This window comes from Aulostomus chinensis, chromosome 5, assembly GCF_037954235.1.
Source record: "Aulostomus chinensis isolate RoL2024-O1b breed Wild chromosome 5, RoL_Achi_v1.0, whole genome shotgun sequence".
In the NCBI taxonomy this organism is placed as follows: Eukaryota; Metazoa; Chordata; class Actinopteri; order Syngnathiformes; family Aulostomidae; genus Aulostomus; species Aulostomus chinensis.
In genome coordinates, this window is record NC_141324.1 from 8,994,504 (window position 1) to 9,063,280 (window position 68,777).

Genomic DNA, 68,777 nt, shown 5'->3' on the forward strand with positions numbered 1-68,777 from the left:
TAAAACCTGAAGATAAACTATTACTCTTGGTAAAACCTGAAGATAAACTATTACTCTTGGTAAAACCTGAAGATAAACTATTACTCTTGGTAAAACCTGAAGATAAACTATTACTGGCGGTGGGCGTGAAGCATAGAGGCTAACTGACGCTGGTCCGCTGACGATAAGTTACACGAAGTTTTCTTGCGCGACGTTTAACCTTCACTTACCGCTGTTTGAACGACAGTCACGGTCAGAATGCGTCCAGAAAACGAAGGACGGGGTTCTTTAGGTGGCAAAACGTCTATTTCAGAAATAAAAAACTTCTCAGTGAAATCCTAGAAATTCATGGTGAGGGGTGATTTTCGCCGATGTCTCGTTTCACTATCAGGGGAAGTGAGCGTCGGTTTGTGTAGGCACTTCCGCTAACACCCGTCAAAATAAAACTTATTTTGACGGAAGACCAGCTCTCCCTCTATGACGTATGTGAGTTAATAACTGTTAAAGCTTTAAAACTTTTTTGGTCAGAGTAGATAAAAAATTAATCCAGCTACAGAGACTTTTTTTTAAAAACAATTCACTTTATTTTAATTTCATAAGCTTTGTTTTTTTACAGAGACCTCACAACTCAGGTGAATTTCAGAGTGATTGTTCTTCTCCACTATGTTTCCTATGAGAAGTCACCTATTGCTCAAATATACATTCAGTTCATAAACTAAAATGTAAGTTTTTGTGATAAACAACAATGTAAAAACACAGCTTTTTAAACGTGAGATTTCCCGGGTGGTGTGTTTTCAGAGTGAAGGGGAAGTCGAGCTTGGCTCGGGGGGGAACTGGCAGGAGAACGGGAGGAAATAATCTCGGGCAAACTGGAAGACATCATCTGGTTTCCTCAACAGCAAGAACTGCAGGAAGTCAGACATGAGGGCGCGGATCTCCGGGTGCTGTCTCAGGTATGAGGTGTGGTCTGCCTTCAGCTCCTCCTGTCTCACACACGCACACACACACGTGCAGGCAAGGCACAATGAGAGGCACATGAGCAAAAACAATAATCAGGCGCAGGAAGTTTGAATTGATGAGTCAAATATTATGAACATGACTCGTCACCTTTCTGTCCAGGAACTTTGAGTGCATCTGCATGTCTTCTTCCCAAACCAGAGGAATCCTCTCAAAACCTAAGATGCAAACACATGTATGAAGGCCACAGAAACTCAGTTATACACAGGAGGCTGTGTGTGTGTGTGTGTGTGTGTGTGAGTGTGTGTGTACCTCTCCCTTGCTGCGCTGGTACCTGCAGTAGTCTCATCATGACTGGGGAGCCCACCTGCCCTCTGCTGGCCAGGCGCCTGGTTCAGGAACACAAACAACCCTCTGGTGAATGTCTGGATGTCATCACCACTGCAGGCTGAACAGTCACACAGAGCTCAAGGGATTTGTCCAGCTTACAACTTTCGTCTGTACATTCTTGTACTGATGAATGAATGAAACATTCTGAAACAAGATTAAAAAAAAGTGGAAGTAGAGAAAAAAGACTAACGATAAGAGTTAATTCATCTGATTATTTGACAACTGGGTACCACAGATGTGGTTTATCTAAGGTTTAGAGTCATAATGGGAGTAATAAGCATCAATGGTTGGTTATCAATACATTTCTGACCTTTGTTATTAAATTGTTAAAAGTCAAACTCCAACCAGAGGCTGAGTCTTTCTTTCCTCTCTTCATCCTCCAGGACACTGACAGTTGTCGAGTCGGAGCATCAAGACGCCGCCTTCCTGACTTCTTTATCTTCTGATGCATTTTACTGACCTTTCTTATTCTGTTTCGGCTTATTTTTTTCTTTTTTCCAATTGTTGTCATTGTATTGCAAAAGCTTTTTAATATTCAATTCGAGAACTGTGAGCTCTCAAAGGTGGAAGTCACTTATTTCAGGGGTTAGTGGTTTTTTGTTTTGCTTTGTTTTTTAAGTAAAGTGGAATGTTAATGTTTGATCAAACCATAGAAAGTTTTTAATGATATTAAAACTATTCAGTGTAACTTTGACATATAAACGAGGTTCAAGCCTGTCAAGCAGTTCCACAGTGTGTGACCATTGAGGGACTTCAACCAGAATATTGGGGTGTATCAGCCAAAGCTTTTACTTCAAATGGTCCCACAGGCAGAACCACCAGAATATTCCTGTTTGATACTGCAAGAGAACTGCAACAGAGTACTTCTGAGGGAGAAGGAGCAGGAAAGGTGTTGAGCTTACCCATCAGACAGGAAGTAGCACTCCCAGGTAGCAGGGCCGTCCTCCAGGGAGTGAATTGTCCTCTGCACCCCAAATATCTCCACAGTTTCACCCTCAATCTCCATCTGCTTCACACCCAGCTCCCTCTAACCACAAGTGCACACAAGGTCACTCAGCGTTGGCTCCTTTCTACCACTACAACAAGACCAGGTGAAAGCTGGGGTCTGGCTGGTCGCTGGTCCCACGTGTGGAGCAACTGCTGCACGGATCAGTGTGTGGTTGTGTGTGTAGGGTGTGTTCCTGGACAGCCTGTGGTGGCTCAGTACTATTGGTCTCTGAGGGGATGTGAAGCGGCTCAACACATTACACGGTTCAGAGATGTTTCACTGCAGCTGGAAGAGCAAAACTTGTGGTGTTATAGTCATGATTTTGTGAGCCTTTGTGTAAGCCTGCTGACTCTGAATCCTGTAGGAGGCTGAAAGACAAACACACGGCTAAGGGTTTTACAGGTGTTGGGTCATATCACTACGCCAGTCAGGAAAGTAGTCCTGCGTGATTCTGAATTTACAATGTCTCGTAACTACAGAGAGTTATTTCATAATAAATGCTAGGCACAACTCTAGTTATATTTATACAGGTAAAGACTGACTTTTGAAAGACCACCATTTGTTGTGCTAAGCTAACTAGCAGTCAGCTGGTCTCTGCAGCTCTGGGCCCCCTAATGCAGCCCGGAGGAGAGAGGAGGGCCCGTCTTCCTGTTAGACTGAGGAAAAACTGTCCTGCTCCTTCAACAGAACCTACAAATATTTACTCACAAAGGAGGAGTGGATGATGTGTAATCCCTGGTCAAAGGAGATGAAGGTCATGTGGTCGGTCACCTTCTTCCTCAAGGCAATCAGACGCATCAGCAGCAGGTTGGAGCCCTCAGTGACCAGCCCTCGTAGGGCAGACAGAGGGTAGGACACACTCGCCTTCGTCACCTCCTATCACACACATTCACAAACACACTTACAGTTCATTTCAAAATCTCATCACTGGCATTGATCCCCACGCCACATCCTCAGAGTTACTGTCTCACATCGAAAGATTTGATCTCATTTTTTCAAGCTTTTCTCACCTCTCCAGCAGTGGTGACTTTATCAATCACCATCTGCCCGTCTCGTCGCACCAGGCGACACCTTTTGTCCAAACTGTGGTCCTCCAGCTGGAAAGGGGTCCAAATGTACAAGTAAAAACTGGAGGACGTGGCATGAAAGTAGAGCTCAGAAGAGGAGCACAGTTTGATTATGACCTGCCTTGACATACTCATGGTAGTCCTCCTCCAGAACCTCCAGCCCAGCACTGATGTAGGCTGGACAGAAAGATGTCAGAGGTCAAGAAACAGGACAGCTGGGGGGAGGTGGACGGTGTGTCCGGGCTGCCGGCCCTCACCTGTCACTGTGGTTCCACAGGGCGAGTGGTCTATGGCTCCCTGGCTCCGTGCGTGCAGCAGGATGCAGGGCTGCTGGGCTCTGCAGCCGAACTCCACCGTCACACTGAAACTCCCCAGGTGTCGGCCGCCTTCTGACACGGTCACCAGGCAGTCTGGAAACACACACCTGGACAGCTCTGCGGGCTCTGCGGGGAGACACATCGACAAAGCCGCCGACTGACACTTGTAAACACCTGCGCATGTGCCAGGAGCAGGTGCTGCTGCTCTCACAGCGAAAACCCACCAATGCTGGACATGAAGGCGAGAGCTTCGTCCGAGGCTCTCAGCTCCGCAGTCCCCGCCGAGGAAGGACCGGCAGGTGTCTCGTCTCCCGGCGGGTCCTCCATCTCTACCGGCGGCAGAATAGATCAGTCTGCGGGTAACTGAGTTGCTCTGCGGATGAAAAAGTTGAAGTAAAAAACCTTTGTTACAACGAAGTCGCTGTTTTTGGCATTTTAAAGGCAACAAGTCCGTTACCGTTATCGCCTACGCAGGTTCTTCCCGGACACCCTCAGAACAAGCCGAGGTGCCATGGCAACGACGCTGCCGCAGTACCGTAAAGAACCTTGTGTTTGCGCAATCGCACACAAATCCTATAGATTGTTCCACACTTTAATGTGTGTAGGCTTCGTCTAAGATACGGGGGAATGGAGAAGCTCTGAACAAAACACAATGAGTTCATATTTGTTCCAATCTCTTTGCTGTCTGAGATTTTTCATGTCAGCACACGAAAGCGCGAGAGGCAGCGAGTGGTGGTTTGGAAGATTCATATTTTCCTTGTTGCTTCAGATACAACGAAGCCCATGATTCTCAACCCATTCAAGCTAGGACCCCCAACACAGAGGAGCTGGTCTCTTCAAGGCCTCCCACTGTTCCAAGAGGTGCTTGAATCAATCTCTTTATATTTATGTTGCACCTTTCATATGCAAACTCCAGCTCAGTGTTTTTCATTAAACAATGAAAAGATGACATTGAGAAAATGCTTTCAAAGGACATTGAGAAGATGTCCATGTTTGTGACACCAATACCCAACAGAAATTGTCTCATGACACGTCACCAGTGGAGCACATCTGGCACCAGACTCTTTAGATCAGTTCACTAAGAGACCCAACGATCCCCATGGCGATGAGAACTGCCATCAACAGGCAGAACCATCAAGCAGGGCCCTGTGAGGGCGGCCATCTGCCTCCCCCAGCTGCAGGGCGCAAACGCCCTTCAAAAACAGTCCAATTATAATTTTTATATATATACATATATATATATATATATATATATATATATGTGTGTATATATGTGTATGTGTGTGTGTGGGTGTGTGTTATAACAACACAAACCATACTTAAAAAAGCACTTCCATTCTTAGAAACAATAATGGCCTCTTCAATAAATTTACTTCTTTTTTTTTTTTTAATTTCTGGAAATTTCTGACCCCCCGGGAGTCCCCTCCTCCACCCCCTGGTAAAACCTACCTGTCGTACTCATGCATCACCTGCTGGACTGATTTAGTGCTTCTGTTTGTGAACACTTCCATTCCAACCTCTTCTTTAACGCATGAACCCATCAGTCCTCATCAACATCTGACACAATTAACTTTATTAAAACAATATAAAGGCATTGATGCAATGTCATCTTTCAATATAACAGAGTCTTAATACATAAAAAGACAAATTTAAACCAATAAGAGAAGTATTTCCTCAGGCTTTTCCCTGAGGCGACTACACGTAATTTGGGTGTCTTGGTTTGTGGTCCTTTAGCTCCGGTTGTGAGGGGGTGGCAGCACCAGCCGCCTCCTCAGGGTGAACCTGACTTCAGGCATCTGCTTCACTGCACCAGGCTGCCTGGAACCCTCCTTCCGGCTTACATCATCGTTCACGTGGTGCAAGATGGTGGTGACGTCATCACCCCTAAAACAACATTAGTGGAACTGTCAGTGCCAGGTCTATGATCAGACATCATCAGGGTACCGGATGTTGAAGACAAAGTCAGATCACGCTGACGTGACGCACCTCAGACAGCCGTCTCTCAGCTGCTCACACACCGACTGGACAAACCAGCTGCCGTCGATTGTGTGTCGCATGGCTTTATAATCTTCCACAGTGGCAACAGCAACCAGAACATCAGCTTCCTCGGGGATGAAGAATAAACTGGAGTCATCAGCCTGAAGGTCTGGTAATAACGCTCCACGGTGCGTGTGAGCACCCTGGCAGGCCTGGATCAGGAACACTTTGGGCTTATCCACGAGGGGGGAGCAGTCCCTGAAGGCTCTCGTGATTTGTTTGATGGGTAGGGGTTTGAAATCAACCCCGTAGACCAAACCTTTTCCTCCGTGACTCAGAATACAGCAGACGAAGGCATCACCATGATTAGGCGCCACCTGAAGGTCGGCGAATTCACAGCCAAGAAACTCCTGAACGTTGAATTCCTGCAGTTGCGGCAAGTCCCTCAGAGAACTGAAGCACCGCAGGGCCCGTTCCATCTGGTCCTGGGTTTGGTCTTTACACATCAGCACCCTGAACCCCAGCCAGCTGAAGACCTCCGCCAAACTCTCTGCAGGAAAGCAAAAAGAAAGAGATCCAAGCAGAAGCAAACAGGAGAAACCAGGAGTCCGTCTAGTCTGGAACATACCAGCGTCTTTGTGGGTTCCGGCTCTCTCGGTTCCATCCATGAACCTGCTGTTGTTGATGATGAGGCAGAGGCCGGCGGGCTGGCTGCTCACCTCATACCGCTCGTCCTAGGAACAACGACAACAGCAGGATGGGGATCATCGCTGCAGCCGATCACCTTTCAACCTTCCTTTGCTTATCACTGGACGCATTTTACACGTACTTCTACATGGAAAACGTGACGATTTTAAGGAGAGGAAAAATAAATAAATAAATAAATGCATATAAAAGTACTTCTGGTTATGAACAAAACCTTTTCTCTATTTTCACACGTATTTACTCATTTCTACTTCTACTTATTTCTGTATTTACACACTTCTTTATTTATGTGTCTGCATGTATTAAAGCTAAAATGAAGTGAGCGTTCCAAACATCAGTCTGAGCGGGACTGGTTGGCCTGGACGTGTGGGCGCAGCTGCCTGGAGGGGGTCCGTCTGTATTCGGACCACCCGCTTTATTAACATAGGAACACAAAAAAATAAATAAATCTAGAGATGAACGATTAGATTCATGAATTATATGATAATAATATTAATATAATTACATAATAACAGCCTTTCTTTTTTCCAAGATGTATTTGTTCACATATTTAATGATTTATTTCTGTAATTATTTATCTATTAAACATACGCTTAAGTCTTTTGAAGCCCGTAGACGCGGTCCTCTGTCACATCTCACCACACGCCAAGAACGATGCTCGTCATTAGAAAAGTGTCCTTGCAGCCTTTGCTCTTCTTGTTCAACTGTTTATACGGGAAACTGACCAACAGAATTTAACAATCAGGAACAGGTACTCCAATTACCGATGAAAGTGTAAATGTCAGGCTGTATTAAAACTGAACTATTATTCATGATAGCAATGCTCATAAGCATTCATCTTCAATCCAGATGACGTTTGAATTTCGACTTCACTCGGCACACCGGCGAGCACAGCGGTCGCCCTCACGTTTTCCCGGCGAGGGACCCTTGAAGTTCCCCATTGATATTACGCAGGCTTTTACATATTTGAACACACAACATGTCTCAGTGACATTAAATGTATTTTGCAGGTCACATAAGAACTCAGTTTTAATTCACGTGTAATTAAACAGGATTTCTCCTTAGGGACCCTACATATTTAAAGCTTTAGAGCTTCTTTCCCTTACAGGAAGAAAAGCGACTAAAACCCTTGATCACAATATGATTTTGTATGTTTGTTTTTTTTTAAATGTGTTGAGTGACTGTTCTTATTATTCACTTATTGCTGTTTTACGTCTGCCCTGGACTGAAGACACAGTGTGGTCGGACTCACCCTCTTTTGCATCTTAGTCTTTGGTGAAAGATCATCTGAAAAAAAAATCAAAGTGATTATAAATCTAAACCAACATTTCTCTGACTATGTTTTGATGAAGCCACGGATGTCCATGTCAAACAGTCTGTGGTCCGGCGTGTGGAATGCGAAAATTAATGTTACCTCCGCGGTCTGAGCTGCACACCTGGACGGGTGCAGGTAAGAGGAGGGTGTCCTTCAGCTGGAGGGCCTCCAGGTCCGGGTAAGTGGTTCTTATGTCCTCATCCGTGTGCAGGAGACTCAGGAAGGCTTGGCAGGTGTTCTCGCCCTTGTTCATGATCCTATCCACCAGCGCGACCACGTGTCCCTCCACGTCTTCTTTGTTGATGCTCTTCAGGTTGTGGTACTCCCGTGCGGTTATGAGGCTTCGCTCATAGACTTTGTTGAGGATGAGTCTGGGGTCTCCGGACAAGGTCGTGTGAATGGCTGTTTTATGACGTCTTACGGTGTCTTTGGCTGACATGCTGAGTCTGACACACAAGAACACATCGAGTCACGTTTTACTCTGACTGACTCCATAGTCAGGCTCCGCACCCCGGCTTTAGCTCTGCCGAAGCATCGCTTGTATGTTTCCACGATTATTATTGTTATTATTGTTGTTATTATTATTATTATTATTATTAACAACCACCTAACTCAGTAGTACAGGCACACCGCTAATGTCAGATTCTTTTAACATGTGACATTAATTTGGCTGCAAAACCAGTGAGCAAAGATCAATAAGAAATTAGCCAGTGAAAAATCAAGCTAACTTCAGGCTAACTTCAGTCGTTTTACGATAACTTTTGCAATATTTACCTATCAATGTACTTAGAAATTATACCTCTCTGTACATTGAAAGTGAAGAAAACAGGGAAAGGATATAAGGAAGTGAAATAAAACACGAGCCACTCACTTTTAGAGTCGCAGTAGTAGGAGAATTATAGGAAAATGAAAGTTAAACCTGCCGCCGCTCGATGCTCGTCTATTCGTGCTGTTACGGTACGGGTGCTCGGAGCTGCCAAAAATGAGGAAAGGCGGAATTTCAGCTATAATTCATCACAATAATTTAAATGAATAAAATGCCATTGAATTGCACGTTAATAGAAAATTCAGTTGTTTAGACATGTTTTGTCCTCCTCGTATACTAGAGACGGATCAGCAAGTTTTAATCTCATTAAATCCGAATCATTGACCTGGCATAAAAAGCACGTCCTTCATTGTTCATCTTTAATTTTGAAGGGATAGCAGTTGAGGATGACTCTGGCTACTACTGCACCAAATCAATAGTTTTTCATTTATATCCAGAGCTTCTGACACAGTTTACTGAACACATTCATTTAAAAATAATTGATAAATTAATAAAATCCTCAGTTCAAGTCAATAATCCTCTGGTTGTTATCTCCATCATCAGGGAGGCTGGTATGCCTCAGACAAACAGGAAAATATTATTGTTCTTATTGTGTGCTACACGATTCCAAAGCAAGTGCAACAGGTTAAAATGTGTATAAATATGTATAAATACATGCAGAGGAACTTAAAGAGTGTAAAAGCTACATATTGGTAGACTGTACCGCTCTCTCTCACCTTTTCCAAAAGTGATCAGTTTAAGGTGAGAGGCAGGCAGCTGGCAGGGAATCTCCCCCTCCTCAGTCCACCAGTGGAACTCAGTCTGAGCTGCACACTTCCTCTCAAAGACGTTTGTGGGCGTTTGCATTGACGCGTTACTGTCCAAGCATGCATGTGCACGAGATGTGTGAGGGATTCAGGGAAGCAGAGGATGCAGCGTACACAGCGTGAACTAATGATACCACCATCTGCAGCTTTTTTAGTTGTCATGACGATCCAAGATAGTTCTGATCTCGGAGGCCCCTTTTTTCAACCTGACAAGGCTGTGTAACCTTTTCCTCAAATAATTGTGCTCAAATGTGCCAAAAATGGCCATGTAACCAGACATGCTGGCTTTACAAGTTGTGCCGATTATTTCTGGTTCCTGGTAGGGGGGCCCCTGGTCGTCTGGACCGAAGTCCGTAACGGTCATGAGGCACCAGAAGGGCTTTTGGTAGTCCAGGAGGTTCGGGGGAGATTCCGCTGGGTTGCTTCAGAGCCAAGCTGCAGATGGGAAAGCAAAAATCCCCCCTGTTGGCTCCTTCGGATGGACTGGCCAGCAGAGAGAGAGAAAGCGAGGGCGTCGGCCTCTGCTGTGTTTGCGCCCGTGTCAAGAGTGAGTGAGCGTGTGAGCACAAGACAGAGAGGAAATGTGGTTGACAGCAGCCATTTCACCCCAGTGCTCTGTTCTGTTTAGCAGGAAAGCAGGAGTTTCTGTGTCGTTTCTTTCTTTGAAACATCCCCAGAGTGAAGGCCATGCCTGCATTCATGGAGGACTCCGCTGTGCCTCAAACCTTTTGACTAAAAGTACTTTCCCTTTTTGAATCATTCGCTTTCATTGACCAGCAGGCGATCAGACCTGAAAGTGAAAGCGTCGGTGTCAGTGAGGTGTTTTTTTTTGTTTGTTTATGTATTGTTGTTCTTCATTGACCTAAAAACCCTGCAGTAGTAGATTTGAAAATGGCCGCTCTTCATTTAACTGCCGGCTGTGGTTGCACCAGCTGTGTATGAAGACTCGGTCCAAGTTCTGTCTTAGGATGGGTTTTTTGTGCTCCACACATTTAAGGTTGCGTCAGCTTCAGTAGTTTCAACATAGGCTTCAGCTACGGCTCAAATCTCTCACCTGGCTCTCAGTAGGTGTGAATAAAGTGTTTGTCTTGGTGCACAGCTTTGAAAGTGGGAATACGGAGGACCGAGCAGCCATGTTTGATGGTTTAACCTCTTTATTACTGGAGTCATTCTGTTTTAACCTGTCAGTATCACCTGATCAGGATGCTGTGTCCTAGGAACGTACCTTTCGTTGTTTTTTTGGGGTGAGTAGTTTGTGAGTTTGAAACTGTTAGCGTCTTTGCTACTGGGTCACAAAACATTCAGGCAGGAGGCGCATCAAGTTTCTGTGACAATATTTTGGTGAGCTTGGATGATGGGTCAGAGTTATTACGGTAAATTTTGTGTCTCAGTGGTTCAAGCAAGCAAACCAGGTTTAGTGTCAAACAAACTAGTTTCAACAGATGGTTTATTATGGACTTATGAAAATAAGCTAATATGGTTTTGCCAAACTTGACGTGGAGGTTGCTGTGTCTTCTCTGTCCACAAGAGGGCACCCAGACGCAACGAGAGGACGCAGGAGGAGAAAAATTGTCTCAGAAGAAGAGTTTCTTGTCTATTGTGTGTGTGGATACTATATCTTTATATATCTGTCAAGTTATTTTAGGTTTAATATCAGTTCCTGCCAAAACTTGAAAAAAAGGCTTGAGGGGTTTTCTTCTTGGTTTTATTTTGTAAGGATTGTGTTCTCAATGACAGATCAGTTCTCCAGTAGGAGAATAACAGTTGTAGTGTGATGTAGTAGTAGTATTGCAGTACCAGTGTCGCAGGTGGATAACCTTTTAAAGACACAAACACAAAATGAGTTATTGCTCAACATTTCAAATGTAAATTTCAAAGAAAATGAACATAACTTAAAGCCACAACCTTTCTCCTAACAGTATTTTCCTCAAATAATTTTCATTTCTCAAATCGTAATTCTTTTACTTTTATTACTTTTTACTTAAAATTAAAAGCAATGTGTAAAAATAAACAAACTCAAATTAATTATTTAATTTCGGATTTATTTCCCAATAAATGGTTCAAATAATTAACCATATATGTAACTCAAATCGTGCAAATGGTATTAGATACACTACTAAATATACTCCTGATTAAATATTGAACACAGGTTTGCGAACAGTCACACAATTACTCAAAATTAAACAACTAAATATACATATATCGTATAATTACAGAGGTTAATCAGTCAGTGAAGGCATCCTACTGGCTGATAGACTGAGACAGAGGTCCACCAACAGGTGTAGTAGGCCTGATGTTGCAAGAGGACCCTCACACACACACACACACACACACACACACACACACACACACACACACACACACACAATGTGAAAGGCTCCAATATTAGAGGTTAGTCATCTGAAGAACATTAAACTGACCCGGTAAAAACCACAGTCCTTGGCGTAACGTCCTCCTCGCTGCCTCTGACAGCTGTTGGCCTCACGACGGAGCTGTAGAACGTCTCCCAGTCTTTTCTGCAGCACTGCAGCTCCTCCAGTCATCGTCCTCCTCCGGCTCTGGGACGAATGCTGCAGAGAAAACACGCGACACTGATCCATGTGGTACAGCTCATTCCTGGACTTGTTCTTGTTCCTGTTAGCAGGAGGTTCAAGCTCACCTGAGACACCAAGAAGAGTGGGAAGACCTGGATCTCGTCCCTGGGCCCTCTTAGTCAAAAGGTGGCCCATGGACCTCAGGTCACCGAGGCAGCTCACTGTCTCATAGTGCAGTGTCCTCATCAGCTCCATCTTCTCCACGTCCTCTTTGTGTTGATTCAGCAGCTGTGACAAGATGTGGTCAGTGTTAGCATACAAGGAACAAAGGCTTCCATGAAATATCTTCAGGTTCTCTTCGTACCGTGTTACACACGTGTTCTTTGTTGGCTACTTCCTGCCGTAGGGCCTGAGAGTTGTACTGGGCCTTAGCGATCTGATCCTCCAACCTCTGTGGAAACTAAAGTGATGCCCAGATGTTGAGGTGGTGGAACAGGACAGGAACCACACAGGCATTTAAACTGAAGCTATGAACACCTGGAACTGGGAGGCCAGCAGCTCCACCATCCTGTGCTGCGTCTCAATGTGCTACCAAGAATGAGCGGCTGCATGAAAGACACAGATGCTGTTGCCCTGGTTACCAGCGATCCAAAGGTACATGATACAATCATGGATGAAGAAAGCTTCATTTGCTGTCAACCATTAAATATCAGGAAGCCATGCTGGACCAGCTCCTCCCATCCATCCATCTTCTTCAGGGACTCCGTGTGCCTCCTGCGGGTCTCGTTCAGGGCGCTTCTCAGTCGGTGTGTTTGGGCTTTAGCCTCACCCAGTTTACGCCGCGCCTCCATTTTCTCCCTCTGTGATTCCTGTAATGTCAGCATGTGAAACTTGAATATTTAGTCACGTTCTTGAAGGGAAAGCGTTTGTGAGAATGATGCTGGTGCTGTTTGAGGGAGCCACTAACCTGCCGCTGGGGCTCCTCGTCTTTGGGAAGATCTTCCAGCTCGTTTGGCCAAGTATTTATCCTACTAAGACCAAGTATGGCCGCTTGGGCCGTGGGCTGTTTAATATAGTATTTTGTGTACAAAGTATTTTAGATCTATTGCTCGGGTTAAATTAAGAAATTAAACAAATTAACCTGAAAAATTCCCTCCCAGGCCAAAATGTTATGCTGTGTGTGTTCACACAGCCTGATGGTTATAACTAATCAATGACAGTTCCAAATTGTGTTTCTACTTGTTGTTCTCTTGTATAACTAGTTCAGCTGTATTTCAGTTAGAATCTTTCCTCCTCTCCATCTTCTAGACGTATCCAAGTCCAGGTATGAGAGGCCAGCACAGCCTAAGCCAGAAAGTTGCCCTAAGACCTTCCAGGGAGGAGCCAGGAGAAGCTTCCTCAGCGACTGGTACAAATCTAGTCCATGGTTGGAGGAGTCGCAGTCAAAAGATGCCGCTTCCTGTTTCGCCTGCAGGCATTTTCCCCTCCCTGATGCTCCAAGGACTGTTTTCACCTCATTCGAGGGCGACTGTAACTGGAAAAAGGCCACAATGAAAGAAAGTGGTTTCTCTTCTCATGCCAGATCTGAAAGCCATGGAAATGCAATGTTTGCATAGACAGAGAACAAGAAAATTATGGACAAAAATACCTCAGTGATTGGACTCATGGATGAGCAAAATAAGAAACAGGTAACTGAAAATCAGTACTACATTAAAACACGAGCTGAGATTTTAGTTCTAACAGCCACAGAAAACACAGCCCAGCGGGGTCGCAGGGAGTCTCCTGACTCTGAAAAAAAGGGTGGTTTTCTAGCTATGTTAGATTTGCTGGGTAACCATAAGCCCATCGTTAAAAAAAGACTTGAACAAGAAGCTGGGAATTTAAAATATACCAGTAAAACAACACAAAATGAAATACTTGAATGCTTGGCTGCATCCAAGAGGTTAAAAGAGCAGGCAGTTTTCAGTGATTGAAGATGAAACTAAAAAAAGAAAGAGAAAAAAGAGCAAATATCATTTGTTCTGAGATATTTTTACAAGGGTGTGGTTCACGAGAGCTTTCTGGAGTTTGAAGCGGCAGAACGCCTGGCTGCTGCTGCCCTAAGTGACAAGATTATATGCTTTCTTGAGAAGCATGCGGAGGCTGCACGGTGGTGCAGTGGTCAGCACTGTGGGCTCACAGCAAGAAGGTTCCAGGTTCGAGTCCCGGCTCCATCACAGGATCTTTCTGGGTGAGTCTCCATGTTCTCCCTGTTCCTGCTGGGTTCTCTCTGGTACTCTGGCTTCCTCCCACAGTCCAAAGACATCAATTTAGGGACGAGGCTGATTGATACTCTAAATTGACCGTAGGTATGAATGTGAGTGTGAATGGTTGTCTGTCTCTGTGTGTTGGCCCTGCGTTGGACTGGCGACCTGTCCAGGGTGAACCCCGCCTCTCGCCTGTTGATGCTGGGATAGGCTCCACCCCCCCACGACCCTTAATAGGAATAAGCGGAAGACAACAAATGGATGGAGTACAAAGAAAACCTTGTAGGCCAAGGCTACGATGGCGCTGCAGCGATGGGGCACATGCAGGTGTCCAAGCAAAAATAACAGAAGTAGCCAAACATGCCTTCTGTGTTCACTGTAATGCACACTGCTTAAACTCAGTCACAGTCGACTCTAAAAAGACTGGCGGATGCGTGACACTTCTTCTCATTGTTAGAACGAATGTTTGTATTCATATCTGGGTCTTATGTGCATAACAGATGGCTGGAAGTGCGGAGGGAGATGTTTGATGGTGCACCAAGGGAGCTCCAGCAGCTTAGTGCTACACGTTGGGCCTGTAGGTACGTAGCATGACGCAATGTTATGGACAGGTTGGCTGCAACAGTACAGGTGCTTGAAGAGAGTGCATCTGAGAACCACCCACAAAGAGCTGTTGAAGCAAGAGGGATTGATCTGAATTTTGCTGGATGTCTTGTTCTGTTCCAAAAGGTCTTGAGTGACTCCAAACTTTGGCTGTTGAACTTATTGAAGCACTTAAAGAGACACCAGTCCAGTACTCAAGCCTCTTCGGAGGAGTGGAGTGAAACACTGGATTTGTGTCAACTTGGTCACATTGATACAACTCAGCAAAAACCATGGTTCCCGCGCGATCTTAAAAGTCTAAAATTCAACAATCCGAAATTTAAGGCCCTTAAAAAGTCTTAAATTTTGGTAGGAGGTCTTAAATTGACGTTACGTTTGATCTACCGTGTTAAAAAAAATGTTCCCGCAGGAGAGTCCGACAATGAAATCAGTTCGACCACAAATGAAAAATGATTCAAGGTGCGTATCACATTCGTGTGGTCCGAGTTCCGTGTTGCACAGAAAGTCGAGCAGGTTACATGTGGTGGATGCGCAGTGTGTCTGACCGGGTACCTAAAATGGGCGAGTGCCGATTCAATGATCTGTGGCTGGACAGATAAGAATTTAAATGCTGACGTAAAAGAGTTACTGGAAATCCGCACGAGCTTTGTGCTTTGTTCCAAAAAAAGTTCAAGAGGGAACATTGGGATAAAGGCTCTGGAGTCGCAAGCGACGTCCGGTAAACATGAGACACGAGTAAGAGGCTGCATCGAGCCGGACATCGAACATCTGACCCAGCACCTGCTGCCACACCTCCACCTCCTCCAGCGACCATGTCTTTTACCGCTGCCCAGGTTCCCAGGACCCCAATACAACATGTCACCGATATGCACACTAATTCTTACACACTGATTTTTCACTTTTAAATTATTTTTTTTTAAACTTTTCATTTCACTCCCCTACTCCAGTTGCCTTCTCTGTAGGGAAGGAGAGTGGCAGTGTTCATTTCTCAGTGCCTTAATAAATGGTGAAATTGAGAGTTCTGTATCAGTCTTTTTTCCACAGTGGTCGGTGCTGCTATGCATCATTGGAGATTCTTTTTTTTCATGTATCGATCCACTTGGTTCAGCACCACAACAGGCATTTTGTGTGTTGGGAAGCACATCCCAGCATTCCACTGATGAAGCTATCATATGGTGTCACGAACAGGTGTAAGATTTCATTCAAAACGTCTTAAAAAAGTTCTTAAAAGGTCTTAAATTTCATTTGTTGAAACTTGTAGGAACCCTGAAAAACCAAAAAGGTCAAGACAGACAGCAGAGGTGCTTCAGGATGCTGTCACCCACTCCACCGTGGGACAGCATGGACTTTCAGACAGCAAACACAGTTTTTGTGTCTCTGTGTGCCATCCAGTTCTGGATAACGCCACTGGAGAAACAGGAAGAAGATTTTCTAACACAAATTGTAACACTATGCAAGGTGTCCAGGCACTAAATCCATCAAGTCCCACTTTTTTGAGAGAGGAGGCTGTTCTTTTATTGGCTGAAGCTCACGATTCAAATATTGAGGATCTCAAACATGAGTTACATCAGACAAGGAGAGTACTAGACAGAAAAGAAGGGGGGAGAGGGGAGTCCTGCCACTCTAATGGAGTTCACTCAATTTTTGGACCCATACTGGGATGTTTTTTGTGAGTTGTCCTGGTTGTGTAAAATAGCAGTTGTTTTACCTGTGAGCAGTGCATCCTGTGAACGAAGGTTTTCAACTCTCAGGCTCATAAAGACCTGTTTGCAGTCTACGATGACAGAAAAGAGACCAGCGAGTTTGGCTGTACTCAGCATTGAAGCCAAACACACACAAGCTTTAGATCTGGATACGTTTGTGAAGCGTTTTGCTGAGCAACATGGAAATCGCCACATTCAGCTGTTACAGGCATGACAACTGCATGTTGTGGTTGCTAGTGAGCCTTTAAAAAACTGTTAAAATGATGACCTGATATGTTTGCATACGTGTGTGGATGAGTGGTGCACAAGCTTTTGCTTTTCTGAGTAAGCAATAAAGCCAGTGTCTCGTTTGAGTGCCATGACCCATTCATGTCCACACAGTGTATTTACAGTGTTCACCTCAGTCCAGCTCAGTCCACGGGTCCTCATGGGGACGTTTCTATGTAATAGTTTCCTTTGGACAAATGCTGCCTGCAACACTGCCACTCTGCCACAGTCAACAACTGTTTGCTTCCCCTCTCACACACCTGCCACTCATCATGGAAGCTTGTGTCTGTGACGACGGCCCGTCACTGAGGAGACAGCAGCACATGGCACTCAGTTACAAACCAGGTCACATTCCATATTCCCCTCTGCCATTGTGGTGAGTGCACGCACCACAATACAATCACAATCGACCATTTCCACCTTCCCTTACAGTCATAGAGTCAAGAAAACACACCACTACTGTTAAGGCAAAGTCAGGTTATTTATTCACTCACAATCCCTTAATTGTTTGCTGAGATTAACTGCTGTCTCGCTCCTCCACAGTCACTGGGTCTGAACCAGAGCTGCTCAGAGGGGCGGGGTTTTATAGGCAACAGGAAGTAGCCGTCTGCACTTCCTCTGCACAGGTGTGCAAATGGTGGGGCATACCATGTGGGCAGCCAAGTAATTAGGCAATTAGTTGTCTTTTGTTATGATTTTGGAGTTTATTTCTTTTGTACTACTGGTAGGGTTTTGTATGAGTTTGTTCTTGTTTATAAGGTCTTTTGTAGATGGCCTATTATGTGTCGTTTTCCCCTTTATTATGCAGTTTTGTTATCTGCCAGGTCATTATGGTTTGGTCCAGAGGGAGGGGCTTGGCACTTAAAAGTCACTGGCAACAAAGGTTCAGGTGGACTGGTGTTTGTTGGAGTTGAGGAGGAAGGACTAGGACTAGGACTAGGACTAGGACTAGGACTAGGACTAGGACTAGGACTAGGACTAGGACTAGGACTAGGACTAGGACTAGGACTAGGTTAGGGCTCACAACAGGTGTATGAGAAGGGTTTTTAGGTTTTTATGGGTACCAGCACATGTGGGGGTGGAGGGGAATGAGAAGGCAGATGAGTTGGCAAAGGGGGCGTTTGGTGAAGAGGACGGTGGAGATGAATGTGAGGGTGAGTAGGGCTGAGGTGAAGGTGATAGTGAGGGAGAGGGTGATGGGCATGTGACAGGGAAGGTGGGACAGAGAGAAGAACGGTAGGCACTTGTATAGGTTTCAGAGGAGTGTGCAAGCTAGAGGGTGTAGGGGTGGAGGTGGGCAGAGGAGGGAGGAAGTAGTGAATGTGAGGCTGAGGCTGGGACACTGTGGGCTGAACGGGACTTTGAAGGTGATGGGGAAGCACGACACTGGGCTGTGGTGAGGAAGAGTCGGTAGAGCACGTACTTCTGAGGTGTTGCAGGTATGAGGTGGAGAGGAGGGTGATGAGGGACAGGTGGAGGAACATGGGGAAGGGTGAGATCAGTCTGGAGGGAGTTCTGAGGATGGAGGATAGGGAGAGTGTTAGGGTTCTTTTAGATTATTTGAGGGATACAGGATTGTATGATAGGATTTAGGTTTAGGGATTGTGTTTAGGATTTAGAGGTAGGATTTAGGTGTAGGGGTTAGAAGTAGGGGAAGATGGTGTTCCACGATGGGACAGAAGAGGGCGGTAATGCTCCATCTGGTTGGTTGCCAACCGCCATAAAAACCAAGGAAGAAGGCTCAGGTGGTTCAGTCTGGGGTAGCTGCAGGCCCGAGAAGGCATATGCCCAGGTATTTTTTTTCCAGCTTCTTTAGTTTTTGGATATCATAGTTTTTTCCCCACACTTTTTGTAAAATAAAACACCTCAATCTGCTTCAGTGACTCCAGCCATTTTTTTCTACATTGAAGAACCCACAATTCTTGTAACACATGGTGGCAGTGGTGGGATGGCCAGTCGCAAGCTTGAGCGTGGTTTTAGGAAGAGATCTGGGCTACGATCTCAAACCAAGCAGCCACTGGTGAAGTATGGGAAGGATCAGGATGAGTGGGAATCGGCAGAGGAGGAGGCACAAGGTTTTAAGGAGCAAGGGGTAAAACCAAAAACCCATCCGCTGCAGCCTGGGCCATCGTCAGAGGGTAATCTCTCAACCTCAGAATTGGTTGATCTCTTCAGGAGCTTTTTGGCCACCCAGCAGAGGAGAGATGATTTTCTTCAGGAAGAGCTCCGGGGCCTGCGTATCTCACTGGAGGCCTCCCAACAGCCTTTACAGGCCCTTTCAGCCAGGCAGTCCACCACAGCTGAAGGTGGGAGCCCCTGGCTGGATCTTCCGACACCAGGATCCAGAAGGGTTGATCGACATGACAACCCTGACTTGGACCAGTCAGGGCTCTCTTTCCCTAGTAGACCGGTTGCTCCTCCTGTTGACCCCCCTACAGTCCAGCATAAGGAGCCCAAGATGCCGATTTATCAACAAGGTGAGGACATTGAAAATTACCTTCTCCGTTTTGAACGCATGGCAAAGACATGGCAGTGGCCAAGGGAGGAGTGGCCCTACCGACTGATTCCCCTGCTGACTGGGAAAGCTCTGGAATCCTACACAGCCATGGATGAAGACAAATCCAACAGTTACACAGACCTGAGGGAGGCGCTGCTGGCCAAGTTCGACATCTTGTCGAAGACCTATCATCAACAGTTCCGTGCCACTTCAACACCATCTGGGAAGACACCGACAGACACATACCACCGACTGAAGGGCCTCTATCATCGCTGGATACGGCCAGAGCAGAGGACCAAGGAGCAGCTGGGCAGACCATCATCTTGGAGCAGGTACTTTCACCAGACATCAGGACCTGGGTAAAGGAACATGAACCTGAGGATGGGCTGATGGCAGCAAAGTTAGCTATGCAATACCTGAACACCAGGAAGGGAGCCTCATCTCGGCCAATACGGGTGGAAACCAGAAACTACAACCGCCCCAGGGACAGCTTTCGAAAGACCTTTGAAGGTAATGGGGGGGGGGGGGGGGGTGACAAGGGGCATACTGCTTAGTCATATGTTATCATTGTCAGCAGCAGGGACACAAGGCATCTGTATGCCCTCTGAAGAGGCCAAAATTGGCTCGACTGTTATTTGCCTCGACCAGGGGAGCAGAGTGACTACCAGGATGGGGAGGGAGAGTCGAGGTCTGTTCCAGTAAAAGTTAATGGGGAAACTTCTTACTGCGCTTCTGGATTCTGGTAGCTCTGTCATTCATAAGGAAAGGGTGGGTGCCTTGTGCTCTTGATTACAGTCAGCAAACCAAGGTTTTGTGTGTACATGATGATTGTAAGCCAGAGCCACAGGTAGAGCTTACAGTTGAGGTGGATGGGCAAAAGTATTTGACAGTGGGAGTGGTAGAAAACTTACCTGTGACAATGCTTTTGGGACGGGATTTGCCTGTGCTGTATGATCTATTAAGCAAAGTTAAAAGTCTTGGTAAAACTCATGAGCCTATGTCAAGCCAGAAAATGCATGTATCTTGTTTTGTCATGACACGGTCCCAGACTAAGGCTCGAGCTCAATCTGGGTTACAGCCTCTGCCAGTCTTATGCGATAGTCTGTGCAAGGCTGGAACCAAAGGGCCCACAAAGACACGTCGGCAACGGTGATTAGAGAAATATGTGGGTGCACCTGTATCTTGTGAAATGCCTAAAAATGCTATTTCAGATGTCAAGTGGCAAGTTCCAGGACAACACTCTGATCCTGTCTTACAGTCTTTGTTCACCAAGGTCCTAACCTCTGATAATCACACCGCCCAAGTAGGTGGGTCAGTGTATGCCCTACACAATGACATTCCTTACCAGGGGGAGGAGTCAGACAGCAGGAGGTTAGTGGTGCCAAGTAGTTGCAGCTCACTCGTATTACACCTTGCACACACCATTCCACGGGCAGGACACCTAGGTCACTACAAGACATACCTCAGGTTAGCCGCTCAATTCTTTTGGCCTTCAATGTACACTGACGTGCAGAAATATTGCAAAACGTGCCCAGACTGTCAGAACGCAGTGCTGTCAGTAAATCAGATCGAGCACCCCTCCAGGCCATGCCAGTGATTACCACCCCGTTTAAGCAGATTGCAATGGACATTGTTGGGCCCCTGGAAAAGAGCTCCGCTGGGTATCAGTACATTCTTGCTGTTTGTAATTATGCCACACGGTTTCCTGAAGCTTTCCCTCTTTGATCAATAACCACACCAAAACTCATCAGGGGAGGGGCTTGGCACTTAAAAACCACTGGCCAAGTCTCAGGTGGTTCAGTCTGGGGTAGCTGCAGGCCCGAGAAGGCATATGCCCAGGTATATTTCTTGCATCTAGTTTTTTTTTTCCCCCATTTTCTTTATTTTCTGGATATCCTAGTTTTTTTTCCCACACTTTTTGTAAAATAAAACACCTCAATCTGCTTCAGCAACTCCAGCCATTTTTTTTCGACACTGAAGAACCCACAATTCTTGTAACAGTGTCCTTATGTAGTATGAACACACATCCACATGTGGGACACATATTCTAAGTAATGTATAAAGTCCTGCAAGCAGAAATACTTGAGTGCAACTTATATTCCTCTGTCTATTTCTTATCAAACTGTGATTAAATTCAGTATATACTTCTGCCATATGTTGCCATCCTTCAAAAATTCCTGCCCCCCTCTTGCCACCCCATAAATAATTTTTTAGATCCGCCACTGCCGACAGACAAGACAAAACTGGACTCGACAAAGCAGCAAGGACGCGTCGTAGGATCATTTCAACGAGTTTTATGACAGGTCGATGAGGATGGGACAAATCTTACATTTCTGTGCCAACTGTGCCTGCCAGGTTTCAAAAAGAAAATCAGCGCTTCAGTCAAATCCACAGCAAACCTGAAATGACACGATGAACTGAAGCACTCAGCTCGCCTTTCAAGGTACGTGAGAGCAAATAAAACATCAAAAGGCAGCCAATCAGCTGCTACCAGTTCTGAGTGGATAGAAACAAAGCGTTTGAGCAACAGTGAGGAAATGCTGTCTCCTCAATGCTGATGTAGACCCTGGTTGGATAAGAACATGAAGATGAAATCTGATGCATAGTTTCAGTGTTAAAGCTGCTAAAATAACTGCTGTCTGTGGTTCTACATGGGCTGCAACAATAAGTTTGAAAAATAATAGCTCTTAGCAACAGATTGGAAAAAAGAACTGGACTGGTTCATTTTTAGAACTGTGAACTTCATATTTTTGAATTATGAACCATGAACTGAACTAGTTCATTTTAAAATTTGTGAACTGAACTTTGAACCAGTTCATGTAGAAGATGAACTTTCCCAACACTGCATACATGTCCTTTGAATAAAATGACTGCATGTGCTGTCATATTTGCTGTTGTCTCCTTTTGTTGCGGGAGGCCTTGATTAAAGACTTCCAAATATGAATTATAAAGGGGATGGAAAATGAGCAGCATTTTTAGTTAAATATTTCAGTCGCAGTGCAAGCGGTAGTAACCAGATGTGAATCACGGAGGATGGATGGTGGAAATGTCCATGTATGTTACCTCTCGAAATCTCTTCATTTTTGTGGCCTTGCTCAGTGTGTGCAGGCTGACCTTTGAACCCTGCTGCACATTTTGTAGCCATGTTTGACTGGTTGTTGCAGTCATCAGGTAGATGGCTCTGTGCTCTGAACCTCGGACCTGCTGTTAACCCAGCCAACTTCCTCTCTCCAGGTCTGAGGTCTGCTGTCGGAGGGAGAAGGAATTTTTTACTAGGCTGACATGTTTATCCATGGAAAACAGTGCATGCTGGTCCTCCCAGACAATACAAAACCTGCAGTGATTAGAGTTGGCATTTTTAATTGCTCCATGTTTCAATACATATCAGACTGTCACCATCCAAACCAAACCACACCGCCCAGCTGTGACCGGGTTCATCCACACTAGCATGCTTTTGCCATGTTCGTTCTATCCTCTGTGTTATGTTAATGTGTCTGATAAGTGAGATGGTAAGGATTTCACACGGGAAGGTGGTGCATGGGGTTTACTGTATATGGACATAAAAAGGATTTTTTTTTGGCTAAAGAAATCAACCAATAACTGTTCTAGGCAGTAGGATAATTCAGAGGGACAAAATATCAAAGGAATCCCATATCAGTTTCTGTTCTGTCCGTCTCACATTCCTCCTTCTGTGACCGCACGCACGCGCACGAGGTCGCACACACTGGACATGCACACGCAAAGGTGCCTGTGTATGACTACTCCGGCAACACAGTATGTTGAAATGAAGCCAAAGTCTATTTAATGGGCTGAGCCAGCCAAGACAAAGGCGCTGAGGAGAGAGCTGCTCCTTGATCTCAGCATTGGTCTCTGCACACTTGATGTTGTTATTATTTTTATTATGTCAGACTAATGCACCATTTCGCTCAGGCTTACAGGAACACAGAATTATTGCATTTCTTGAAAAACAAAAATGCAGAAGTTGGTCTGTGTGGCGCAATCAGCCAGCGTGCTTGGCTGTTAACTGAGAGGATGGTGGTTCGAGCCCGCCCAGGGATGGTGCTTCCTCTTTCCTGTCAGGTAAGATGTGCTGCTTTCCCCCCTGACATCCTAATTCTTATAGGAGGGCTCTTTTTTCTATCATTTCCCTCAAAAAGCCTCAACATTGCTGTCTTTTTAGCTACCGCTTCCTTTAAAGAGGTCAGAGCAACAGTTTCGTTGGCAAATTTTCCATGCCAGACAAGACTGAAAAGGTACGGGTAGGTTTCACTTGTCCTAGCTGCCGTCCTACCAAAGTTGAAAGAATTGGAGATTCAATGTGGGAGCTCTGTAGGCGCTGTGGCTTAGTTGGTCAAAGTGCCTGTCTAGTAAACAGGAGATCCTGGGTTCAAATCCCAGCAGTGCCTTTCGTCTTCAAGCATGTCTCTGTCGGGTTCCATGTGTTGAAGCTGACTAGACTGCATTGAGCACTGGGATTTAAATGTAGTGCTCCAAGTGCTATTTGATAAATGTTTATCAAGTCTCATGGCACGTTGCTGCCTGACATTTTTCAAAGCCTAACAACACCCCAGCAGTCTTGCCGAGCCCACCTGACAATTGAGAACCACAAATGAGAAATAAAACACTTGTGTACACAGAGTGTCCATGGCTTTCAGCCGAAAGACGCTTGTTTATTGTTCTCACGATGAAACCCAAGTGCCTCCTCATGAGTTCAGGGCATTCATTTTTGATTTTTTGTTTTTTATTTTTGACTGTATGGTGAAGTGGCATCTTCATTTTGATGTTCAAGTTTTTGAGCTGTGTGTTCTGATTACTTTCAAATAAACTTGAGAAAAGCCTAGTTCCACATGGCCCCTCTCGTGGCGCTGTGGCTTAGTTGGTCAAAGTGCCTGTTTCGTAAACAGGAAATCCTGGGTTCAAATCCCAGCCTGGCAGAAGACTCGTGTGAGTATACAGCCCACGGTGCTGGCCTGCCATGTGGAGGCTCATGGTTCGGCTGTCCGTTGACATCCTGCACCTACTGGGGACATAATCCAAGCGTCGAAGACTGGCCCTGCAGGAAAAGGTATTTCCAGACATGCTCTGACATGTCCTCTCGTGCTTTTAAACACCCATATTGACCACGTGTGACGTCCGGCCTTTTGTTTTAGGGGAGGAGGGGCGGGGAACCCAAACCCTGCCTTTGAGGTGCTATGGCTATTTTAACTGTATGTTTAATGGTGTTGTTATTTCTGGTTCTTTTTTACTATATCAAACAAAACAAGCTGAGGGCGAGCGAATGTATTCAGCGATGGAGACTAGGCAGCTGGAATCTCCACCAGAGGATGCTTCGGGGTGTGCGGGACGATACCTGGATCATGAAGACGGGTTCATGAATCGTGAAATTTCAGCCAAATTCATAGAGCATCTAAGAACTGTTTTCTGACTGCTGCTCAATGCTTCGATAAACACGCAGTGGACTGATGATTGTCTGGGCTGCCAGATGAAGCATTCATGCGAGAGCAACCACACGTGGGGAAGAAATACCTGATGATTCTTTTGAAAGAAATTATGAAAACATACGATGCAGGCTTTGGAATAGAAACTTCATCCGCACAATTAGAAATGACCCGTTTCTGAAACACATGCTCATCAGTCCTGCTACAATCGCAGGCGCTGCTGAGACACTGTTGGAGACACTGGCGCAACCAGGGGTGGCACAAAAGCGATGGATGACTATTTTGAAAGTACACAGGTAGGTGACCACTACTGGAACATTTATGCTGATCGATGCATGACCTCAAACACTTGGTGTTCTAATTAGGTGTAGCTACAGCGTTGTATGTATTCTTTTGATTACTCTGACACTCTGTTTTTCCCTGTGCTCTGGTGTGATGAATAAAACTTTTTTTTTTTTTTTTTTTACATGTAGTGCTATTGTGTGTTTTTTTATGACGCCCGAGGTGTTTGTGGGATTGTTAAAATTTTAAAAGTATGAGAGGAGGAGGAGGTGTTCTGTATCAGATTGAAAGCACCGCCCCCACACGCTTGTCAGCCTATGAGGACACAGGGCCAGCCCATGGACCCTAGACTGAAGGTATAAGAAACATGGCGCAGTCCACAGTAGCCCTATAACGAGCTACAGTGAGTGGTATATGTCCTCATGGCACAGCTCAGGGTCTGAATCATACGGAGCTTGTCACAATGGTGCTAAGCTTTACCTGACAACATGTCTCGAGAAAACAAAAAAAGGCCCAAAAGAATTTGAAGACTATTTTTTTGTGCAGCTGTGTGACAGGCCAGCTGTGTTCAAGGTGTTCAATGCCCTAAGGACGCGTTCACCAAAGGGTTTGCAGGAGTTAGAAAATGCCTCATTTTTGATAATTTGTGGAATCTTGAGGGGGAATAACGCCTGTGACAGCTCCCTGCAACTCCCTGAAATTGTGAAACAACAATTTCAGAAATTACCCGTTTCTGAAACAGACTTTGCGACCCTGTGAAAATGGGAGGAGCAGTGGAGTTTCTATTGGATGAATTGGTGTAGGGTGTCGACTTGATGGCCAAACTCAACAAGCAGAGCGACAAAGTCAGCGAGCATGAAAACTGTTCTGATCTGCAGATGTAAATCGGCTTTCACTCTTATTTTAAATACTGTCTTTAGATTGTGACTAGCATTGACTACCGGTATTATGATTTTAGAAACTCTTTAGATTGTATCTTTGTTCCATGTGTTAGGACTACTAGTCCAAGTGAGTAGTAGGACCCAAAAAGGCTAACACCAAGCACAGAATCAAGGAGTCGTCGAACAGACAAAAGACTTAATAATAACCAAAACCACAGGAACAACCAAAACAATACCAAGTCCTAACTAAACACAAAATCAGCCCTAAACTAAATAATCTACTACACCGTGGCGAGCGGGTAGGAAAAACAAACTGACTCTATTGATAAGCTAACGAAGGACGGAACCACACTGGGAACAATACAAGAGCAAACAACACTACAAACACTGGGACTGAACAAGTACAAGGAAACTATGGCAAGGTACGTGATCAAGCAAACCACGGACAAAATGGCTGGAAAGTCAGGCAACAACCAAGACAATCTGGCAGCGAGGCAATGCTGCCAAGCTGCTTAAGAGCAGGGAGAGTAATTATGGAGATGAGCCTCAGGTGCGCTGTGGGCCTGCTGCACCGCCAGGCCACACCTCCATAGCGGAGACAGGAGGAAGACAAAAAAACAAACAAACCATGAAACAAAACACAAGCAATAATAAAGTACACCTAAAAAGTCCAACTCATAACAATATGTATCTGAAATTTTCTGAAAACTATCAAATTTTCCCTTGGATATAATTAAGCAGTAAGAAGTGATACCCCTTCTGTACCAGTGTTTAAACCTCCCGTCAATCCTTGCAGGTTTAAATTCAGGGTCAAAGGAAACCCATCTCAGTAACTGAGACTGTCTTTCAAGTGGTGGTGACTTACATTCCTTAAACCAAATACGCAGGCAGACTTTAGACCATAGGTTCAGGTAACTAGAATGCTGCTCATACAGTGTTTTACTGCCCAGTATGGATCCATGGGCCACCTTTTGACTAAGAGGGCCCAGGGACTAGATCCAGGTCTTCCCACTCTTCTTGGTGTCTCAGGTGAGCTTGAACCTCCTGCTAACAGGAACAAGAACATGTCCAGGAATGAGCTGTACCACATGGATCAGTGTCGTGTGTTTTCTCCGCAGCATTTGTCCCAGAGCTGGAGGACCGAGCCGGCAGTTAAATGAAGAGCGGCCATTTTCAAATCTATGACTGCAGGGTTTTTAGGTCAATGAAGAACAACAATACATAAACAAAAAAAAACACCTCCCTACTCAAGTCAAGTCACGTCAGTTTTATTTGTACGGCACCAAATCACAACAAAAGTTCTCTCCTGACTAAAGCTGCAACAACGAGTCGATACATCGATTAAAAGTTGATTAATAAATTCGTTGCCAAACGGATTTTGTTTTGGATATTCATCGGCAAAGAAACATGAGTGTTTTTCTACATGTAATGCCGAGAATATATAAGGGGGAGACAAGTAAGAGTTGCGCGCACTAGCGACCGCAGATCATAGCAACAATGGCGGCGTCCACTGCAGCAGTATGTGGCGGTAGGATGAGAAGAGCTAAAGGCTGGGAGAGTTTCACTCTCGTTAAAGAAAAGAAAAAAAAATGACTTGTAAACTTGGCAAGGAGGACTTTGTTGGCACGGGAACGCGACCGTCATGAATGAACACCTGAGCAGAAAGCAGGTAGGAGTTTTGGCGGAGCTGGATGAAGACTCGCCTCGGTAAGTTGGCTTGTGGGCTGGCCTGGAGCAGACTGAGTTGTCTTGGCTGTTAACATTTGAATGTACTTTCCACAGCGCAAAGCCTGGTTTCTTTTTACGGTTCAGTTCTGGTCAGGACTCGGGTCCCATCAGTCTGTTTATTCTGCATCTTCTGGAGCCAGGATGTGTCTGATCTTAGCGATGTTGCGTAGATGGAAGAAGGCGTCCTGGAGATTTAATGTGGGAGTTAAAGGGTCCTGGTCAAAGAGAACTCCTAGGTTCCTTACAGTGGTGCTGGGGGCCAGGGTGGTGCCATCCAGGGTACCTGTCTCATCAGATCAGGTGGTCCTCAGGTGTTTGGGCCCAGCACATGAACTTCAGTTTATCAGAGTTTAATAAAGGAAATGATGGGTCCTCCATGTTTTCTGTCCTTCAGACGGGCCTCCAGTTCAGTCAGCTGGTTTGTTCCATGTGGATCATTGATGAGTTCAGCTGAGTGTCATCTGCATAGCAGTGAACATAAATGTAGTGTTTCCTGATCATGTGACCTGAGGAAGCAGGTACAGGGTGAAGAGGACTGGTCCAAGCACAGCCTGTCACTGACACCGATGCTTTCACTTTCAGGTCTGATCGCCTGCTGGTCAATGAAAGCGAATGATTCAAAAAGGGAAAGTACTTTTAGTCAAAAGGTTTGAGGCACAGCGGAGTCCTCCATGAATGCAGGCATGGCCTTCACTCTGGGGATGTGTCAAAGAAAGAAACGACACAGAAACTCCTGCTTTCCTGCTAAACAGAACAGAGCACTGGGGTGAAATGGCTGCTGTCAACCACATTTCCTCTCTGTCTTGTGCCCACACGCTCACTCACTCTTGACACGGGCGCAAACACAGCAGAGGCCGACGCCCTCGCTTTCTCTCTCTCTGCTGGCCAGTCCATCCGAAGGAACCAACAGGGGGGATTTTTGCTTAGCTTGGCTCTGAAGCAACCCAGCGGAATCTCCCCCGAACCTCCTGGACTACCAAAAGCCCTTCTGGTGCCTCATGACCGTTACGGACTTCGGTCCAGACGACCAGGGGCCCCCCTACCAGGAACCAGAAATAATCGGCACAACTTGTAAAGCCAGCATGTCTGGTTACATGGCCATTTTTGGCACATTTGAGCACAATTATTTGAGGAAAAGGTTACACAGCCTTGTCAGGTTGAAAAAAGGGGCCTCCGAGATCAGAACTATCTTGGATCGTCATGACAACTAAAAAAGCTGCAGATGGTGGTATCATTAGTTCACGCTGTGTACGCTGCATCCTCTGCTTCCCTGAATCCCTCACACATCTCGTGCACATGCATGCTTGGACAGTAACGCGTCAATGCAAACGCCCACAAACGTCTTTGAGAGGAAGTGTGCAGCTCAGACTGAGTTCCACTGGTGGACTGAGGAGGGGGAGATTCCCTGCCAGCTGCCTGCCTCTCACCTTAAACTGATCACTTTTGGAAAAGGTGAGAGAGAGTGGTACGCGAAGATTTTTCACCCAATAAAAATGTTCAGAGGGCTTCTCTGTTAACATCCTCACTGTGTTCTGTTAGAAAGAATTACAGTGATGAACAAGCCCACGTTACAAACCACTACGCAACGTGACGTAATTTGGTTAATGGGAAAATATTTGATGACACCCTGGACAGGTCACCAGTCCATGGCAGGGCCAACACATAGAGACAGACAACCATTGGCTCTCCCAGCCACGCCTACGGTCAATTTAGAGTCTGGATTAACCTGGTCCCTCTTAAAGTCTTTGGACTGTGGAGGAAGCTGGAGTACCAGAGAGAACCCAGCAGGAACAGGGAGAACATGGAGACTCACCCAGAAAGACCCCGTGCTGCAGCCGGGGCTCCACCCACAACCTTCTTGATGGGGGGCCACAGTGAGGACCACTGCTCCACCGTCTGATGCCTGATCTTTCTGAGTGTGGCACTAAGGTCCAGGTTACCTCAGTTTCTGATGAGTCTTGGCTGATCTCATCACAAAACGCCTCCCCCACGCGCCCAGCTGACCCCCTGTGTTCCACCTTCATTCCTGCTACATCCATGTGGTCTCATCACGTCTTGATGATTTGTTCATGAAGACAAAAACAGACTCCAAGATGTTTGATTAACTTATATTATTATTATTATTATTATTATTATTATTATTATTATTATTATTATTATTATTGACTGGTATTCTATTGTTCCTTTTAGGGGCTGAAGTTATTTTGTATGTCTTCAGATTACGAGGATGCAGGGTTTATTTGTCACGTAGAACCACTGCTGAAAAGCATGTAGTGAAACAGCGTTCAGATGTTCTGCTTTTCTTGTGCGGTGGTGACAGACAGAAGGAACAGGAAGTAGTAATAAATAGCAACGGGGGGGGGGGGGGGGTACGGCTGACAAATGTGCAAGTTTGAGTCCACAGTGACACTCACAGTGATGCCATTCATGCTGTGTGTGTGTGTGTGTGTGTGTGTGTGTGTGTGTGTGTGTGTGTGTGTGTGTGTGTGTGTGTGAGTGTGTTCAGTTAAAAGTGGTCCTGGAGGGTTTGACTTTTCTGGTGCTCTGGTTTGGGATCTTTCCACATTCACCACTGTCACTCTTGAATGAACACAATTACCATTTTTTCTCCAAATTTTAAAATATAGCAGTTGTACCATTTCTCATGTTGTCTCATACTTCATGTATTTGTCCTTTGTCACAGGTGTGTAGTTCAGACCAATCATACAAATCCAACTTTTCCTCTTATGTTTGTGTTCACTTTGACCTCCTGGAACTGAATTCAGTACACGAATGTGTGGCGACTGCAGGCATCGATGGAGGCATAGCCCCTCATCTGCTCCATCCAAATTGAAATGGTTTGCTACAGTCAGCGCGTGACTGTTTGTGTTGCTAAAAAGGCATCTTGTTCATTTCGGGATGTTTAGAATGTTGACAATCTCCTTCTCTCTAACCCTTCCATACTCCACTCTTCAGCTGGCAGTTCAATCCCTGTACCAAAGGGGGCTTTCCTGCGGCTGAACCGGACCGTTTTTACCTGGGAGTTTACTGAATTGGTTTTCACAAAAGAGGTGCTTGCCAAGTTCATCCTGACTGCACACTTCCGGAACAAAGGTCTGAGAAAGAGGCCCCTCCCACAAATCAGGTGCAGGCCATGATTGGTATGCTTGTCTGAGTTACGTATTCTCTCCAAACGTATGATTTTTTTATTGTCGTGTGCCTCTGAGAAACAAACCCCAGTTGTTACGAGTGTTTGACTCTGTCCTGGTGAACTTGCGTGCTGTGAATCCATGGATGAGGACATCCTGTGTCTATCTGATGCAGACGCAGCGGCGAGAACCTCAGATGTTCGCGCAGCTGTTGAGTGCAAATGCAACAACCAACAGTTTAGGACAAAGGGAGCAGGACTGCACAGTGGATGTGTGGGCCGGTCTGTCTGTTTGTTTGTCGTCACAGTCCAGTGGTGCCTCCTCATTTCCTAGTTGTTCCCACTGTTTTCCCCTCCCCTTTCGTGTCTTGTGTGTCTTGTCTGTCCTCTCTGCCTGGGAGTGGCCGTCCTCCTCACCACCAGCTGCCCACCTGACTCACCTGCCACCCATCCACTAACCAGCTCAAGCAGTCTTCCTTCCTCCAGTCTTCACCAGGTCATTGTCTCAGCTCCAGTGGGAGTTGCGTTCAGGCCTCCTCAGTCTGCAGGTTTGTCTCGCTCTCTGTGTGCTAACCTGCTTGTTTGTGCTCAGGACCGTCGCCTCCTCTCCAGCCAGCCCACCTCCCTCGCCCTCATCCACCTCCCTCACCCTCATCCACCTCATCGCCCTCTGCTTCAGCACCGCCACGTCCTCCTCGTCGGCCATTCCCAGTCCCTGTCCACACATCAATAAAACTATTTAATTTGAACATCTTGAGTCTGCCTTTGGGTCTCTTCAGTGGAAACCTAACGTTTGTTTGTTTGTTTGTTTGTTTTGGGGGGGGGGGGCAGCCTAAAAGGTTTTGGGGGGCTTTCAGTATTCACTTGTGTTCAATAAAACTGGACAAAAATGAATGTGTCTTGGTTATGGCATCAGTGTTGGCAATTTAAAGTACAGCATCAGTATTGTAGAAAAAATAGTAACGCAAATCAAACTAAAGTGTATTGGTAACACATTTGTAATGTTGTTGTGTGATAACATACAACGAACCAAGCAGCGCAGCAAAGTGGCTGTTCAGGAGCAGCCATACAGAACACGTAAGAGTGAATGAATACATCATAAGTACAACAGAACACACTTACAGCAAGAACAGGATACTCTTGGTACGCTTCTAGTGTAGTTAATACGTTGTTTATCTACTGGTACCACACTCGGAGTGTACTTTTATGACACCAATTAAGTACATATGCAATAACATAAAACTAAATGTACTTGGTGTTCTTAAAATATGAATTACGTTGATCCACTTTAACACCTTTTTAGCATCAAGTTTACTCGTAATTGTGCTTTTATAGAAGTTAAATTCAAGTTGGTTGACAAGAACACGTGATCACACTGCGAGAACACTGATCATTCGTGTGGGTGTAAGTGTTCTGAAATATGTCAATTTAATGTACTTAGCACATTCATTTTTCACCTGGGCAGGCAACCGATGTGATGTTCTGAAGTCTGGGTCCCTCTGCTTAGGCTGAAGATGGATGGATGGACTAATATCACCGAGCCACTCCAGGCTATTCAGGAATTCACACTACGGACTGTAGACAAATTTATATATATTTGCTTCAACTGTAGTTAAATTTATACATACATTCACTTAAAATAGAGTGTAGGACACACAAGGTAGTTGTAATAAAGATGTTTCTGTGGCAGTTCCCAAAGAGGTAGGAAAGGTTCCAACACTGTATTTAGTTCATCAATGTACTTCTTTAATGTTAGTAGCGGTACCGGGATCTCCTGCTCATGCATCCCAGGCAGAATCAATGACTTAGCTGCAAGTCACCTTATTTGACCTCTTGAACATCTGGAAGTAGTAAAAGGTGTTTCACAGAGGGGTCCCACAAATCTCCAAAGCGCCAGGATTAGTTGGTGCCATTGCGACTCTAGGAAGGAACTTATAAATACTGGAGACAACACAGATAGACATTCCAAGATATAAGACAACAGAAAAACGCTTACTATCAGCAGTGAAGCACAGACCAGACTGTTTAGAGTGGACAGGTGAAAAGGTCACAACAGGGAATAGCGGGAGTGTAGCTCATGCTAGCATCACTCCCTCAAGCCAATTAAGTCAGAACAGAGTCCACAAGAATTTCGATGGTGGGATGAGGCCGTGAAAGATAAGAGCATGGCCGTAAATCGGAAAGAGGTTTTAATCTTCACAGCTGCAACAACAAGGCCACGATGGACCAGAAGGGACTGGCATGGGGTCAGACAGAAGATCCTGCAACAGACACGAAGATCAAAAATACACACTTGCACGCAGAAGCGATCACATAAGCACCTCCCCTGTAACACATAAAAACTGGAGAAGATAGTGAGATCGTTGGACTTCTTGCCCCAACGCCAGGGACGACGCATCTGCGTATGCTGACTCCAGCATAGGGGAATACAATCTCCAGAGCTCTATATTCTTTCCTGTTAATCTGAATAAATTCTTTTGAACCAACTGGAAGGTGTCCTCTCCGGATTTGGAACAGCGCAATACATATACTCTGTGGGTCCTTCTGATTGATTAATGATGACTTGTTGAAAAATTCCTACAGGACACACACTGATCCGTGGACTCTCGGACCAGCGGCAAGCAAGATAGGAAGTTTTACAAAAGACATAAACTCTGGAATCACTATTCTCACAGCTTCCCTGGTGGTCTAGTGGTTAGGATTCGGCGCTCTCACCGCCGCGGCCCGGGTTCGATTCCCGGTCAGGGAACTTCTTTTACAATTTGTGACCGCTGATTGAACTATGAAATTACGACTGTGGCGCTGATACTTTGACTTCTTCTTCTTTGCTACGTTGCTGCTCGCACACCCTCACAGGAGTTGCTTACCGAGGTTCCGAACGGGTGACGTCAAACTTCTTCTTTCTTCAGAAGTACACTATTACAATTGACGGCGAACGCGAAGGGCGCTGGAGGAGGTAATACCTTCTTCATAATCCTATTCACTCGTGTATTCTGCGTCAGACTTGATGGTTAACTGAGATAAACCTACAATAGTCGGTGGATCAGGTACATTTACCATGCTGCTGCGTCGGACAGCTGAGAACAGTCTCCGTATACTCAACAAAGCACCGACAGCAGTTTTCTTTTAAAATCTCAAGGTTTTTGAAACCACTGGAATTCTTAGTCTTTGTAAAACTCAGGATTTAAATTTCACAGAGGGGAAAGATGAGGAAGACGTGTATATTTATGGTGACGTATTGAGATGGAGAACCGGGGTTGTATAAAAAGGGGAAGCAGGAAAGTCATGACATGATCATCCCTCCTTTACAGGCCAAGCGCTTTTGTTGTTTTTTTTGTCTGTGTGTGTGTGTGTGTGCGTGTGTGCGTGTGTGTGTGTGACCTCAAGGTTGCTATGAAGCTATCCCCTCTTAACCCAGTCATTTGGTCCATTTTGATTCTGTGGGGTTTACAGAGTGGTAAGTGATGGTGCACCCCTACACACACACACACACACACACACACACACACACACACAAAACAGTTTAAACAATGTAAGCAATTAACAACTTAAATGTATGTATACTCTATTAAATTCTTATTATATTAACTGCTTTTCCCAATTTAATATTTTTGTATTACTGTATTTCTTATCACGATGATCAATGAAAACAATTTTAGAATAAATAGATTAAATGTGCTGTATTTTAAATGTTAATGTTCCCTTTATTGCATGTTTTCACCTCCACCATATTTTAATCATGTATCATATTTTTTTCCTTACTGATTATTCAGTGTGCATTAGTTTCTGAGTCCAAGTCCTGCAATGCACTTTGAATTTTAACATATTTTGAAAAGTTATATGTCATGGTCATATATACATATATACACATATACACACACACACACACACACACACATATATATATATATATATATATATATATATATATATATATATGTGTATATATGTGTGTGTGTGTGTGTGTGCCTGTGTGAATATTATCACCAATGAATGCATCACCGTGAGTTTACTCTCATTTTTTTTGTCAGACGCCAACGATCCAGGAGTCTGCCAGAATGACGACTCCCTGAACGATGTAACCAAAGCTTCCATGGCTCATAACCACGCATGCTTGAATGCCGTCTACCTTCCTTAAACGCTTGTGCTTGTGCAACTGTTGCAGCTTCAGGTGGTCCACCAGGGCGATGAGTTCGATGACATCGTGAAGAATGAAAACTTCTCCTGCCTCCTTTACCCAACAAATATCCTCAACTGCTCCTGGGACTTCCAGAGGTTAACCCCGGCTACGCAGCTCTCTGTCACCGTCAGGTCTTCTGTTTCCTCATGACATGAAGCTCATCTCTCAAGTGGCGACAAGCTCTGATGGATGACTTGCTGTGTGTGTGTGTGTGTGTGTGTTTGTTTCTTTCATGCAGTGTTTGTGATGAAAGCAGAATAGTTCCCCTTCAGAGTGGTCTGTCCCAGGACAAAGTGGGGTCAAAGGTCATGGCTCTGTGGGTCAACGACACGACACATGTGGTCATCCAATTTAGCGTGTCTGACGGCAACAGATGGGTGCGCTACACCTTCATGTACGACGTGGAAATGCTGGGTAATGCTGCCAAACAGAGGCTGTTGTTGGTTGTTGGCTGTGTTCAGGGTCAATGAGGTTGTGTTCAAATGGGTGAGGGAGTTCTGTGTCGTGAGTGAGGGAAACCTCCCAGGGGAGGCAGGGGGCGCTCCGTCCTTTTGGAAGCTGCTCAATCCAGCAAGTCACCAAAGGTTTCGATTTAGAAGCTCCAGCTCCTCTTTGACTGGTTCTGGTGAAATAGTTGGTCGGGTCTCCGTCTCTTGGGGCCGGAGGCGACCTGAGCAGGTGTTTGTGTTTCTTTCAACATTTCCTGAAGCATCGGTACACTTCGTCCCAGCAGGTTGCTGCTCTCACAGAAACAGCAAAACCTGGAGCACCAAGCTGGTGTCATGGGCTCCTCTATTTGGGTTCCAGGGGTCTCATTGAGTCTCCTGTTAGTGGCCAATCCCAGAACTGAAAGGGGTTCTCTTCCGTCAGTGCTGAGGGCTGCGATCCGTCCTGGGGGAGCCCATCACGCCCAGGGCCCCGCCATCAAACTGCTTCCATGCTTTCTCTACAATTCTACAATTCTACAATTTCATTTAGCAGACGCTTTTGTCCAAAGCGACGTACAACACAAGCAAGAATTTAGACCTAATTAAGGAAAAGCCCATAGGAAGCGCAAAAGTGCTTCAGTTGTGATTTGGTCACAGGTACTGCCATCTAGTGGCAAAAGAAGTGTCGCCCCCCCCTCCCTTTTAAAAAAAAAAACAAAAAACAGACATACAACATCACACAACACAGTTAGTGCTACATAATCACTACTACTAGTTAGTGCTACATAATCACTACTACTAGTTAGTGCTACATAATCACTACTATTAGTTAGTGCTACATAATCACTACTACTAGTTAGTGCTACATAATCACTACTATTAGTTAGTGCTACATAATCACTACTACTAGTTAGTGCTACATAATCACTACTATTAGTTAGTGCTACATAATCACTACTATTAGTTAGTACTACATAATCACTACTACTAGTTAGTGCTACATAATCACTACTACTAGTTAGTGCTACATAATCACTAAGTGCTGGGTCTTGGACCCTCTGACTTATTCTGCCCCACAGGACAAAGAGGAGAAGAGTCAGGTTCAGTGCCTCGGTGCTCTCTGAACGATTGAGTCTTCAATTGTCTCTTAAAAGTAGAAAGGGACTCAGCAGAACGCACAGAGTTCGGTAGTTCGTTCCACCATTGGGGAACAACAGAAGAGAAGAGTCTGGCTAGAGATTTGGAGCAGCGCTGGGCTGGAAGAACCAGGCGTCTTTGGCATGCAGAGCGTAGTGGGCGAGAAGGAGAGAAGACCTGGATCAGGGATTCCAGGGAGGCTGGAGCCGTTCTTGTGATTGTTTTGTGAGCCAAGAGAAGTGCCTTGAATTTGATCCTGGCTGCCACTGGAAGCCAGTGAAGAGAAACCTAACGTTCATTAAAGACAGTTGGTCCACATATTCATTTTTTAGTGTTTTAGTGCCAAACAACATCATTAATTAGAAAAATGAATAATGAAAACCGTACGTCCATTTATTGCTTTAAAATTACAGCATTCAGTGGTGAACTAAGGCAAATGATGAGGGAGAAATGGGAACATTTCATCAGAAACATTTCATTATAAATTCTAAAAAAGGAAAATTTAATGAAAAGCAACTGAATTTTTCAGAAGTTGTTTACCTGAGACTTTCCAGTCATTGCCAAAAATCACTTGCTGGCATTTTTAAGCCACATGAAAGCTCTTAAAATGCCAGAGTTGTGTTTTAACTGAAACGTTTTATGTCCTGGACAAAACGAGATTCTTGAGCTCATGTCAACCCCAGCCCTGGTCTCAGACATTTAACTGGAAACCAGTAGACTTTGTGATGAGGGAACTTGAAGTTCGCAGTGCTCCAGTCTTTCAGGACTCACAGGAGAGTTCGTGATGAGCTGAGTTTGACCTTCGTACGCGTCAGCCCAGAGGAATGTCGTGACATCGCCGATCGTCTTCTGGGGGGCAGGATTTGTGAGCTGTGCTATGTGAATAATTTTTGTTGTACTGAATGGACTCTGTAGCTGATGTTCAGAGCAAGTGGTTGATCATCTTGTTGGAACTGTGATTATTTGTGCCACAGAGGTCCTGTCTCCCCCCAGAGACATCGCTGCATCAGTCAAAGACGGGCGCCTGTTGGTGACGTGGGGGCTGCCCCTCAGCCGGACTAACTACAGCGCCAGGTGCTTTGAATACCAGCTGGACATCGGAGATGGGGTACAGTCTGTTGCTCTGCTGAATACTCTGGATGTTGATGCTTTCAAAATTATTATGTACCAAAATTCAAGCACACAAAGAAAGAGAGAAGAAGCAAACCTGCTCAGTGTTCACTGGCGAATCTTCAAACAGAAAGCGCCCATCAAACTGCCCCGCCAGCTGTCTTACTCACCGGAGATCCCGATCGACCCCACTTCCACCTATAGAGTGAGGATCAGGGCCAGGAAAACCATGTCTGCATGCCTGGGGCCTTCGCTGTGGAGCACCTGGAGCCACACAGTCAGTACGTGCTGTTTGCTGAAGAACGGTGTTGTGTCTCAGTTCAGGCGTCACAGTCAGACTGCGTCTGTGTGCTTGCAGTTGTGCAACAGTCACTGAATGAACTCAGCATTCTGGTGATCATCTTGATTTCATTTGGGATACCCATGATCCTCCTGGCTTTGCTGCTCATGGTCCGACATTCAAGGTACTGCTTCGTCCTGAATCAACTGTTGATTGATGTCTGACTTTTCCTCACGTAGGCCATGTTTCCATCTGGTAGGAGGAGCCTGTATTAAACCAGGAGGCGTATCTTAAAGGAGGACGCCAACTTTGTAGGAAATCCATGTATTGTCTGTCCTCCCCAGAGCCAAACAGGGAGACAGACACCCTCCTTTATTCTGGGATGCATCAGGCAGCTGAGCACCACAGAGACCAGCTGAAAGCTGGTTAGCTAAGCACAATGAATGGCAGTGGATGGGAAATGTTAGCATACCTCTGTCTGAAGTGGAGGAGGGGAGAATAAGGTACAGCCCCCAAGATGTTGGTGTGTTCAATGTACTAATGCATCACCAAAACAGCAAACCACCCTGATGCATTCAGGTGACACGTATGTAGATGACACGTGACACGTGTTCATTAACACACGACTAAATAATCCACATCTGCTCTCGCGTGTGGTGGAAGCTCGTAAAAGGCCTCCAGTTTAAGTCTTGCTTGCCTGAACTACTGCATGTACAAGAAGAAGTACACTGCAGAACTGCTTGTGAAGGCTGTGTATTTGACAACCAATAACACAATAATCCAAGGAAATTTGTTTGTTCAAAGAAGTGAAAAGATGGAATTTCATTGTTGTAGTAAATGAACCAAACTCAGAGCTGAAGTGAATCACACTGCAAGTCTGAGTACACTGAGTGCACAGGATGTTCACATAAACACAAGAAACCAGGTTCCAGCCAATCACCGACAAGATGGCAGCGGTGGTGGTGGTGGTGTGGGGGGGGGGGGGGCGCGTTAGCGCGCGCGCATACATTGGGTAATAAGCAGAGTCGATTGACTAGCGTAGCGGCTAAGACACTCATAAGCCATTTTCAATGTAATAGTTATTCCTAGCTCACTCTGTAGGTCGAAGCAACAGCATCGGTTCAAGGAAGGACAAATTCCCTTTTGCGTGACCTTGTGAAAGAATTTTAGATACATCAGCGGTTACTCATCACCTAACAAATTAATTTAAATATTTCAGCTGTAACTTGTAGCCTAAAATCGTAAAGATATTGTATAAAGACTTAGAATATAAATTTACTCAATGAACAGTTGGAGTTTGCTCACTCATCTTAGCGACGTTAGCGCAGCACAGATCCACTTTCCATGTCGATGTGCGTTCATGACATTTACAGAAACACGGGGGGGGGGGGGGCGAGCTCTCTGTGTTTGTTTGGTATTTACATCCAACGTGAAGGGAAGTGACGTCAGGCAGCAACGCTCAGTGCACCTTTAGTGTCACCTCACCGTTTGGTGAGAAGAATCAGGTTGACAAGCTCTGCTTGCAGCATTCGTCTTCTTTTCTCACTCACTCCTCTACATTTGCTAGTGTTTCTTTTTTCTGCGCCCAGGTGGCATCTGACTGGGTGGCGTCCATGATGTTTTTGAATCAGCGCTGTCTCACAGGAGCTTTGCAGCAACAGTAGAAACGCTTCTCATTGGTTAACAAGAAGCACATGACAGCAGACAGGCAGAGGGAGAAGGGACCAGCAGGTGGTGCTGTGGGATTCCTTTGATTATGATACAATTCACGCTGACAGAGATTTTCAAAAGTAAGGGACAAAGTGGGTCCCTCATCATGAAGGGACACGTGCTTTAGGTCCCAAATTAGGGACAGTTCTGTGTTTTAAGGGACAGTTGGCGTCCCTCCCTCAGACTGTAGAGCAGTGCCAGCATCTGCGTCACTGCCACCCAGGCTGTCTGTGAGGGTCGGCTGTTGTCCTCCGGTTCCTCTCATCAAACCCGAGATGGAGTGTGTCTCTGTCAGCCCAATACAGGACAGCACTTTTGTTTGTAAATATGGGACGATCCCATTTTTCAAGGGACAGTTGACAACCCTGTGTGTGTGTGTGTGTGTGTGTGTGTTTTTCAGGGTGTCCAAGGTTCTGTTTCCTCCAATTCCTCATCCCCCACTGAAGTACAAGCACTTCTTACAAAACCATGGCACATTCAATGTAAGTCCACACCCACACACACACCCACACACACACAGAGTGACTCAACCACACACACGATGTATTATCTGGTGTTGTGTTTCTAGTTCTACTGCCCTGCTGTGCCAGCTAAGTCTGATGAAGAGATCACGGAGGTGCAGGAAGACGAGCAGCACCCTGGAAAGGCCTTTTAAAAAGCAGCAACACAGAAATACGAGTGAGGAGAAACCACCAGCACTCACCAGCGACCACCAGCGCTCACCAGCGACCACCAGCGCTCACCAGCTCTCACCAGCGCTCACCAGCTCTCACCAGCGCTCACCAGCGCTCACCAGTGACCACCAGCGCTCACCAGCGACCACCAGCGCTCACCAGCGACCACCAGCGACCACCAGCACTCACCAGCGACCACCAGCACTCACCAGCGACCACCAGCGCTCACCAGCTCTCACCAGCTCTCACCAGCGCTCACCAGCGACCACCAGCGCTCACCAGCACTCACCAGCGCTCACCAGCGACTACCAGCGACCAACATCACTCACCACCGACCACCAGCACTCACCAGCGATCACCAGCGCTCACCAGCACTCACCAGCGACCACCAGCACTCACCAGCGACCACCAGCACTCACCAGCGACCACCAGCGCTCACCAGCACTCACCAGTGACCACCAGCGCTCACCAGCGACCACCAGCGCTCACCAGCGACCAACATCACTCACCACCGACCACCAGCACTCACCAGCGATCACCAGCGCTCACCAGCACTCACCAGTGACCACCAGCACTCACCAGCGCTCACCAGCAACCACCAGCGCTCACCAGCACTCACCAGTGACCACCAGCACTCACCAGCGACCACCAGCGCTCACCAGCGACCACCAGCGCACACCAGCGACCACCAGCGACCAACATCACTCACCACCGACCACCAGCACTCACCAGCGATCACCAGCGCTCACCAGCACTCACCAGCGACCACCAGCACTCACCAGCGACCACCAGCACTCACCAGCGCTCACCAGCACTCACCAGTGACCACCAACGCTCACCAGCGCTCACCAGCGACCACCAGCACTCACCAGCGCTCACCAGCACTCACCAGCACTCACCAGTGACCACCAGCACTCACCAGCACTCACCAGCGCTCACCAGTGACCACCAGCACTCACCAGCACTCACCAGCGCTCACCAGTGACCACCAGCACTCACCAGCGACCACCAGCACTCACCAGCGACCACCAGCACTCACCAGCGCTCACCAGTGACCACCAGCACTCACCAGCGACCACCAGCACTCACCAGCGACCACCAGCGCTCACCAGCACTCACCAGTGACCACCAGCACTAACCACCGACCACCAGCACTCACCAGCGCTCACCAGCACTCACCAATGACCACCAGCACTCACCAGTGACCATCAGCACTCACCAGCGACCACCAGCACTCACCCAGCCATCAGCAGCAAGCGTGTGTTGACAACATGCATATGGTGTGTAAAACACATGTGCATGAGCTTTACTCTTCTTCTGGTCAAACCACATCCCGAACTTCATCTATTCGATGCATTTTGAAGAATGCTAACATAGCCATACCATTAGCATTCATTGTGCTAAGCTAACGAGCAGTCAGGTAGTCTCTGTGAGTCTGAGCTTCCTCACACAGCATAGGCCGAAGGATCCTAGGTTCGATTCTCACTTCCCCCGGTGACCAGAAGTGTCCCTGACCAAGATAGTGAGGCGCTAATTGCTCCTGCTGGCCCTGCGATGGACTGGTCACCCGCCCAGGCTGAACCCTGCCTGTCACTCGATGTCAGCTGGGACAGGCTCCACCCCCACAACCCCTCACAGACAGGTGGTATGGAAATGGAAGTTCAAATAAATAAATGAGCTTCTGCTGGAGTGGAGAGAGAAAAGTAAGCAACCACTTAGTGAGTGAGGCTAAAACGTGTGACAGTAATCCATGACCACAAGTTTTGCTTTGGTTCAATGTTATGAATTACAAATAAAACACATTATTATGGACATTTAACACTAATTAATGTGCATCATCCTAAGATGTTTAAGCTGATTTGTACTCTCAAAGAGCACTTTCATATATGTCCTGACAGTCTTCTTTTTGGGGGCAAGGCAAGGCAGTTTTCTTTGTAGCCTGTTTTCCCCACCAGTTTGTCTCCAGGCTTCATGGCATCATAACAACATCCTCTGCCCTCAGAGCCTCACATCCACTGAGGAGAAACTCCATAGAAAACCTTTAACAGGGAAAAATGGGAGAAACCTCAGGGTGAGGAGGGGAGGAGGATCCCTCACCAGGAGGGACAGACGTACAGGAGATGTTGTTACAGACAAGAAAACAGTTTACAATGCAGAATGGAGGAAACATGGAAATGTTAATAACAGTTGAAGATTGAAGCTTCTGGAAGGGGAGGCAGGGAGAGCAAGCCAGCTTGATGGGGGACTGGATGGTAGACTGGTTCATGGGAGGGGAGGCAGGGAGAGCAAGCCAGCTTGATGGGGGACTGGATGGTAGACTGGTTCATGGGAGGGGAGGCAGGGAGAGCAAGCCAGCTTGATGGGGGACTGGATGGTGGACTGGTTCATGGAAGGGGAGGCAGGGAGAGCAAGCCAGCTTGATGGGGGACTGGATGGTAGACTGGTTCATGGGAGGGGAGGCAGGGAGAGCAAGCCAGCTTGATGGGGGACTGGATGGTAGACTGGTTCATGGGAGGGGAGGCAGGGAGAGCAAGCCAGCTTGATGGCGGACTGGATGGTAGACTGGTTCATGGAAGGGGAGGCAGGGAGAGCAAGCCAGCTTGATGGGGGACTGGATGGTGGACTGGTTCATGGAAGGGGAGCGCAGGCCGGTGTAATAGTAGGGGATAAAAGGGGGGAGGGGGGGGACGACGATGCAGACAGTGGTTGGAGCTCTGGTGGATCTGTAGAAACACATGGGGGGGGGGGTAAAGTATTTGCGCTTTTAAAAGTTCTGGAGTTAAAAGTTACACTCAAAGTTTTGGGTTGAGCTGCGTTTAGGTTTTATGAGCGAAAGACGACACCAATGTGGAACTTCAGTTCCTACACGTGCCGAACACACGCCACCCTGCGGCCAGGAGGACTCTGCCAGGTGCCAGTCTGAGCTACTCCACTACAGTTACTTTGGTAACTTTTAAGGGTGGGTTTAATGGAAGGTTCTTTTCACGTTTACTTGAGTATGAGGGTGAAGACAGAACGCTACTTTTACTCGCCCCCACCTCTACACTCCCCTCGTTACTTTAGTTAAGATCGTGTCGCGTCACGCAGCACCAGCAGGAGGAGCCCACGGGGGAGGAGAGACTGAGCCTGCACGGAGGCACTTGCAGGTCTCAAGTCCAGCTGCTGCCTTGCGCTCTGCCGAGTGCAGAACAGGAGACAAAGGCTGCGTCCGAATTGCCAAGTGCCAACCTACGTCCTACTGCTACGTCCTACCGCTACAACCTAAACACGACGGCACCATTCAGACACCCTAGAAGATTGGTGGTGAAGCACGACCTCTGCTGGCAGAGCACAGATACCACGATCAGGTAGACAGCAGTAACGTAAGCCCCACCTGCTGGCCTGACTGTCGTACTGCACTCCACTCTGAGCACCTTTCATTCATTCTCTATTATTAAGCACATTAACGCACCTGTAAAGGTGTGTTCACACGCGTCACGTTTGGTGTGAACATGCCTTTAGTCATCAACAAGGACTATAAATGTTGGTGTTGCATCAGAATGGGAGACTGTTGGTGGCACAAACTTGGCTTGCGGGTCCACAAGTTTTTAGGGGACAAAGAAGAAGTCCGCGGTGCATTGTGGGTCATAGGTTGCTCCGTAGGATGCACCTGAACCGACCTACAATGTGGGTGTGTTTAGGCTGGAATTTAGGTTGCGAAGTAGGTCGCTACTCGCGCCAGTTGTGGTTTGGGACAGCCTACGACCTGCTCCGAGACCTACAATCAGACCTGCTTGGCAATTCGGATGCAGCGCATGGATCCAAATGGAACTCCGTGGAGCCGGGTGTCATCATCTCACTGGTTTACTGGTGTTTTATGAAGTTTCCATGCAGCAGGCGGGGTTTCCTCCCATGGGACAGCAGGTGTGTAAACTCTAGCTGACATAAACGCGTGTCCAGGAATAAAGAGTGACCGTCTCCTGCCTCCGAGGCCATGTCCAACACACCTGATGGTGAGGCCAGGTAAGTTTCCTGTATATCTCTATGTGATCTGTCATTATGTGCTATTTTTAATTACAGTTGTCTTGTCTTAATCATTAACTGTGAGCTCGTATATTTAAATATTTCAGGGTTGCTTTTACTACCACCTGTGCCTGCTCTCGGGCCTTTTGGCTGAGCCTTGTCTCATTTAGTCTTTCTGCTCCGGTCCAGATGTGCCCAGCTGATGAGTGTTATAAGTTCCATGAGAAGGAGAAGTTTTGTGTTTTGCGTTTTCAGGAAAAAAAATGAAGCCAATATGTTAAAAAAAGAAAAAGGTTTTTAAACTGTTGAAAATTCTGAAGATTGCAAGAATAACAACAACTACTGTGTGATGCATGAGCACAGGTGCTGCTGCTAGCTGAGCTGAGGTGAGCTAAACCACCAACAAGGGTGTGTTAGCCCCTTTCACACTGCACCAAAAATGTAGGTCAACACAGGTTTTTGGGCACTCTGAAAGGGTGGACCCGCGTCGACCGACTCGCCAAGTGACCCGGGTGTTTAGCGGCTCGGCTCACCTGCAGTGGGAAAAAACCAACCGTCGTGTCAGGTTTCATGCGACCTGTGATCTTGTCTCTGTGCCGCCTGTCAGGCTTCACCTGTAGCTTCTTCAGCTCCTTCCAGACGAACCAAAAGCTCCATCCTCCTCCTGCTTTAGTGCGCGGACATTTTCCATCTGCGCCGAGTTTGTCTGCTTTGCAAAAGACAACATTGCAATGCACGCTACGACAACGCTAACGTTCGACTCGGTGACGTCCACGTTGTCGTTTGTTCACCTCTCAGTGTTCCGGCGCACGTTCATGTGTAATGATGACGTGTCAGCGCGATGACATACGAGAGAGAAAAACACAGGCACGCAGCCTCACAGGGGGGGTTCAGACCCGGGTCTGCTGGAAGCTTGAATGAGCCCTGAAGCCGAGCAAACACGGGTCCAAAAACCTGCGCTGACACGCGTTCTTCAGTGTGAAAGGGTAATAGACATAGATTTGTTCTGTCTCAACATTCAGGACAGAACCCTGAGCTTCATTGCTGAGGACAAACGGCTGTCCAGTCCCAAAGGCCTTGAGACTGGATTGCATCCCAGCATCTTGAATTAAATGCTGGGGAGACAAAGTTGTGATTTCTTGGGTCAAAACAGGTTCCAGGAGCACGAGCAGGACACGGATGATGGACTCTTCTGATCAGTGCTGACTAATTGTCTTTTGTTCAGATAATTCATAAAAACTTCCAAAATTCAGTGAAATGAAAAACAAAAGTGAAATGAATGAAATGAAAAACAAAAGTTTAGACAAAGAATATATTTTTGTTGATTGAAAGATAATTAGCTCACAAAACTGTTAGTGATTTTCATCAAGACTTTAAAGTTTGGTCACAGAATTGAACAGGAATAATCTGGTCTGATAGGTTGTAGTTTAACAGCTTTATTAGTTGCCACCTGGCCCCTCCCCCCGTCCCCTCCCGCCTGTCCCTTCCACCCGTCCCCTCCTTCCTGTCTAACACATGACTTAGGTCTTGTAACTGAGTCAAACTTGAATCTAATCTTGACAAATGTAAATAACCCTGCCATGACTGCTGGTGATGGATCCTTCGTAGGCGACCACCACATTTTGGAGGTTTTGTTGTGTGTTGGTCCTCCTCGTCAACGGCGTTGTCCTGCGGAGTCGAAGTCGCTGCTGCCACACATTTCTATGTAGTCCAACTCTGTGGAAGAGACCATTTCAACTACGAGCTCAAAAACACTCAAAATGCTCCTGCGTGCCAAAGGAGAAAGGGCAGGTCCAGAGTAGAGCAGCGCAGGTGTGTGGGGTCGTACCTGCTCCCAAACTGTTTTGCAGCTGTGTTTTGTCCAGTGGGTCACCAAGGGGAACCACGCCGGCGCTCAGTGCTGTGCCCCCCTGGAAGCTCTCTATCATTGCTGCCAGCGTCCTGAAAGTCTGTAGTCTGATTCCTGAATCACCCTGACAACCACAGCACAGACCACCAATGACACTGGGGTGTGTGTGTGTGTGTATGTGTGTGTGTGTGAGAGTGTGTTTAATGTAGTCAAGTTGGTTTTATTAATACGGCATCAAATCCCAGCAAAGATTGTCTCAGTTACTAGTCGAGACAGAGACAAAACTCTGTGTGTTTGTGTGTATATGTGTGTGTGTGTGTGTGTGTGTGTGTGTGTGTGTGTGTGTGCATCTATCTTTTGTGAGGACTAATTTCAGAAACCTCTGAGGAGGAGACCTCAGCTGTCACTCAAACCCCATCAAAAGATTGTTTGAGCGTTAACATTTGGTTTGACAGGCTTGGTGGTTTCATGGCTTGGACTTGGGTTTAGCTTGACTTGTTGGGACCAGGGATTATCACAACAGATGAATAGACAACCATTCGTGCAGTCAGCGGGGCTCACACACCTCTAAACAGGTGTCTATCTGTGGTTGCATGAGGAGTTGCAGTTAGCATGCAGGCACACTTGCAAGCTAACAAACTAAGAGATGCTCTCCTTGTTTCAGTCAAGCTTTAGACAGTCTGGTACTGCATTTCTCTCTCTTCTAGACTCAACTGGTGTCCATCAGTCTGTCCATGAACCCCCTCACTGTCACAACCACACCTCCACCTCTTCCTAACATGTGGAACTGAAGCTGAACATCTGGTTGTGTTTCCACAGAACGCTTTTATCAGACCACCAATCAATCACTTTGGAATTTGTACTGATCAACTACACTCCACTCAGGAAAACTGTAGTTTCCAGATGTTTGTCTGATCAGGCCACAGCTGGATTTAAGGAAGTGGTTCCATTGGTGCTAAATTCAGTGTCGTGTCCCACTGTAACAGAGGACGCTGTTGTCCACCTTAGTCCCTCCCAAACTGATCATTTTATCATAGAGCAGCAGCACCTTAGCAACAACTCTGGACTCTAAAACAGAAAACTATGAATCCAAGGAAACAAGCACCTTGGTACGGTTCTGGAACCTGACAGCTTCAACAAGAATCCAGAAACTGGAGAGAAGATGGAGCTGCTCCAAACTGGAGGAGTCACATGTAGTGTGGCAAGATGGCCTTAGAACCTAGAAGAAAGCCCTTGGTAGAACCAGAGCAGCCTACTACTCAGCACTAATAGAGGAACACAAGAACAACCCTGGTTCCTCTTCAGTCCTGGAGCCAGACTGACAGAGAGCCACAGCTCTACTGAACCAAGTAGTCCTGTTTCCCTGAGCAGCAAAGAGTTCATGGACTTCTTTATTGACAAAATTCTCCTGATTAGAGAGAAACTTCTTCTCCTGCTGCCATCAGCTGACAACATGGCACCTAGAACCCAGAACCTTAGAGGCAGCTGGAGGACCAGACACACACTTGGACAGTTTTTCTGGGTCAAATTCAACTTCCAATAGACTGAATAGATAAAAGGCAGAAGCCCGCGGGACAGGTGGCAGTCCAGCACCAGAACCTCTTACACAGGTAGAAAAATGGCCCTCAGTCAGAGCAGTGGGTGGCCCAGTGGGCATGTCTGGGGGGACATCTCCAGACCCAGACACCCCCCAGGACATGAGGGCCTATATAAGAGATAAGCTTTTCAGATTAATGCCATGTGTGCTGTTGCTCGTGTTCGCTCAGCAACGGGCACCTGTCCATCTTAGGCAGAACTTGGCACTTGGTTGTAAGTCAGTCAGAAATCTTCCTAAATGACCACCGTTCCTTCCGGATCCTTAGGACTAGAATCTAGCATCTAGATTGTGCAGAAAAACTGAAACTCCTGGACAAATCATCAGGTCGTGAAAAAAAGCCTTTTCTCAGGGTCTAACACTCCTCCCTCACAGAGATTTCTGTAAATTATTTATGCTTCTTTGTCAATGAGCTCTTCATGAAAAGGACGAGCCGTGTTTGGTGCTGCCGTCGGTCTTCAGGCTCCAGGTGAAGAGGAGGAGCGACTCAGAGGAAGGAAGCTGGCCGGCCAGCAGGTTGCCATGGGAGGCAGTTTAGTGAAACTGGAAGCCCAGAGTCTCCTGAAGTAACTCAGAGCTGCTCTCTGAACTGAGATGACCTGTGCTGAGATTTGGGCTGACACAAGTCAAACTGACCCAACAATGTGTTGTCATTCAGTGGCGAGTGCTTTGGCAGGGCGGTGGAGTGTTTTTAAAGGCGTGCGTGTGCGTGTGTGTGCGTGTGTGTGTGCGTGTGTGTGTGCGTGTGACCGTGGGTTCAACCCCATGCAGCTCCTTGCCCACCTGAAGGGACCAGCCGGCCGTGGCGTGAACGAGCCTGTAGGTGTGCACGTACGGGGATTTCCTGTAATTCACCAGATGTTTGACGAATGATTAGAAACAAACACGTGTGGCGTTTCAGCCACGGTGAACGACAGGCTGAGCATCAACAGTCCTCAACTGCTCAGAAATCTTCAAAGCAGTGAAACTTCTCATGAAAGATCTTTTATTATATTTGAAAATAAATTCAGTGAAATTTGAACTTAATCTCCTCCCAGTTTTACGTCGATGAGGGTTTATTTGTTGTATATTTGCTCGTCCATCAAGCTTCTGTGTTTATATTCTCTATTTTGTTGAAATTGGACTCGCGGCATCTCTTTGTTTCTGATGTGGAGTCGTCAGCGCGTGACTGCGCTTGGGTTTGATCTCCTCATGTCCTGTTACCTCTCAAATACTTTCACCTTTCATCATTTTTCTTAATTTTTTTGTGACTCCTGCTGGTATCATTTGTCCCTCATAGTGGTTGACTTTTGAAGAGACAAACACGGGTTCCTTGTAAAAGAAACTTAAAAATTGCATTTGAGATAAACAGAAACCAGATATGAAAACTTTTGTATCAGATCACCTACTTCCCTTTTTTTTTAGATATAAAATAAATGTTGAATACAGTTTGAGAAAATAAAGTGCTGAAGCATTGCTGCTTCTTCAAATTCCCTCTCAAAGTCGCAGGTGAGATGCCACAGAAGCTGGAAAATGTCTTGCAGCCAAAAGTTAGATGAGATTAAAATGCAGTTTCGTACACACGTTCACACGTTTACAGCCAACAGGCCCTGAGACAGGCAGCCAAGATCATCAGAGACCCCTCACACATACTCCACTCTGCATTTGAATGGCTCCCCTCTGGGCGACGCCTCCGCTGTGTGGCCTGCAGAACTGAGAGTTCACTTTATTCACCCACTCCAGTCACCTTACTCTTCATTTTACATTGTGTACATACTGTATGTAGTATATTTATTGTATTTTTATCTTTAATCTTATTTTTATTCTCTTATTTATTCCCACTGTCATGTCCCTGTTTTTTTTTTTTTCTTCTTCTTCTTCTATTGTTTTTTAATGTCATGCTGCTCAGTTGTACCGTACTTTAATTGCCCCTCGGGGATAAATAAAGTCATCTGAATCTGAATCTGAATCTGAATCTGTACTAAAGAAGAACGATCCAACAAACTCGCTGTAACTGAAGTTAGAAACGGCCCTCGGTGCGCGACCCTGCTCCCAGCTCACCTCACACACAGGCAGAAGGCCCCCTGCACAGTGCCGCTGTCCCTCAGCATGAAGCTGCCGTCCTGTCCGAACCGGCCCAGCAGCCTCTCGGTGGCCTCGCTGCTGAGCCTCCCGTAGTAAATCTTCTGGACCTGCTCGCCCTCCGTCTCCATGCTGCCTCGGAGGAGCAGCTGCAGCAGACTGAAGCAGCAGGCAGCACGTGTGAAAAACAATGAAGCAGGAAAAGCCTTTCTGGTTTTCACACTTTTCAGTGACGCAGTTGCAGTTCTCACAAACCGCTGTGGCACTTGATCTGTTCAGCAGTGGAAACACGCTGTTCCGTGTGTTCTGCCTGTTTTTTTCTGCCTGGAACAAGAACTAGAACATGGGTTCCATGTAACTCATTGCTCGCCCACTCTTGGCTGCCACTCTGCATATGTCGATGTTTGGATTTCCTCTCTGCAGAAAGTGCGTGTCACCTAAACTGAACGCTCTTGGCTTGTCTTCACTATCATGATGCAGACAAACAGTGCGTTGGCCTTCAGCTGCTGGATGAGCGTGCTTCAGTGACCTCAGAGAGCAGCCCCTGGAACAGCCAGTTTTACATGAACGCCATGAAAGCAGGACATCGAACCACTGTGGTTTGGTTCGGTGCAAACATGAGAACACAGTTGAAAACTCCAGAGGAGCTTGGAGCTTGTTCAAATATTCACACCTGAGACGAAACAGACAATCACAAAGGAAGTTCAGGTGGAATGAAACACCACACACACACACACACACACACACACACACACACACAGTTCCCTTCTGTGAATGTCTCATTAGGGTTTTTACTGGAGCGCCCCTTGATGGCGCTCACACATGAATGAAGTAACCCAGACGCTGACATGACGGTGCAGGAGCTCAAGCATTCAGTGATAACGCACTCTGACGCATCCTCCCCACCCCGAGACTCTTATCCTCTCTCCTCCCTCCCTGCTGTGAGTTTGGAAGTCTGAGGAGAAGGCGACCGCTAAGGGAGAAGGGACGACCCTCCTCATCTCACCGTCTCAACATGTTCAGGGGAGGAACAGAGTTCTGGCTTCAGTGACCCGGAAGCAGCAGGCGCATCTTGAACGTATGAGTATCAACACCATCTGCTGCTGTGGTAATTTGTTGTTGACATCATTGTGGTTGTATTTTATGTGTTAGGTTGCGGCTCAGACAGCCCGTCAGGTGCCTCCATGTGCATCTATCAAAAGCCACAGCAAACTGTCAGTGTTGTTTTCGTCACGCTAGACAAACACGAAAATGACGACATCGGACCCTTTTTCCCATGACGAAAATGAGACTAAGACGAATGTCACCATCGCCCTGTAAAGACTAACGTGACGACATTGTAAACATTTTCGTCTGACGAGAACGAGACGAGACTAAAGTGTAACTGGGTGGATGATCAAACTTTCAAAACATGCGGGGTTTTTTTCCCGCCAAGTATAACATGCGTGCAATGTCAATCAAGAGCTCAAACATCAACACGGAGCCAGCTGTAGCTGTTGGTCCTCATGGTCACGCCCCCATCATCAGTACACACGCACTAAAAGCCTCTCTTGGGCCCTCACACACACACACACACACACACACAGACAGTCTGGGCCTGTCTGCAGCGGGTGGTCGTGAAAAGAGGGATGATTTATGGTCGAACTTCAGATGCAGTCCAAGGGACAATAAAACAGAATGCCTTGTACGGCCCGAGGAGACGAGTCAGATGACGGAGCCACCACAGCTTCCTCATGTTGTGGCTTCAAACTCTCAGGAAAAAATACGACAAACATTTGCTGAGAGTCTTCAGCGTTACAGGTGACCTCAGTCGTGGCCATCGTAGCAGAGCCAGAGTCATTTTAGAGAGAAGCGCTCAAGTTGAACCGGTAGGCTACCTAACGGCAAGTTGTTGCTTGACTAGTGAAACAGTACAGGTCCTACCGTGCTTCCATGTTGCCTCTGTTTGGTTGCCATAAATAGTTGTTTTATATATGCAGAGCAGGAAACTTTGTTTTGATGCGTACATGTTTGTAAAGCCATTCATGGCCGTGTTGAGATTTAATGTCTCTAGAACTTGACTTGTGGTTGTGAAACTTGTTTGCTGTGAAAAGAGAAGATTGCTGCTCCACCCTCATATTCTAGTAGAATTGCACTTTGTGTTCCCATCCTACTTCACATGGAAGTCAAGTGTGCTTTTATTTTTTGTCTAATCCTGTTTTATTGTGATGCAATACTCCTATTGTGTGCCGGTGTGTTGTCTGCTTCTGCAACAAAATAATAAAAGTAAAAGGAAGAGAAAGAAAAAGAGGGGAAAAACTCCCCTTTGAAGGTGGATCAGTTTCAGTGCTTCATTCTAACACTGTAGTGGCCTCTTAAGTACACACACATATCTTTATTTAGAGGGATCTTTGATATTTGACTAAAACCTTTTTAAGTTTTCGTCGACTAAAACTAGACTAAAACTATCAAGGATAGAAATGACTAACGTGACTAAAACTAAGAAGCATTTTGTCCAAAAGACTGAGACGAAGACTAAATCTAAAATGCCTGCCAAAAACAACACTGCTCAATACCCCCTTATTGTTCTGCCTCAGTGTATCTAAGTGGTGACCTCACCTTGACCCTAACTTCTGACTCACCATGTCTTCTCTGTGCTTACTTGAAATATCAATTAATAAATAACGTAGGTGGATAAGTTAGTCGGCCATGAACCTCCCACGTGACTTGTCTCATCTCTCCTCTCCTCTGAGAAGTCAAAGGTCATCTGTCACTGTGCAGCGCCTCTAATCTTGCAGTGTTCCTCTGTTATTGTAGTTTTTGGGAAGGTTTACTTCCTGTCTATGTCAGCGTTCTTGGACATGAATCGCCTGCTTTTGTGACAACTGCTGTATTACCTTTGTGCTGCCCCTAAACAGTTTCGTCTAATCGAGAGTTCATGTTACAATTTAACTCTCTTAACCTCAAAAATGGTCCAAAAAAAATGAGCCCAGAGTTCAGCTGAGTCCTCATTCCAGCAGGGAACAAGGGTCTAATCTTCCTGTGAGCAGAGTGCTAAATTCACCACTGTGTCCCACCCACGCTGGAAGTGAAGAAAGCACAGACCTCAAAGTTGTTCCAAAAATCTGATGTCAAGAATTTGCCTGAGAGCAAAACTGAATATTGACTGCAATCACATGGGTGAATCAGGCTAAAAAGAATACTGCCTGTTCCTCATGTACACGTAGTAAGGAAGTACATCAGCATCCATAATGTAGTAGTAGTATATCCCCTCCCCAGCTAGTAAGGGAGGTAAAAAAATCCCACAGACAGAATAGGCAGGCTAGGCTGGTGGGCACTATTGAAAGAGAGGGAGAGATACAACCAGCGGCGCCAGACGACCGGTCAGATGAGGCCCCTGATAACTTTTGGCAGCTGCAGAGGGAGGACCCCATTTTGCAGAAAGCTTTTGACAGGGTCACCCAAGTTGAGGAGGTCCCCACTGAAGTTTCCGCATAGTTATCTGGAGAGAGTTTAGTGGTTAGGGATAGTCTGCTATACCCCCAGCCAGGAGAGGGTAGGCCAGAACAGCTGGTAGTGCCAAAGTCACTCAGAGAGCAGGTGCTAGCAATGGGGCATAAGATTCCTTGGACACCTGAGTGACTCCGAGAGCTTTGCTGCCAGGTTGTATTGGCCAGGGCTCTACACTAAAGTGCAGGAATACTGCAGGACATGTCCAGTGTGTCAGGTGACTAGCAGCTGTAAGACCAGCCCTCATCCCTTACAGCCCTTGCCCATCAGAGAAACCCCCTCAGCTGCATGGCGATGGACATAGTGGGACCCCTTGAGAGGACATAATCAGGTTGTAGGTACATCCTAGTCATTTGTGACTATGCTACCCGCTATCCCAAAACATTCCTTCTGCACAAGATGTCTGCTCACCCCATAGCGAAGGCCTTGTTGCAGCTATTCTCTAGGGTAGGCATCCCTCAGGAAGTCCTCACTGATCAGAGAACAGCGTTCCTGTCAAACACAGGTTTATAGTCTGTGGGGCATTGAGAGCATCCGGACCACTCCTTACCACCCAGACCGACGGGCTTGTGGGGCGCTACACTAGGGGCATGTTGAGGAAGTTTGTGGTAGCCAATGGTAAGGACTGGGACCGCTGGCGGCCCTATTTGCTTTTTGCCTACTGTGAGGTCTCAACTGGCTTCTCAACTTTAGAACTTCTGTATGGGAGAAAGGTGAGGGGCCCTCTGGATGTTTTGAGGGAGGGCTGGGAGGGACCTGGCACACCTCAGACCTGCAGCATCCTGGCCCATGTCCTTCAGATGAGGGACAAGAGGGAGGAGTGCAGGCTAACCTTGAGCAGAAGGCCTGGTACAACAAGGCCGCCGGGCAACAGAATCTACAGCCAGGGCAGAAAGTTCTGCCCATCTCGGAGAACAAGCTCCTTTCCAGGTGGCAAGGAGTGATGAAATAGACCTTCCTGGGAGGCCGCTCGGGTCTGTCACACATGGTTGTACACGTATGCCTGGTGACCCGTGTGTCAGAAAAGGTCAGATGTCAGACTGGCTGCCCTGGATGTCAATCAAGTGACAAATTACAGAGTGAGGATGGATGATAGGCTGACGTCCATTTTTTTGATGCCCTGCGATCTACCCACACTGCCTTTGCGATCGACCTGTAGATCACCATTGATGTGCTGGGCACCCTTGGTGTAGAGAGTATCCTGCTGTGGTATACGAGAGTACGGAGATGCTGGAGAACCTCTGGTCAGATCGGTTCTGTCAGACATTTCAGGAGAGATGAATAGATCATAATTAAAAGATCATATCAAGCCCACCAAGGAAAAAGCAAAAAGGTGTCATCATGTTTCATTTGCCGGCATTTGAGAAACTAGAAACTAGAGTTCTCTGATTGTAAATGCTCTCATTTGTTTACTTCTTTAAGAGGCAGAACAAACATAGAACAAGCTCTTCATTCCTCATTGGCTGACCTCACTTGCTCTCCTGCCGTAACTCCTTCACTGAGGTCAGGACTGAGGCTCTGGACTGATGACTCTGAATATGAAAGATCTCTTATCCGTCTCTCACACATAACCTGATGACATCACACCCTTCTACGACAGGGAAGAGCTCAGTTTTCAGGCAGACGAATGGAACGAACAGAGACCTTTAACAGGGCTATGCAACCTGTAGCACAGCGGAAACTGTTGGTGGGTCAGAACCATCTGGTGCAGGGCTTCCAGCATGTGTCTGACAGAGGTAGCATTAATGTTTGCAGAGCTAGCCTAGCTTCTGGTGATAGCGCCATCTGTGGAGGAGGCCTAAACTCTCCTGGCTACTGTAGCGATACATCGGTGCTGTAACACTGCTACAGACACCGGGTGAATGTCCTTTATGTGCAATAACGTCCTCAAAATGTGCAGGGATGGGCAATAATAATCTAATCTGCTGTATTTAAACACTCATTTTATTTTCTTCATGATTTGTTTTTTGTTTTTTTTTACAGTTATTTTAAGTATCTTTAAAGATCGTCATGTTTTTGAATGTACCACTGTAGACACCAAAGTTTGTTTTCCAGCTGTGCAACAACAACAAAGTCATTGAACTGAATTATTTGTGGTTGGGCACATTTCTTTTCATTATTCATATAAAACTTAAGACTATTAACAAAGAAAAAGTTTGTGGAATTCAAAATATTTTTCTTTTTACAACAAATACGTTCAAAAAAATACTTGGTTCCTGTCCGTCCATGCACACACAGCCTGCCAACAACCATCCTCTGTCTAAAATGGAAGGTGTTTCCAGTCTCTTCATCCAGCTGATCAACAGGCCTCTCCTCTGGCCTGGAGCGCAGTGAGGGCTTGCAGCTCTGCAGGAAACCTCTCAGCCAGGTCTGGGTTGGCCTGCAGGAAGTCACGCAGCCTCACCAACTGCTCTGCCTCCTGTGGAGGAAAGAGAGCTTCTTGAGGTTACGTGTACAAGAAGGCTGGTCCTCTTCTGCTGCAGCGGCCTCAACTGATCATGTCTATTCTGAACCCAGATGTTTATTAGGCCACTGGACGGACAGATGTGATTGTTTCTGACGCTGAAGGTGGCGAAATAAAGGAGTTACGCACACCAAGGTATCTGGTGAGGAGCTTCACACTGGAACGACCAATATCAAGAAAAGAAAGAGCAGCAGATTCAAAATGACGCATCTGGAGCCTGGAGTGTGCAACTCTTTCTTTTCTTGATGGTGATCGATAGGCATCACATGGAAGGGGGGTCAGTTTAGCCTGAACAAGCTAACAGCAGCCTTGACTGAGCTAAATGAGCTAAAAGAGGTACGAAAAGAGAGACGAGTTTTGTTTAAGGGGGTAAAAAAGCATGTTTGCATAAAGGAAGAAAGATGTGACTTGTTTTTGAAGAAGAATAAAGACGAGAGATCCTCCAGCAATCGACGTGGAAGAGTGACTGGAGCCCCGCTCGACTCTGAGGTCTTGACTTAAACTAAACTCGAATTGTATCTGATTAGATGACAGCTGAACTAATTTTTCGTACCATTGTAACTGTGTCATCTTCAGCAGCAGCAGCATGCAACAACCCTGTCAGGCTCTCTTCTAACAACTCAGCCTCCCATTGGCTGATTAACTCGACGCTGGTCTCCTGCATGTCTTCAGAGGGCAGTGGAATCTCAGCAGCGTAGGCGCAATCCCTCTGGTCCCACCCAGAGACACGGATGGACAAATCCACAGTCAGCATCTGGAGGGAAACACACACACGAGAGGTGTGACTGATCACATCACAGCAGAGGCGCTCACACACACATACACACGCACACACACACACACACACACACCTGGATTATCTGATACTGAGCTGTCGTCATCTCGGTTACTTGGCTGAAAAGTTTCACAAAGTTGTTCAGAGTCGTGCGGAAGTTTCTCATCCACTCATCGCTCACATTGAACTGAGAAGAATGCATCAACTTGTTCCTGGATTTGATCATCTAGAAACACACACACACACACACACACACACACACACACACACACATTGGAGAAAGACTTTAAGTAATTCACTGAGTGGAAAAGCTTTTTCTTCCCTGTCTTAATGTTTTCTGAAGCCTAAGACCAACATGTAGGAGCATTTATTCCTGACTGCCGCTGATGACTGCTTTTGCATCAGCGCTTTGTCCAGCCTCCAGTGAGGGTTAGCATCTCACCTCAGAGCTCAGGGGGGAGGGTTAGCATCTCACCTCTGAGCTCAGGGGGGAGGGTTAGCATCTCACCTCTGAGCTCAGGGGGGAGGGTTAGCATCTCACCTCTGAGCTCTGTTTCAGCATAGATGGCTAGAAAACACTCAAAAATGAATAAACAGGACAGCAAAGGTTTCTCTGTGGCGTAGGGATGTAATGTGGGCGTGTCTTCACATTTGTTGGGCGTTGCTCTGCAGCATGTAAACATGAGTATGACTGGAAGTAGGCCCGCCTCCTACTAGTCCACTAAACTTGAAAACAATAAACCAAAACTGAAACTATTGGGAGTCTGGCTGAGATGAAGGCCAGACTAGAGTGAGGGGGCGGTGACGGAATGACGCCGCTGGTCCTTGCTCTGAATCCAGGAAATCCTCTGAGAGGCTGAAGGTCAAAGGTGAAGGTGAAATGCAAACCCTTTTATTTACCTGTTTAATTTTTTTTGCATTCAGACCTCAGAATAATTCGAAGGTACGTTTAGGATGGGTGGTGAACCCACAGGTCTGGTCATTCCTGCACTGGAACATTTGTGGAGTCCTGAAGCCTTTCAGTTTCGTTCTTCATAGAATTCATATTGTAAAAGAAAATGCTTTTCTATGTGGTTTTCAAGGCTGTGTTTTTTCCCCAACATGTTCATCATCAGAATAATAAATTCCTGCTTCGGTCGCTTGGCTGGTGTCGTTAACTCCAGTCCATAAGAGGCTCGACCGGGTTGAAAACCAACCAAATGTTCAGTTTCCCTTTGCTGGTTGTTCTGACTCACCATCACTCGCAGTCTTACTTACAGAAAGTAATCTGATTACTAACCTTCATGTAATCATAGTTTCATCTTTTCCTACAGGTCCTTCTCAAATCATCCTTCTGTACCAAGTCTTTCATAACATTTTTATTATTATCATTATTATTATTGTTCTTGTTTACTTCCCTGACTTGTTGTGCTCAACGACAGCAGACGCTGGTAGGTTCATTGAGCGGAACCGTGCGTATCAACTGCTCTCACGCGGCGTGTCGGCGTGTTTACCTCCATGACAGGTTTGGGCTCCACAAACGAGAAACAATCACAGTGGTTGATGAGGTTAAGTAGAGCAGAGGCGTCGAACTTGTCTGCCTTCACTTTCCCCTGACCGCGTGGCATATAAGCCTACAGAGAGAGTGAGTGAGTGAGAGAGAGAGAGAGAGGGAGAGGGAGAGAGAGAGGGAGAGAGAGATGGAGAGGGAGAGGGAGAGACATCCATTCAACTCAAGTGAGTTCATCATGTCTGCTCCCTGGAGTCTCTCTCCTTGCAGTCCCATCTTCTACCAATAAGTGACATCATGCAGATTTGACTGGTTCACTTCTTCCAGCAGACGCACATCTGCGGTCCAACAACGAGCCTCAGGGCAGGCGTTTGATATCAGCAGGGTTTAAAACCAGAACAACCCCTCCGTCCTCTAGTCTGCACTGAGCCTGAATCCGCGCTAAAAAAAAAAAAAAAAAAACACAAGTGCAACAAAAGAGCTGTTCTGAATACTTCCAACTCTTCAGTGTCTTGACATCTGGGCAAACAGTAACCAGGTGTGCTCCTATGATGTCACACACCAACCTTTTGGGTAACACCTGTATTTGCCCCCCAGAGTCAGATGAGATGTTGGGGAGCTCTGAGACCAGCTGAGCGCTAGTTAGCTTAGCACAACTAATGGCAGTGGGTGGGAAGTGTTAGCATATCTCTGTCAAAAGTCATCAAATAAACATTCCATCGTTCTTCCCCTGCATTAAAACAACTGAGGTGGAACAAATTTAAAATACGAAGCTGTGCAGGATCAAGATCAGAACTACTTTCCTGGCTGGCGTAGTGATTTGATGCAGCACCTCAACAAGCGCCACTGTAACTTTAACCAACTGCTTTGTTGACATTTGCAGTCGAAGAGCGACCGCTGCTGCTAAACCTGGTCCACCTTTCAGAGAGGATGAGGAGGGGTGTTTCAGCAGATCCTGAATCAGTCTATTTGATGACTCTTGAGGGAGGTCTGCTTACACTTCCCATCCACTGCTGTTCATTGTGCTAAGCTAACTAGCGGTCAGCTGGGTCTTAGCTCTCTAATGCGGCATGGGGGTGTGGGGGGAGTGGGGTTACCTTGGCTAGTTCCCAGTGGTTGGTTCTCCAGGAAGGAGGGGAACAGTTGTCCCAGTTGATGGTGGTAGTGGGCCACCGCTGGTGTTTCAGGATCTCTCGCTGCCACTGTGAACATCCCGCACACACACGCACCAGCTGGAGACACAAACACACACACACACACACACACGCGTCTTTCATATGTGTCTGTTAACAGCTTCATGTTATTGTTCTGCTAGCAGTGCTGCTCGTGCCTCCCTGGGACCGCTGGGACGGTCACTTTGACGAAGTACACCTGCTTCCACCGCAAAAATGGCTGCTCGGAAAAAGGGAACCACCACCATTTCTTTTGCATTCATCACATGGACATTACTGCAATACACGTAGTATTTGAAAACAAATACATTTGCAGTGTTGTTACGGGAGCATTAAGACTTGTTGTTTTTTTTAAAGAGAATAATTAGAAAAATGGACCTGTGCAGGATGTGAAGTTTTAGCAACTTTCTGTTCTGATGGACTTGATGGGCCGGGGGAGGGGGGGGGGGGGGGGGTCCAGGGACCATTTATTGCAACACCTGACATGTTGGATTATCCAGCACCATCAGATATGCTGATATTTTAATAACTGACTTGGCAGATGACGTTATTATCTGCAAAAGACAAAGGTGATGTATCGAAACTTTCTACATTCTGAATGTAACAATAAAACAATGTAAAATTTGAAAATGTAACTTTTTCCAAAAAAACAAAAAACGACCACGAATGCTGCATTTATCAACCTGTCATCATCATCAGGAACAAATGGAGGAACCCGCGCTGACAGAACTTCCGTCACACCGATGACGTCCACACCTGACCTGCACTTCCGTAATCAATCATTCACGCAAGAAGAACCAACAGCAGAATCACCGCACGTGTTCGCGGTAGTTCTCAGAGCACCGCGTCCGGTGGGCGCCGGTTGCTCTCACCTGAGGAAAACAACCCATAAACATGAGTATGACTGGAAGTAGGCCCGCCTCCTACTAGTCCACTAAACTTGAAAACAATAAACCAAAACTGAAACTATTGGGAGTCTGGCTGAGATGAAGGCCAGACTAGAGTGAGATCTTTAATCCACTAAAGATTAGTAAAATTCTTTAGTGGAAAACCTGACGCAGCTGAGGAGTTTCTCTCAGGTGAGTTGGCGCCCTCGTACCTCCCAGACCACAAAGCAGTCCTGTGACTTCGTTTCCTTCTCACTGTCGAAGCCAACAATCCACGCAGGAATTGAATTGTTGATGCGATGACAGCCGCGATCCTGCACGGACCGCTCACGCTGTGGTTCCGGTGTCGGTGGGCTCCCGAGTCAAATTCAGTTCTGTGGCCCCACGGGGGGTTGGCCGCAGCTCTTTGACCGGAGTCAGAATCAGACATCAGGGGCTCAGTCCTGATCCACCCACCTGGTTCCCTCTGGGCTGGCAGGAGGACGCGCACGGACTCCGGAGACGGGGCCCGAGCTCCAGGAGACCTCCGTGGAAGTCTCGCATCCGGCCGTTGATGAAGGGATGAAGAGCATCCTTGACGATGACCAGGCACCGCGAGGCCTTCAGCCAGTTCGTGTACCCTCGGTCGTTGAGGCGGGCCACCAGGTCGTCGTAGACCATCTCGGCCTCCCTTCTTCAGGTCGCAACAAAACAGCGAACAAGTCTCGACACCAACCCTCCTAGTCAGCTCCGCCCAACGAGCGCAGCTCCTGCAGCGGCCGCCAGATGGCGCCGTTTACTAAGGAAAGGCTTCAGTCTGCTGCAGTTTCTAAAAGGAGACAGCAGGTGGCGCAGTTACTCGTTTTAGCGTGGAGCCATCGTGACGTCACAGCAGCTGTTTAGACATGAAACTCAGAGAACCCGTGATGGTTCTGCACCTGAGTAGAACCTCCACTGATGTCATAGTAACCTCCGTGTCTCACAGCAAAACGGCTCCCGGGACGAAGGTCTCTCTTTGTGGGCCAAAAATGTGAAATGACAGCTGGAAGCAAACAGTTGGAACTTTGTGTGTTCACAGTATGTTGTTCTATTCTTCCGTCAATGAATGAAATAAACTAAACTAAATTATGCTCAGCTTAGCATTTCTTTCTTTCCCTCATGTAAAATGGAAGTCCTGGACTATTCAGCCCAATCAAATTTTAAAAATAATCAACTCTCTGGCATTCTACATATTTAAAGACGTACTTATGTATTTATTTTCACAAAAACACCATAACCAGTTATTTACAGTGTTATCTTTATCTCTTATAGAGGTTTTGTACTTTCTATTATTAGTCCTGTTATTATTATTATTGTTATTAGAAACTGCATGGCGGGCCACATCTGGCCCCTGGCCCCGCTTTGGGCAGCCCTGGAGAGTGTCCACACACTCAGGCTGTGTGAGAGAACGATAGTGATGGTGGTAGATATTCCATAATCATGTGTGCGTCAGGATATCCGTGATTGATGTTGTTCCAACTGGAGTGAGCGGCGCAGCAACTGCAGGAGCCGGCGGTGCTTGTTGACCTATCACACAATTAGCTTTTTATGGGATTTCGATTATTTCTGTCTTGCTGATAATGGGCATGTTGGAGGGATCCGGCGAGTGTGGCCAAACAAATCATCAAACAAATCCCTTGTGTAGCTCTGGTGCGGCTGCACCAACTAAAGGCTGGTGTAGGAAAGAAGCTGGAAATTATTCCCCAGGATGGTGTGTGTGTGTGTGTGTGTGTGTGTGTGTGTGTGTGTGTGTGTCCCCTGCAGGAACAGAATCTTTCATGCTGCATTTAACAAATATTTGGATCTTAAATTTTAAGCCCATCACTCCTCTGCTTGTTTTACTAACTCCTGATTGAACACTGACCCTGGAGAAGCTCGGGGGGCTGTCCAGTCTTGTCATTAGTGTCCATGGGATCAACACCACCAGCGCCCGTGTGTCGTGCTGCCCTGAGGCGGCCTCTTTTGAGAGGTGGCATCACCAAGCTGCAGCATCGGCTCCATCAAGGAGGGGTGGAGGCTCCTCGAGAGCCAGACCCCCTGCTGCTGCTGCTGGAGGTGTTCGTACTGGAGGGGCTGGAGTTTCTGGCCCGTATTGTGTAACAACTGATCTACGAAGCACTTGCAGGCGGAGAGAACAACTCGTCAGTGCTATTTCAGTACATGGACGCGCTGTGAAAGGAAATACCCCCAAAAACGAAGACATCAGCAGTAGTCACTGCACCTTCCAGTTCTGGGACTGATGTGTGCGCTGGCTTTCCTCTCTCATTGCAGCAGACAACTGTCCAACGCATGTTAGCTTTTGAAGCTATTAAACATGTCTGGGGTCAGAAACGCAGGGTGACAGCGATTGAAATTGCTTCCATTTTTGAATCACAAGTATGAGGAGAAGTGACGCAACCACATGAGAAGAAAGAGTTTATAAAGCCAGAAAATGTAGACACACACTTGGACCGACGGTCCGTCCACAGCTGTTTACAGGGGATCACCTCCTGAAACAGAGGCAGAGCCAAGGGAACGTGTACTCAACTGTAACTCCAACAGACCGATGAGGAGCGGCGCAGTCTACAGGCTAGCACGTTAGCCCTTGGTAGCCTGCAGCAAAGAGAATGGCCGTGTTGATAGGCTCACCATGAAGGCCTCGACCATTTGACTCTCATGTGCCCCAAATGATAAACTCTGAGCTCGAGGGTTCTCTGACAGCCGGCGCCACATTTGTCGGAAGGGAGGCAAGTTAACGGGACGTGGCGTATTGAAGTGGGTTGCATGAGGTAGCCAGTCATCAGGACGCCACTAACATCCCCTGCTCTGTACAAAAAAAGCAGGTTGAGCCGCTACGACCTTTACCACAGAGCATGACGTCATACATCCCCCCTCAATAAATCACCGCTGGCCTTTCAGAAGCAGTGTTGGTTTGAACCCATCTTTAGGAACAAACGGGTCAGAGCACGCCAGCATGAGTCAAACTCTCCCACTCTAATAAAAACACCACCTCCTCGCTGCTGGTCACGATCTAGGCTGCGTGGCCGCCGTCATTATAGACACTGATGTTAGCATTTAGCTCAAAGCACCTCTGTGCCTGAGAGCATCACTGATACATCAAGAGGTCAAGACACCTACAGCGGAGGGTGTGTACGCCAGCGCGCGTATGGATTGATGTAGCATGTGTTCCTGCCCGCTAACAGGTGACGCTGAGACGTGACCTCGCTCCACTGCTCGCACCTGTTGAGGTGTGTTTTATTTTCTTGTCAAGCAAACAAAAGGACCGGGAAGCTCCAGATGGTCATCATCAAGCTCAAGCAGGATCCCGACTCCAGTGGTACAAGAATAACAAGAACATACGGATGGAGGGATGCGCCGCTGTGCTGGTGTGTGTGACTTGTGTGCACAGCTACAGGAATAGTAACAGGATCCACAATTAAAGCGTTTTACCTTAAATTATAAAAATGAAAAGGCATTTGTGTTGTATCAAATAATTTCATCTTTACATGAAAATTTAATTAGTCTTTTAAGATGTACAGAGAAAAACAAATATCCATCTTTCTTTGTAATTGGATCTCTATGGATTTGATGATAGTTAAAGCAGATTAGATGCCTGGGAGTGTGTGTGTGTGTGTGTGTGTTCAGCACCTCGTAGGTGTGCTCGTAGGTAGCGTGTGCATATAAATACATATGTGCATTGTGTGTGTGTGTGTGTGCGTGCACGCTCACAATCCCAGCAGGGTGTTTTTAAGCAGAGGAGATCAAAGACACATTAGTATTCTGAAATAAATCACTTGCTCAGGCCTCACTGTGTGGGTCCCCAAACACATACACAGGAGACACACACTCTCTCTCTGTCTCATTCCCTCCGTCTCCTCCTTTCTCTTTCCCCTACCATCTCTCCCTTCAAAAGATTCTCCCCCCTCTCCCTCCACGCCTCCCCCTCGTCTCCTCACTCCCCGGCCCCTAGCGGCCTTCAGAGCTATCTGCTTACTGGCTCTGAATCCTTTGTTACATCCTTTCAGTTTCTCACGTTCTGACTTGAGCCTCGTCTCCTCCCTCCGTCTGCAAATAAGCAGAAAAACGCTTGGTCAGAGAAAACTGTTGTTCATTGCCGAAAAAGTCAGAAGCGCAAAGTAGGGTTTTTTGACAAGTATATCCTTGGGGAGAGACCCCTCTCTCTCTCTCTCTCTCTCTCTCTCTCTCTCTCTCTCTCTCTCTCCCTCCATCTTTCTCCTTCACACCTCTCCTTCACTCTGCCTCCCTCCAACTCTCTTCCGCAGCTCAGTGGCAGAATGATCTGGGCAATGATGCTTTTTTTCCCTTACATTTCTGACGTGTGAATATCTTTTGGCAGTGTTGGCTCAGTTCTAAGACTTCTGACAATGGTGCAACATATTCACAAGTTCTAAAGTAATGTTCTGCATTAGCTGGACTTCATTTTGCTCTGGAAGATGGTCGCTATATTTGCCAGCGGGAGAATGATGGAAATAGAGGAAGAGAAGTGAAAGGAAAAGGAGAAAAATGATTGACATGGTATAGCGGGGAGAGGAAGCAGCTCATCTTAGCCACAGAATTAGAATGAGAAGAACATAAATGCCCCCTGTAGCTCCCTGACAGTTACAATATCCGTGAGATTCAGGGTTTTCTTTGTGCTCTGTTGTCAGTGTGTGTGTGTGTGTGTGTATTTGCATGTGTGTGTGTGCACGTGTGTGGGATGGATAAGTTCAGGCCAATGTGTACATGCATACTTATTTATGTGTGTGCATGTATCTGTGCGTGTGTGTCATTTTGATAGCCACCCACATGAATATGCAGATCAGTTTTAGGGAGCGTATGTGCTCAGCATTAAAGCCTACTCTCCACTGCTGACCCAATTTCACAGTGTGTGTTTATGCGTGTGTGTGTGTGTGTGTGTGTGTGAGCGTGTGCGGGCATGCACTTGCTTATCAATGCATTTTGCCAAGCTAGGGGGAAAAAAAACGTGAAGATGGAGGCGTGTGTAAGTCGGTGTTTGTGTTCATGAGTTGGCCTAAGAGTGCTGATAGTGTTTATGAAGCAAAAAAACACATGCAATAAGCCCCCCTCCACACACACACACACACACACACACACACACACACACACACACACACACACACACACACACACACACACACACACACACGACACGCACTCTTACTGGATGTGGGTAAGAAAATAAATATTAATACGCACTGACCAATCTGCAGCCTCCTCTACGTGAACCCTACTCATTGTTTGCATTACTACATTGTTACTCTCCTTGACATAAGTTTATGTCTCCACTTGTGGTTTTATTATGATGTCACCAGGTCAGTGCGAGAGTTACTTAGCACAAGAAGAGACTCAGCTCTCAGCCTGGCTCTCGTATCAACTGCAGCACTGTTGAAGCGTAACGAAAATTGTTTTGTTTGTTTTCCGAAATGTGAAAATTGCAGCAGGTTCACTTTCTGGAAAGCCTCCCAGCTAAACTTTCCTCTGCCTCAGATGTTCGTGCTCAGTTCATGTTGTTGTGGCTGTAGTTCTGAACTCAATTAAACAGTTGCAGATTTGGGGGAAAATCTGCTTTGCTGCTGTGAATTAGACTCAGAGAAGGCTACACCACTGCTATGTACTGTATGAGGCAACGGTAGCAATAGGTTAGCTTAGCTTAGTGTAAAGACTGGAAACTAGCTACTCCAAATAAGCCTTAATTTACAAAGAATTGCCTACCAGCGCCGCCACAGCTTAGTCAACAGCATTTCATACTGTGGGGCTGATATCGGGTTGTTGTTTTAATGTGTAACTGTGAAAGCTTTGGTTTTTAAGGGATTTATCTGCTTATAACTTCCCCTTGCTTCTGGTTTTCATGCTAAGCTAACATACCTATGTTGAGGTTGTGTCATCAGATATAATTAAACAGTGAGACATATATCATAAATATCATCTTTGTTGCTGTGAGTTATACGAAGAAAAAACTACAGCTAAATCTGTATGAGGCAGCAGGCTAGCTTAGCTTAGCTTAGTTTAGCTTAACGTGACTTCATGTAAAGACTTGAAAACATAGAAATATGATACGATCCAGTTTAGGCTTGTGATTTTAAAAAATACAGATACAGTAAGAATTGAAGAATTTCATTTCCTAATCAACATGTTACATGTGACCATGGAAGGGAAAACACAAGGAGTCAGGATTAATCCACCCTCCGAGATCTGTGGCCCACTCAGCAGTTCCCCAAGAATGACGTGTACCTGCGCTCATCTTTTTCAAGTGTTAAACTTTCCTGACAATTATGTGAATCACAGCAACTTTTTTTAAAGAATTGAGTTAATTGAGTTACTACATGTTATAGCAACTGATGACCACGGTGTCAACTCAGCATTGCAAGTCAGCAGAAACACCCAGGACAAAGCCGCAGTTCACCAAGCCGCCAGTAAGTGGAGATGTTGAGAGGAAAGAGACCCCGTGGCAGGGCTGAGGTAATGGCTCTCTGGTCTATTGTTCCCTGCATTCATCCTCAGCCTCCACCCTCTCCTTCTGCCTTCCAGTCTAAACTCCACCTCACGACTTCAAAGAAAAGGAAGGAACTAGAAAATAAGGTGAATTAATTTGTCCCCCTCTTCCATGCTGCCATGTTGCAGCGGATATGCTTTTTAATTGCTTCTGCTAAACATGTAACCTTTTACTTTACCCTCCACAAACGCCTGTAAATGATGATCTCTGTAGAATCTATGGGAATGCTGGGAGCCCTAATAAAACATTAAAATCACCTTGTAAGCAAAGCACCTTGAAAACAATTTGCAAGGAAGAGGAGACGAGTGTGAGCTCAGTCAGAGTACGGCTTAATAAGATCTGGCACCGAGTACTGCAAACTCTGGCAGACATTCCTCAGCATCTTTAACCCTCAACCCAGAAGCCTCGCTGCAGACTGAACTCTATGAAGTAGATCAATGGGAGGATTATCGCAGGACCAAGATGCCAGTTATAGAGCAGCTCTGTGCTGCTTCAGTGAGGGGAGAAGATTGAGAAGCTTTCCTTTGATCTCGCGCTGGCGCATCTGAGAGGGGCCGCTGCTGATGATAATGATGCTGAGGCCCGTCGCAGAGCCGGGCTGGGGCTCGGCCCCACTCTCACTCCCATTCCTATACTGGTGATATAAAAGGCTGCTCTGTGGAGGCTTCAACGGGACAAACAGATTTAGTCGGATGGATTCAAAATGTTTTTTTTCTCTTGATCTGAAGAGGAATGTGTGTCTTTGTGTGTGAGTGTGTGTGTGTGTGTGTGTGTGTGTAGTGCTCCAGTTGTTTCCTCCATCACATTAGATCCAGCTGAACACCTCTGTCCTCCTTCAAGGACAACCCCTCCCTCCTGTATGTGTCCGTCCCTCAGCTTCACTCTGTCTCACTTTCTCTCACACACACAGACACACACACGCGTGCACATACACACACATGCTGTCTCTCTGTCTTTCTCTCTGTCTTTCTCTCTGTCTTTCTCTCTCTCTTATTGTGTGTGACAGGCCTTGATTTGATGCTGGAGAGGGACGCTGACATTCTGGACCATGGAAGGCTTAAGGTGTAGAGGATGTGCTTGTGTGCGTGTGTGCGTGCGTGCGTGCGTGCGTGCGTGCATGCGTGCGTGCGTGCGTGTGTGTGTGTGTGAGCGTACGTGTATGTGTGTGTGTAAAGAGGTCGATGGAGGAACCTCAGATTTCTTCCTCCGGTGTATCAGCGCTGCTGTCACACACGGAATCAGAATCAGCACACCAGCCTCCCACTCTGGACTTCTCTCTTCTTGTAGTGACTCCTTCATGCTGCTGTTTGCCCTTTTGCCAAAGCTTGATAATTATCATAATAGGATGTGAGGTCAATAATCTCTTAATTAGTGCTAACTGGGAATTAGATTAGGCTTTTGTTCATTTCCGACAGTGCTCTAGTTAACCAGATTAGCGCCTTGTGGATTAGGTCGGTGATGAGGACGGAGCAGCAGGGAGGGAGACGCTTCAGGTCACAGCCACACTGACCACAGACACGCCGTCTGGTTGCGCGTCAGTCGTGTTTGGGACGACGATGCTACTGGCTAAAACGTTACTTTCTAGCTTCATTGCTTCTGCGTGATATGAGCTCAAACACACATAAGCGCCTCTTTCTTTCACTCTTTTGCTCCTAAAAAGCTCTTCTGTTCAGCTGACCTCCTATCTACTTCATTTGATGGGCCCCCGCAAAGAGAACTCTCTCTCTCTCTTCCTCCCTCTCACTCCCTCTGTTCTCTCAGTCTTTGCTCGGTCTCTCTCATCATCATCCTCCCCGCCTTACTTCCCTCTCTACCCCCCGTCTATTCTGCGGCCCAGCGTGGGTGGTTGAGTTTAATGAATTCTCTTTTTCTTTCTGCAGCCAGGCGCTGATTCCTGATTGTGGAGAGGTGTATGAGGAAATACACACACACACACACACACACACACACACACACACACACACACACACACACACGCACACACGCGCGCACGTGTTTTTACTTGATGGTTTCATGAGTCTTAATACTTCCCAACCTTTTGTCCTGATCAAAGCTTCAGGTTACATTCCTTTCATCTCAGAGAAAGTCACTGATTGTCAGCTTTAAAATAGATTTGCCCTGGGACATCTCTGTTGTTGTGAGCACTGACTCCCGTCTCCTGCAGACAAAAACATGAGTCAAGACGTTTTGTCCTCTGAATGTGATGTCTAACCAAAGCACAGACAGATAAATGACTGCAGAGTCAGTCAATAGTGGCTGTTATTGTGGGATCTTTAGTTCGTGTCTTCTGTCAAATGTCTCAAAATGTAAAGTGCTTATAAACCAAAAGTGT

At 46.5% G+C, this 68,777-nt stretch overlaps 6 protein-coding genes and 2 non-coding genes across 14 annotated transcripts in view; 3 read left to right on the forward strand and 5 right to left on the reverse strand.

Annotated features, from left to right (window-relative positions):
* casp8 (caspase 8, apoptosis-related cysteine peptidase) overlaps nt 1-380 on the reverse strand; it is a 7,162-nt gene extending 6,782 nt beyond the window's left edge. For all 4 annotated transcript variants that reach the window (XM_086202963.1, XM_086202964.1, XM_086202961.1 and 1 more), the window contains exon 1: nt 210-380. The gene's annotated coding sequence lies outside the window, so the exon portion shown is untranslated. The remainder of the gene's footprint in view (nt 1-209) is intronic.
* Nucleotides 381-560: 180 nt separating this feature from the next.
* catip (ciliogenesis associated TTC17 interacting protein) lies at nt 561-4,220 on the reverse strand. 2 transcript variants are annotated; one of them, XM_086202966.1, is made up of 10 exons: nt 4,156-4,220; nt 3,923-4,071; nt 3,639-3,824; nt 3,503-3,558; nt 3,325-3,411; nt 3,086-3,190; nt 2,229-2,353; nt 1,249-1,325; nt 1,087-1,154; nt 561-962 (listed from the first exon to the last, which is right to left on the reverse strand). In XM_086202966.1, the coding sequence occupies exons 2-10, from the start codon at nt 4,023-4,025 to the stop codon at nt 774-776; spliced, it is 996 nt and encodes a 331-aa protein (XP_086059092.1). In that variant the 5' UTR covers nt 4,026-4,071; nt 4,156-4,220; the 3' UTR covers nt 561-773. The 2 variants fall into 2 exon arrangements, with proteins under 2 accessions (XP_086059092.1, XP_086059091.1); XM_086202965.1 differs by having other exon boundaries at nt 3,023-3,190.
* A 1,050-nt stretch (nt 4,221-5,270) lies between these two features.
* LOC147261095 (caspase-8-like) lies at nt 5,271-8,659 on the reverse strand. The gene is made up of 6 exons (XM_086204828.1): nt 8,567-8,659; nt 7,795-8,141; nt 7,633-7,667; nt 6,304-6,409; nt 5,685-6,225; nt 5,271-5,582 (listed from the first exon to the last, which is right to left on the reverse strand). The coding sequence occupies exons 2-6, from the start codon at nt 8,132-8,134 to the stop codon at nt 5,429-5,431; spliced, it is 1,176 nt and encodes a 391-aa protein (XP_086060954.1). The 5' UTR covers nt 8,135-8,141; nt 8,567-8,659; the 3' UTR covers nt 5,271-5,428.
* Nucleotides 8,660-23,509: 14,850 nt separating this feature from the next.
* Nucleotides 23,510-23,583, forward strand: trnat-agu (transfer RNA threonine (anticodon AGU)). The gene has a single exon. It is a non-coding gene; the product is annotated as a tRNA-Thr (tRNA).
* Nucleotides 23,584-33,310: 9,727 nt separating this feature from the next.
* trnae-cuc (transfer RNA glutamic acid (anticodon CUC)) lies at nt 33,311-33,382 on the forward strand. Its single transcript has one exon. It is a non-coding gene; the product is annotated as a tRNA-Glu (tRNA).
* Nucleotides 33,383-33,472: 90 nt separating this feature from the next.
* LOC147261098 (granulocyte-macrophage colony-stimulating factor receptor subunit alpha-like) lies at nt 33,473-40,933 on the forward strand. 2 transcript variants are annotated; one of them, XM_086202967.1, is made up of 10 exons: nt 33,473-33,589; nt 34,021-34,090; nt 34,665-34,711; nt 34,799-34,944; nt 35,052-35,227; nt 37,353-37,486; nt 37,619-37,769; nt 37,847-37,952; nt 39,879-39,960; nt 40,047-40,933. In XM_086202967.1, exons 2-10 carry the CDS (start codon nt 34,027-34,029, stop codon nt 40,131-40,133), a joined length of 993 nt encoding a protein of 330 aa, XP_086059093.1. In that variant the 5' UTR covers nt 33,473-33,589; nt 34,021-34,026; the 3' UTR covers nt 40,134-40,933. The 2 variants fall into 2 exon arrangements, with proteins under 2 accessions (XP_086059093.1, XP_086059094.1); XM_086202968.1 differs by having other exon boundaries at nt 34,799-34,908.
* A 4,719-nt stretch (nt 40,934-45,652) lies between these two features.
* On the reverse strand, nt 45,653-49,799 carry LOC147261099 (SH2 domain-containing protein 1A-like). Of its 2 annotated transcripts, XM_086204830.1 has the most exons (4): nt 49,638-49,799; nt 48,381-48,441; nt 45,983-46,127; nt 45,653-45,870 (listed from the first exon to the last, which is right to left on the reverse strand). In XM_086204830.1, the coding sequence occupies exons 1-4, from the start codon at nt 49,787-49,789 to the stop codon at nt 45,809-45,811; spliced, it is 420 nt and encodes a 139-aa protein (XP_086060956.1). In that variant the 5' UTR covers nt 49,790-49,799; the 3' UTR covers nt 45,653-45,808. The 2 variants fall into 2 exon arrangements, with proteins under 2 accessions (XP_086060956.1, XP_086060955.1); XM_086204829.1 differs by lacking the exon at nt 45,653-45,870 and having other exon boundaries at nt 45,885-46,127.
* A 5,274-nt stretch (nt 49,800-55,073) lies between these two features.
* Nucleotides 55,074-60,658, reverse strand: LOC147261100 (uncharacterized protein CXorf38 homolog). The gene is made up of 6 exons (XM_086204831.1): nt 60,391-60,658; nt 58,973-59,107; nt 57,880-57,999; nt 56,463-56,612; nt 56,165-56,365; nt 55,074-55,566 (listed from the first exon to the last, which is right to left on the reverse strand). Exons 1-6 carry the CDS (start codon nt 60,592-60,594, stop codon nt 55,447-55,449), a joined length of 930 nt encoding a protein of 309 aa, XP_086060957.1. The 5' UTR covers nt 60,595-60,658; the 3' UTR covers nt 55,074-55,446.
* Nucleotides 60,659-68,777: the final 8,119 nt, after the last annotated feature.

What these genes read in the sequence shown, in the direction of transcription:
- LOC147261095 (XM_086204828.1), bottom strand. Translation starts at nt 8,134, where the DNA reads ATGTCAGCCAAAGACACCGTAAGACGTCATAAAACAGCCATTCACACG. An exon ending in GTGCAGCTCAGACCGCGGAG is followed by an intron (nt 7,668 to 7,794) that starts GTAACATTAATT and finishes TTTTTTTTTCAG; the next exon opens with ATGATCTTTCACCAAAGACT. An exon ending in AGACTAAGATGCAAAAGAGG is followed by an intron (nt 6,410 to 7,632) that starts GTGAGTCCGACC and finishes CGTTGTTCCTAG; the next exon opens with GACGAGCGGTATGAGGTGAG.
- LOC147261100 (XM_086204831.1), bottom strand. Translation starts at nt 60,594, where the DNA reads ATGGTCTACGACGACCTGGTGGCCCGCCTCAACGACCGAGGGTACACG. An exon ending in AGCCCAAACCTGTCATGGAG is followed by an intron (nt 56,613 to 57,879) that starts GTAAACACGCCG and finishes GTGTGTTTCTAG; the next exon opens with ATGATCAAATCCAGGAACAA. An exon ending in CTCAGTATCAGATAATCCAG is followed by an intron (nt 56,366 to 56,462) that starts GTGTGTGTGTGT and finishes GTTTCCCTCCAG; the next exon opens with ATGCTGACTGTGGATTTGTC.
- catip (XM_086202965.1), bottom strand. Translation starts at nt 4,025, where the DNA reads ATGGAGGACCCGCCGGGAGACGAGACACCTGCCGGTCCTTCCTCGGCG. An exon ending in CTGTGGAACCACAGTGACAG is followed by an intron (nt 3,559 to 3,638) that starts GTGAGGGCCGGC and finishes CTTTCTGTCCAG; the next exon opens with CCTACATCAGTGCTGGGCTG. An exon ending in ACATCATCCACTCCTCCTTT is followed by an intron (nt 2,354 to 3,022) that starts GTGAGTAAATAT and finishes ACTTGTGGTTAG; the next exon opens with AGGGAGCTGGGTGTGAAGCA.
- LOC147261099 (XM_086204829.1), bottom strand. Translation starts at nt 49,789, where the DNA reads ATGGAGACGGAGGGCGAGCAGGTCCAGAAGATTTACTACGGGAGGCTC. An exon ending in GCCTTCTGCCTGTGTGTGAG is followed by an intron (nt 48,442 to 49,637) that starts GTGAGCTGGGAG and finishes GGTGAATTACAG; the next exon opens with GAAATCCCCGTACGTGCACA. An exon ending in CGGCCGGCTGGTCCCTTCAG is followed by an intron (nt 46,128 to 48,380) that starts GTGGGCAAGGAG and finishes TGTGGTTGTCAG; the next exon opens with GGTGATTCAGGAATCAGACT.
- LOC147261098 (XM_086202967.1), top strand. Translation starts at nt 34,027, where the DNA reads ATGAAGCTATCCCCTCTTAACCCAGTCATTTGGTCCATTTTGATTCTG. An exon ending in ATGACGACTCCCTGAACGAT is followed by an intron (nt 34,712 to 34,798) that starts GTAACCAAAGCT and finishes CAACTGTTGCAG; the next exon opens with CTTCAGGTGGTCCACCAGGG. An exon ending in CAGCTCTCTGTCACCGTCAG is followed by an intron (nt 34,945 to 35,051) that starts GTCTTCTGTTTC and finishes TCTTTCATGCAG; the next exon opens with TGTTTGTGATGAAAGCAGAA.